This window comes from Paramacrobiotus metropolitanus, unplaced genomic scaffold (assembly GCF_019649055.1).
Source record: "Paramacrobiotus metropolitanus isolate TYO unplaced genomic scaffold, Prichtersi_v1.0 Parri_scaffold0000051, whole genome shotgun sequence".
In the NCBI taxonomy this organism is placed as follows: Eukaryota; Metazoa; Tardigrada; class Eutardigrada; order Parachela; family Macrobiotidae; genus Paramacrobiotus; species Paramacrobiotus metropolitanus.
Genome location: NW_026570271.1, coordinates 81,394 through 153,482, shown reverse-complemented (window position 1 = coordinate 153,482; position 72,089 = coordinate 81,394). Strand labels below are relative to the sequence as shown.

Below are 72,089 nucleotides of genomic sequence, written 5' to 3'. Positions count from 1 at the left end.
ATGACTGCCACCGGTAAGGAGTCTCCGGGGCTACTCCCAGAAGCATTCTTTAACATCACAAACGTAAACTACTCTGTAGAGCACTGTTTACCAAGTCTCTACCAATCTAGATGCTGTGCAATTTAATATAAGCCGCCTTCCATATGGTAAGTACTAAAGACTGATCTTCAGCATATAGCTTGTTGGCACCCGCGCTACGATAAAGGTTCTCTGTGGAAAATGAACGCAGCAGGTGTTCATATGCAGTGCGAGTATGTAGATATCTTGTACATTATGATTACTACTGTACATACAATTAATTTTTCTTATTAATACGCAACTTTCAAACATCATCTCGGAACACGAATGTACGTACACAAACTTGCTAGCATGCGGTGGTGAATCACCAGTGGTTCACCACCACATTTTATGTACTTATTTAGATACAGTCTATCGCAACTATTTTATGCTCAAAATTTAGCGGCCCTCGGTGCGGAATTTTCGTGGAAGCTCTAACTTTTCAAACTTAACGTCGGAGGTTGGCTTATAACGGGAGGTGTCTATATTGCGGGGGGCGCCACAAATTCGATAATTACTGTATGCGGTATCCAAATACATTTTGTCTAGTGCGCGCTTTGGATGTGCGTGTACAGCGAAAAGGTAGAGAAATAATCTGTTCAGCTTTATATTCTCTGTTAGACTAATACTACAGAAAAAAGTTTTGCTAAAACAGTTACAAAGATAGCGGCTGGTTCAGTGACTGACACATGGCGAATCTGCATACTGCCCCTGACACTGAAAAGCACAACATGGCTGTTTTGGCCCACGATCTGTAGTTAAACGCTTATAGGTGCACCACCATACAGCAGCACTTATTTCCGAGCCGATATTATTCAGACGCATAGGCAGTACAATGATGTACATCTTAATTGCTTGCTAGATTCTGATATCACGTTATTATCACTAGTTTGTTATTCAGCGTTTGCGGCACCCAACACAATTTTGTTGGTATACAGGGGTGCTACGACAAGTTCAGGCACTTTTTTTCCAAAAATTACCAGAGGTCACCCGTTAAGAATCGCAAGCCCAATAAATTTTGATCTAAAAGTTCTTATGATATGTGTCTTGCATCTTTTGCACTTAATTTATCTCCGCTTTGTACGTTTTTCGGATTGTAGTAAATTTGAACGCAGAACGGACCTGCTAAAAAATAGTTCCACTAGAAAAGCGCAAAGCAAAGAACGGAAAGACCAGCTGGAATACTTTATAATTGCCCAAATGCCCGAACTTGGCGTAGCACCCCTGTATATATCGCAAATTAGACAACCAACAACAATATCATCAAAAGTATCTACATCACGACTACATGTAGTTAGTAAGTGCATTTAAGCAAAAGGTTATTGTTAGTTATACTTATGCATATGTGTATTAGTAAGCTAGAAAATTTTAAATATGCTCTACCCACAAAGCGAAATATTTCAGTAGAAAACGATATCTTCATAACTGCGGCGCAGTGATAACACTCGAAATTAAAAACTTGAAGCATCGGATTTGATTACTTACAGTACATGTATCTGGCCTCAGCATAAATAGACTTGCGTTAGTGACAATAAAATTAGAGTCTAAAAACAAGAAAATAGAAACTATGGAATCTCGTACTTGATGCAAGTATATTATGCAAATCAAAATGATGGGAACATGTGGTTCTCAAAATTGCTACTGGCAACCCTGTACAGTGCAGTTCCCATCGCAAAACATGGTTCTAGACTTTTAGCCAACCTGTGGCTACTGCACATGAATTTGGATATGGAGCTGCCCTTCGAAACGCTGTGGCGCTGCTGTCGCTTTTGATCTCAATGTATCCATGACATCCTCTTGTAGTAGTGAGATAGACCAAGGAACAGACAGGAAGGCGTTAGGTGATTATACATGCTGAGTGGCCCAATGCAGAATCCTTTTGGGTTAATCGGTCAAAAAGCACGAGTCTGGTTGCTTGCCCAGTTTATGCCACCAGAGCCAATTTTTTTCTATATTCTGCTGAAACGGGCAGCCGATACAATATTTGGATGCCGGAACCCAATCCAATAATTTTTCAAAAAACCCTAACCAGTTGTATTTTTTTGTGTTCCCGATCCGTATACAACAATCGGAATTTAAATTCGCAGTGATTCACATTCGACTTAATTGCGAAGCGAACGATTTAAATACTTAGTAAATAATGAAAGTCTCGTTTGTATTTCCGCAGTTGCTTAAAACATCAGAGAACGAAATAACGGAAACGGCCAAACTTCTAACATGGAATATCCGCCCAACACTTAATTTCGATTGTAAGTGAAAATGATAATTTTGTATGAATATTCGTTTGTGTGTGCAATGTGATTATTGTCTCAGCTACCAAACTATTGCTGAATAATTGATAGTAAAATGATTGCGTCGTGCGCCTCGTGATATTACGGTGCGTTCACGACATCACGTGTAAACACTCAATGAATGTTAAATCCTCGTTATTTTTGCATGTAGATTCTCATGGTCAAATTAATGGTATAAATAATTAATAGCATAATTTAGCTCAGAAAAGGTTACAAGCCAAAATCCCGTCGCCAGCACTGAGTGCTACCGTAGTCAGTAGATGCATGCGTGTGCTATAAAATACACCAAGCCTAAATGCCTAATCTCCATTTATTGCTGTATGTATGACAATATATATATGAATGTATCTCCTTATTATGGTCTACTAATCGTAAAATAATTGTCTTAGTTACTAGCTGACCCCGAGACGGCTCGGAGTAAATCAGAATTTACATAAATTAATTACTTAATGAAAAAAGCCAACACTCAAGGCTATGGCTTTACACTCGTACTTCGACAAGCCAGCGTAATGAATTCATTTAAATTTACCTCCCCTAAAAAATAGCCGTAACAGAGATTTGGATTCCATATTTAACGACCATCAAGACTCCATGAGTAATGATTACGTTACTGTACGTAGGAATTTTCCCGTTCGTAATCTGCCTTATGTTGAACACCGCAACGTGTTTCTGCAGTGTTCAAAAAGGTTCAGTGGATTTAAATCAACTCTTATAATTAGTGTCTTGTCTGCATATCCGCAAAATTAAAGTTAGGACGTTTCACCAAAACAGACAGAAATTTCTAAACGCATTATAAGCTATGATTTCATCACATTTTAGAAATCTGTGAATCGTGCTAAGCGGCGCTGCTGACCTGGAGGGCGCACATACGCGAACGCGAACGTATTTTGCTCTCCCTAAATATCGTGTACTTAAACTCAGTAAATATTTTTAGCTGGCAGAATGAATTCGAACGAAGTTAAAGAAAGAATGTATGAATATTTCGCATTTCCCAAAAGAAATAAGTTTAACTTTGAAGAAGTGAGTAAGTACTTCGCAGAAATTTTCGCTTCAAAGCCAAACCATGCTGCCAAACCAGGCGGCTGCCATTTTGTTCACTAGGCGGAAGCGTTTGGGATTCCGAGTTATACAAATTTTCTGTTATGTATATTGTTTTTGTAACACGTTCGAACAACTTCAAAGGAAACAAAATTCCTTATAAATTGAATCTACAGAGTACGCTTATGATCGCTCGGTTGCGCGCCTATAGTAGTTAGTAAGTGAATGGGCGACGGTCGTTCGGTTGGTCACTCGTGAATTAAAATTCCAACAAACCGATTTCCTTTCGGTTTTCTTCTTAACCTGTTTAATTAAATCGCACCCTTTATGTACAGAGTACGGTACTTGAAAGTCTTAAAAAAGCTCCTACCGTTTTCCTGCAGTTGGTAAAAAGACAGCGACGAAACACTAAAGCCACTCCACTCCAGCCATTGCACCATACCATATTATAACTACAATTATCAATCATCATCACACAATCGCGTGGCCATCTAATGTAAACTTATATTTTTATTCAATTGTTTTCCAGATGTTTTGAAAATTCAGCAATTTATACAATTGTTTTCAGTAAATGTGTAACTTACGCAGCGACCGCGCAACCGCACATGCACGGGGGCCTGTTGTAGGGCAGTGGCTCTCGTGCATGGCATACTTGTTAAGGGAAGTGGCCCGGTACATGGTACCAAATTCGTGTACATGCCCATGGGCAAAAACTTTCACTTTCGCGCGCTCCTAAATACTTTTCTGCTTTGTTTTATGACATTCTGTAGCCCGATGATTTGTATACATAGGCAAGAAAACCGTTTGTGCGCGCAACATCCGGTTCGGGAGTTCAGGCTGTAAGAAAATTCCAAAACGTTTAAATCCATTCCGGTGTACCAAAAGTATCGTCATTAACCGATCTTCTCCAAATTTTGCATGGAAGCGCTCATATGCATGGAGATCGTCTTTACACCGAATCATGATCCTAACATTTTTTTCAAATTTTAAAATGAATTTTTAAAATTTTTGAAGGGTGCGACTATTGTCACCCCCTCGCAACGGTGTAACCTCGATTTTTTTACACCATCTTTTCAAATTTTAAAACGAATTTCAAAAATTTAAAATTCATTTCAAAATTTGAAAAAAATGGTAGGACCGTGGTTCGGTGTAAAACCGATCCTCATGCATATGTGCGTTTCCAAGCAAAATTTGGTGAAGCTCAGTTGATAACGAGACTTTTGGTACAGCAAAATGCATTTAAAATTTTTGGACACTTCTTACGGCCATAACTCCCTAACCGAATGTTGCTCGCACAAACGGTTTTTTCGTGTCGGCCAACTTAACCTTTGCCGCCTCTTTGCCTTTACCGTTCAATTTGCATTTTTCAACTTCCCCTTTGCCTTAACCTTTATCGTCGTAAAACCTTTGCCTTCACCGTTTCCAGTTGCCTTTCATAAACGCCGTTTGAAGTCTTTGCCGTTGAACTACCAAATTACCATTGCCACATTCCCGTTTTTAGGCTTTCTTCCGTCTGTTTCCTACGCGTATCTACATGCGGATGTGGAAAGTCAGTGTAGATGAGAATCCTAATTAGTGGGCAACGTCCCATGTGTGTGTGAAAACTGTACATCTACTGATCTACATACAAGAGAATTACATCTGCATCTGTACATCTGCATACAAGAGAATTTGAATTTGTAACGTTTTATTATTATAATTCCCACGGTTAGAAAAACAAAACATCACAAAAAGACGTCGCAGAGAATCGCAACAATATTCGCACTGTGTTACGCTGTATCAGTGAAACAACAAACGATTATTAGTGTCACGATATGCCACATATTATGTTCGACCGGTACAGAAATTATTCCACTATAGAAAGTAAGCAAGAATACCTATTCTTATATTACAGATGAGTATTCGCAAAAATTTTAGAATTCACCGCCGCAACTAACGGAATAAAAATTAATAACAGTTGTCGTAATTGTGGCAAGACTGAAAAGCAGTTAACTTGCAATCAACTGGAAAGGTGTTACGAGTGTCCCAACAGAATATTAACAGAACTCCTTAGAATAGAAGGCCGCTACGGAACATCTGAGCGTATTCCTTTTCGCTTTCCGCTGCCATGGTGAACCATTTGCCAAATCCTTTGTGGCGCATCCCGATGCATGAGATCTGCATATGGTAGTGTCGGATATGCTTAACCGTCGGATATTTAGATTTATGCTTACGTAAGCTAAAACCCAACAGCGGAAATTAGGCGGGAAGCATTACTTAAAATTAGCCCATGCACCAGACGAGTTTGGATTAAAACTGCGGCGATTTGTATATAGACGGTATAATGTAGCCAATATTTTGATACCAATATGGTCTTCGTTTTTCTGACCTTTTGATATCAACATGACCTTCGTTTTTCTGGCATTTGGAATTTTGTCGATAACAGTATGCATATTTTTTACGTTGTAGTTGTACACTTTTTATGGTTTCTCCGCTTGTTATAAATATGCGCATGCAGATATATATTATATATATATCTGCATGCGCATATTTTAAAGTAGGAAGCTACAAAAAGAGGATTTAAAAATGGTGACCCGCCATTTCGTCGACGTAAATTCGTCGACCGTCACTTCATCGAACAGACACGATGTCGACCCGTCACGGCGTCGAACTGATGCTTAGTTAAATCATCTCAGTTTTCTTAGTTTTCTTAGGTTTCTTAGGTTTTCTTAGGTTTCTTAGGTTTTCTTAGGTTTCTTAGGTTTTTTAGATTATTAGGGTTCTTAGTTTTCTTAAGGTTTCTTAGGTTTCTTAAGGTTTTTAGCCGTCGCCCTCGTGACGGTCGACGTAGTGCGGTCGACGTTAAGTCGGTCGACGAAGTGTTAGTCGACGCAATGACGCTGAGCTTTAAAAATAGCACTAATATGTTGACGGTAATTTGGTAGTTTAACGGCAAAAAAACGGCAAAGGCTTTCAAACGGCGTTTTTGAAAGGCAACTGGAAACGGTGAAGGTAAAGGCAAAGGTTTCACGACGGTAAAGGTTAAGGCAAAGGTGAAGCTGAAAAAGGCAAATTGAAACGGCAAAGGCAAAAAAGGCGGCAAAGGTTAATTTGGCCGACCCGTTTTTCCGCCAGTGTGCACAAATCGTCTGGCTACAGAATGTCATAAAACAAAGCAAAGAAGTATTTGGGAGTGCGCGAAAGTGAAAGTTTCCGTACATGCACAAGAATTCGGTACCATGTACCGGGCCACTTCCCTTAAATGTTTCGTCACCGTTTTTCAAGAAAGGGGTTGCAAGAAAGCGGTTCGAGTTTTCTTGAATATTTCAACTACTCTGTAAAAAGTGCGATCTACGTACTTGATCTGTTAAACTTATTTCTTTAAGCTATCGAGGAAAAAAAGAATTTTAACTGCCGATAAAGAATAACCCAAACAAAAAACCAGTTACGGCCTGTGATTCAGCAGTCTGGTCGGAGCTTCACCAAACGGGACAAAACTGCCCTCATATGCATGTGCCTGTGTATGTTCCTGTGCTTACTTTGGCTCTTGTTTTTGGGGTGGCATGTACATGGACAACCCATAATATGGAAGTCTGTTTGCGCCCACTGAGAAAAGCATGAGCAGTAAAGTAGTAAAGAGTAGTAAAGAGAACGTTGTATCTCAAAGCTGGACGGTATTATAATACGCATTTATAGAGCAAAAATTAGCTGTACCTAGAGTACAGCAATCAAGTCGTTCCAAATTTTTGTTCCGTACTTGTTCCTTATCATTCCAAGTATCAACGTGTGGCTTCCGTAGGAAGCGCTCGGAAGGAGTTTCCGAAAAAATGTTCTGACCACCGCGCGCTAGTGCCAGATTTTGAAACTTCGAATATTTGATTTGAATATTATTGGCAGGAGACTGCGCTGAAACTGTGGAACGAGGATTGCACGTGTGCAACAATTAGGAAGCGGACCAAAGCCGGTACCTGGGTAGTGGAGGAGAAGATCTTGAAGGACACCAGTCAGGAAGCCGAGGTGCGGGTTGTCAACGGCATGAATGACGATGAACCCCAGCTTCAGCATGCGTCACACTCCAAGACTAACGTCCATCCTACGTCGTGGCCCGAAATCCCGGTACGGTTCTTCCGTGAGTTTCGGAAGTGGCCACAGCGCTTTAGAGTTTCAACACGAGAATCACACAGCCGGCGGCCTCTCAGCACCCAGCGAGAATGAAGAAGAAACGACTCGGGGAGCAGCACCGATAGAGGCCATCGATTTCACCGATATCGAGGCTATTGCTTTCGGCGAACTGGAAACACAGAACGGTAGGGTAATCGGTGCGCCGAGCTTATGTACTCGTAATAAATCACGAAACATACAAAATGTATACAGTAAGGCGTTACATGTCCAAAAATGCGACGTGTGTATTGTGAAAAGATTCGAGGTTTGTAAAAATTTTGACTTTTGTGATAATTCTTTTTGTCATTTCACCTTCGCCGGAAATCCGTGATTCTCTGCTAAAAAGACTTTCACTCTTGGTTTTACCTTGAAACGCAACTGACGAGAGGGAAACGCGAGATCCAAATAAATTCACTGCGGCGTGAATGTAGTCGTCTGTACAAATTTTGAGATGTTCGTTCTTAAGCGAATCTTATTTTTAAGCGTCTTTGAGCTTACAAAAATTGAAAATACAACGAGTGTAAAGCAAAAAGTGTTCTCAACTTAAGCCTATACAGTTAATAAAACATTTATTGTAACAGGGCAAGCATCGGCACCGATAAGGATTAATACAATGTCGTCAAACATCGAAGAAATGGATCAGGAAAAAAGCCGACTGACCTGTGAATTAAGCAAGGCTGGCTGCACTAAGCCGCAAAGTGCAGAGCTTCTGGGCATCGGTTTTCAAACAGCGAATCATGTTCTCCGAATGAACACAGTTATCTCTAAATCGAAGAAAATTGAGAAGCAAAAAAATGAGATTATGAAGCTAGTGCAAGATGGAAAATGCAGTAACGCACAAATAGCGCGGCAGTTTGGCATTAGCTCGTTGACCGTAAAGCATATGCGGCGAATGAGCGGTCTCACTAAAGAGCAAAAGAAAACAATCAAGCAGTTGTTCCACCGTGGGTACTCAAAAGTGGATATTATTCGAGAGGTTTGTGTCGCGGCTGATGCCGCAGCCGCTGTAATTCAGCACGCCGGACTTAGTTTCACTATACGAGATGGACTCCCTGCCAGTCAGAAAAAGAATGAAGAGATACTTAACAGCTTTGAAGAAGGTCACAGTGGGTCGTACATTTCCAAAAAGTTCGGCATATCCCGAAATTTTTTAAGAATGTTGCTGCAGCAGAATGGCAAAACCTTGCGGGACCGCCCTCGAAAAAAATACCGGCGGGCGCAAAAGATTGCCGATAAAATGTCTGCAGAAGAATTGTCAGGAAAAACGATATCGGAACAGTATAAGGTGAGCAGGACGAGCATGCAAGCAGAGATAAACGTCGGCGAAGGAGGGAACACGCCGGATGAGCGTCCGTTAAGCTGTTCAAGAGACAATGATGTGGAGCCCGCTTTGGGACTGGTCGATGGGGAAGACGAGCGGGTTGTTAAAACACCGCCACATAAAGAGGATGGCGGCAAAGACAGCGCAAGTGTGTGCCGTAGATTGACTCGCCGGAAGACAGGACAGTGTGAAAAATTAGGCAGTACACACCTTCTAGACTGTTGTTCTGATTGTTATTACACCCTTACGTGTGATCGCGACGAAGCATCCACATCTAATATTCCCGTATCTGCCGGTCAGAATGAAAAAGCAGAAGTTGAAGGTGATTCGGAAGACGTTTCGCAAGTACTGATGGACTGGGATATCGAGAGCACCCAGTCTGGTAAGTGGATTAGCTACATTGTCTTATACGTAGCACACAATGAACTGTACAAAATGATCGAATTCTTGATGCAAAAGTGCAGAAACGATTGTATACCGTTGACATTCTTCCCGTTAAAAATTCTTATGTTAACGTTTTCAGATGGCAGACTGATTGCTTAATTCGCTACTTTTGTAATACTGTATGCAACTTGATTCGTTAACTACTGGGAATCACGCTTATAGATTTACTGCAATTACTAACAGCTGGAGAATACGGGTCGAATGTTTGATTATCGGATCATTATCCCTACTTCTATATATTGCATGTGATACTGCTTTCTTACTGGTTAACAGAATACAGTCTATTGCACATAGATGCATCTTTTGGCATAGCCAACATGTTGCGAAAAAATGTTTTATGCAGACAGGTTGCCTGACTCCTAACTGCAACGTGATTACTTTTTATCTGCTTGTTGCAGCTGTCGAGAAGGAAGATGCCCTGCAGCAGGATGAAGCCGAGAAGCACACAGCCAGCGGTCGTATTTCGGTGCCCCTGGAACATTCGGCATCCCGGCGGTGCTACCACGGTGTATCTGGCCCAGATTTATTTACTCTTCGTTCCGAACGTCAGCGTCGCCTGACCCCCACAGAGACCTGTTCTGTCACTTCAGTGGATACCATGAGCGAACAGCACACCGCTGTTGCACTCAACCACCCCAGCACGATTGTGAGGAAGAGCCAGCGGCGGCTGTTACCTGTCAATGCTGCGAATAGTATCAATATTGCAAATCAACATAACCAAATTGACGGTGAACCGCCAGCCGTCTTCATACTTTTGGTCAACGCTCCCACAACTTTGTCAAATTCTAATATTAAAGCGCAGGAGAAGGTTGCTAACAACCGGAACAGGGAAGGCAGTCCAGAACACGAACATGACAAAATGGACTGTGAGCCACCCGTGGCACTAACTGTTGCTACACCTACGACTTTGCTAGACCTGAGCATTCAAGCGGAGGAGAAGGTTGCAGACAGGGAAAGCAGCCCATATCGAGAAATGCAGTCGGTCTTCCTTAAACTGCGTCAACAGGGATGCTCGTATGATGCGATGAAGAAGCATCTCGATGTTTGTTTCTTGCCGGACGCCGTATCCTTACAAGATGACCGTATAGTTATAGAAGGACTGGGGAAGAACACCGAAAAAGCCTTGCCAACTGGTCAGCTCAGCGATGTAAATGTAAGATAACGCAGAGTGCCACGTTACTTTTTTGTTTGTTCCTAGGGTTGATATATACTGTTACACAGGAAATTAGTTAGACTAACACTCAAAAGCGATGTTTCGCTTACCAAATTTGGCGGAAAACGTTTCTTTAATTACCAAATTGTAGGTGGGCCAAGAAAAGCACCTGCTTCGGTGGTGTTATAAGCTGCACATTTCTTAACACTTTTAACCCACGCTGGGTGCTCAAAAGAGTGCGAGTTTCTGCTTGAAAACCGAGATTTCCCATGAAAAAATTTCAGTTATGGAAGAAACTTTTTTGTTTGGCGATACTGACCATAGGTGGAATCCGGTGAGTACGCTCACCCTTGGTGACCAGCGTATCAGATTATACGATTAAGCATAGGCAGTAACTAAAAGCAATCAAAGATACTGAATTCTCCTGCAAATATGCGAACCGCAATTAACAAAAACCAAATGTCCAACGGATAGCATATCAAGAATAGGGGTCTAGCTGACCACTGGTCATAAAAAAACCCTTGGGAAACATTTTGCAGTACTTGAATGAACCTTATGACTCGATAATTAGGTAATATCAACGGAAACTGTTTTGCAATACTGATGGGTGCGGCCGTTACTATTGTAACAGGCGGCATAGGAAGTTGCCGTGGACTGGCCCAGCTGCAGTGGTCGCTACGATCGTCCAGATTCGAAGAGAATTGCTGAATAATGGCAACCGCCATGTTTTATATTTTAGTAACTACCGCTGATTAGCATCTAATGTAAATAAACTTGCCGAAAGTTCGTTAGTATTGGCATCCACGGACTGTGGTCATCTGGTGTTTTGCTTTTATAGCCCAGGTTATACATTTTTGAATAAGGTATCATCAGTTGTATCTTGTTGAATTATCCCCGAACAATTGATTGGTCGACTATTAGGTAACAAGAAAGACCTCTAACAGTTCGAAATTAGCGAACTTCAAGCAGCCGTGGTTCGTGAACAACTGAAGATACACTGAGAACAATATTTTAGTGGGAAATGGGAATGACGTCGCCTACACCACTGGGCGCCAAAGGGTTAAGCCACATGAAATTGTGATCATAAATTTTATGTGTTCTTTGCTTTCTTACCTAGGCTCCTCCTTCGATTGCAGTTGATGCGCAGGAGACAAGCGATACACCGGCAGTCACAATCCGGCGGTTCGGAGACGAAAACGTTGCTGATGCGGGGAAGCAGCGGTCCGATACAGTCGCAGATCCAAATACTGCGGCCCCTATCGTTCCATATCTTGGAGAACCGCCTCGAACTGAGTCCTCCAGTAACGGCCACCAACCACCGGAGCATTCATCAGAGCATACTCAGGAAGTCGGTGTTGATATGGAAACCGATCCAATACGACTTTCCTCTAGCGAAACCCCACTATTTCCAAATTCCAGTACTTCGCTAGACCCGTGCATGGAAACGGCCTCTGAGACGTTAGTTCAGCCAGGAAATGCGACCACAAGCAGAGTCTGCGGTGAAAGTTATCAGTGTCACATTTGTCGCTTATCCTGTGAGGAAGAGGACGCATTCCTGTTACATCTGGCAGACAATGAGCACGCAAAGCTTTCCGCCAGAGGGAGGTTTTTATATTGTACGGGATGTAAGTTCAAAACTCGGAAACCGGAAACGATGGGAAAACATATTGTTAAGTACCAATCGCAAAGTATGGCGCAAACCGGTAATACGCATTCTATTCAAGCTATCTGTTGACGTATTTTAAAACTGTACAGAGCTCAGTGTCATGTTTCTGGTTCCTACAAGTGTAATGTATCAGTCATGAATTGTTCTAAGCAGTCTCGCAACTCACTCCACTGATATTAAGGATCTGAGGCTCAAGAATAATGGTTCCTGTTTACCCGGTTGTTCGCACCTGACAATATTATTATTACTGTGGCATTCAATGGTGTCGATAAAATATCTGTAGTTTGAAAATTGCGCTGTCGATAAAATATCTGTAGTTTTTGTCGATTGCGCTGTGCACTGCTCTTTTCCTTTTATTAGCATGGGGCAAGTTTTGTGAGCGAGCTTATTAGCAAGTGTTTACTGCATGAACTTTGACAAACGGCAGGTTGCTGTGGTTGTGACACAAAGTAATTATTTTCAGTTCTCTGTATGGTCTTCGAATAAATACACGAAAACACTAAATCTCCTTTTGTCAGTAAGTTGAAGCGCATCCTCCATTTCCGACAGCATTATGCGCTCTTTTGTCACAAAAAAACGAAATTTGGTTACAAAAAACTGATCCGAGAATAGTGCAAGTCTATCGGGCGGAATTACGAATGACTTATGCATTACACATGTGTAATGCATAAGTCATTCGTAATTCCGCCCGATCACTATCACACTATCACATACTGTACAGTTCGCCCATACTATCACATACTGTACAGATACAGTATGTGATAGTATGCAAACTTTTAATTGTTGTCTTGCCACGCCCCCTTGACGATGGCAGATAAAATAATTTTTAAGCATACTACAATAGCACACTACCATTTTATAAACATGAGAATTTTTTTAATCTGGAGGGGTAAAATGTTCCCTGGTAAGTTGAAGCTAAGGTAAACTGGAGCACCGTCCAGCCTTTAATGGTCCAGATGCAACAACAACAACATTAGCCGACTTCCCCTTACTTACTAAATAGTGTTCTGAAGAATACAGCTTGGTGATGTCCGTCTTCCAAAGAATTTAAAGGTACCGGATGGAAAATCATTAAAGCGGCTTGTAAGATGGAAAGCAAGTACAGGTATTTTACATCGAGATGCATATGGATCTTTGCACCCGGCATCCCGACATCCGTCAGGGCCGTAAGTTAGAGTGTTAGTCAACATATTTCCGTAAAGCTAACCTCAGAGCTTCTTGTCCCTGTTTCGGGTATCAGACCAAAATTTATTATGAGGTACGATATTGTCTGGCTCTTGCGAACGATTTCGGAGGGTTGCGGCAGTTTCTACAGCGTGGCCGTCTACGGGGATGTGCAATGTCAAAACATATTTTGTGCTTTGCAGTGCGTTGTGTCACGACTTACGAGTATAATTGATCGGAACTGGCCTTTATTTATCGCAACTGACGAGCCAACAAACAACAAAAATAATACATGGTATACAACGTTCATGGCATTGTCATCGACCGTTGCTCCGCATGAAAACCAGTCGTACGTATGTTCCTCGTTCGTTATACGTTGCATAGTGAAAAGGCTGAGAAAAATACTATACAGCTCTAAATATTCTATTAACCCGGCAACGTCTGCTAGGTGAATAAACTACCAGTAAAAGTTCGCCAGTTTTTCGAGCGCCAGGCCTGTCGTTATTGGCCAAATAACATACATATGTATATGTAGGTATTAGATAAAGCAAAGATAACTCTTTGCACAGTGGATTTTTATTTTTTGATCAAAAACACCATAAAATATCTATACTGTTAAAAAAACACTGAAAAATAACGTAGAGTTCTACGAGTGTGTCTACGTAGATCGGATGTTATGGTAAAACTTTGGGATTAAATTACTGGTAACTTCATGTGAGTTCTCACAATTACAGTATCCTACAAAATTCTGAACCTCTTCTGTAAAAAAACTGAATTTTGAAAATCAGCTGGTGGAAATTCCACTGCTTGGGTACTGGCGTAGGACAGTACCATGCTGCCGGAACAGGTACAGTGATCGGAGCCGCACACTTATAACATAATTTAGCCGTCGCACGCTAGGTCACCTGTGGCACGTTTCGTACCAAAGAAAAAAAGTAAATCGTTTTTTCTCTCCTTGTAGTCACAGTAGACACCTGTATACAGGCTGTAGACACCCTGTAGACGTATCGGTAGTCACCTGGTTTCTTAGGATGTGTGAGCGGAGAAGCGGCTCACGTACAGCGATAAAGTCTTTCAAAGGATTTCAACGTATTGCGCCGTGGTGCAGTGGTACTGCCTACGCGGATCTAACGACGTAGCCGGGGTTCGATTCCCCCATCGGCGCCTTTTTCAGCCGTTTCTCGGTTTCCCTCGGATTGCGCCCTGCTGATAGATGTATACACAGTGTCTACAACGGTGTCTACAGCTTGTCTACGGATGTCTACCGCTGTATACAGGCAGCCCCTCAAGTTCAGCTCGATACTCTGCCTGTATACACCGGTAGTCACCTGTAGACAGCCCGTAGACACCACTGTAGACATACTGTAGTCACCTGGTTTCTTAGGTATTCTTAGGATGTATACAGGTTGTCTACAGATGTCTACCGCTGTATACAGGTAGCCCTTCTTAGGTTCAGCTCGATACTCTGCCTTTATGCACCGGTAGTCACCTGTAGACAGCCCGTAGACACCACTGTAGACATACTGTAGTCACCTGGTTTCTTAGGTTTCTTAGGTTTTCTTACGATGTATACAGGTTGTCTACAGGGTGACTACAGGATGTCTACAGGTGACTACCGGTGTATACAGGCAGAGTATTGAGCTGAACCTAAGAAGGGCTGCCTGTATACAGCGGTAGACATCCTTAGACAGCCCGTAGACACCACTGTAGACATACTGTAGTCACCGGGTTCCATAGGTTTTCTTAGGATGTATACAGGTTGTCTACAGGGTGTCTACAGGTTGTCTACAGATGACTACAGTGACTACAAGAAGGAAAAAAACGTTCGAGTTTTTTTCTTTGGTACGAAACGTTCCATATATAGCTAGGTGCAGCCAATCCACATCACTGACAGTTAATGATCAAAACATTTAGCACATGAGGACATCTGAGTGCTTCTGTAATAGCTACAGTAAAAATAAAGCACTTTTTTATCGTACTGCAATGCTTTATTTGGTCGTAATAAGAGCATGAACGATAAAATGACGTTGTGATCGAAGCAGCCAGTCATGAATATGGCTGACCGTGATCTGTTTTGTGCACATGTAAGTCGGCTCATCATGACCTGTTATATACTGACCGGAAATCACCGGAAACCCTGACCGGAAATCTGAACTATATACCGATCGGAAATCTTAAATTTTTTCGAATATAAATGAACAGTGACTTTTTTCATGATAAATTAATTCGCATAAACTAACTACCTATTGTAAATATCCGCAGCTATTAAAGTCTGGTTGATTCGAACAGATCAAAGCCACGACGGTGTGTACAAGCTTGTCCGGTAATTTCTGACGAATCAATACAGCGAATTACATAAATTTGCGTGTTACGCCAATCTTCACACTACGGCGCTCCACGCCACACTGTTTAAACACGTAACTTGCATTTGGCTGGCAGGTGGCTTGGTACATCCCATTTAATGTTATGAGAAGACGGTAACTGCCTGGCGGAAGGTGGCTAGAAAATGGTCGGTGCAGTAAGCGACAATCTGACTGCGGAGCGCATTTAGGAAATTTGATAAACGTAGTGAAGTGGCCACCGTTATAAGCGCAAACTTCGCGCTAGCTGTACCTTTACGTAGGAAATTACCGGACAAGCTTGTACAGAGTACAACGGAATTTGTGTGGCGTCGCACCGCCAACCGCCTTGCCCACACTGTACGTATTGTATATTGTTAATACCCAAGCGGTGGAATTGCCACGGCCCTTTAAATTTTGAACTACTGCAGCAAAATTTTCAAAACAAAACAGTTTAAGTTTATTATATTATCGTTATTCTATGGGATAAATTTCGACTATGACAAAAAATCCCTTGATACCCGAACATTGCCAGGTTAAACCAGCTCCCAGGCATTGCAAAGAATTTTAGCTAAGCAGACAGACAAAAGCGGCGGGTCAGTTACTTAAACATGTCCAGTCTGCTTTAATACTGCCTCAGACTCTGAAAAGCACAACATGGATGTTATGATCCGTGCTTTGTAAATAAACGCTTATATAAAGGCATCACCATACAGCAGCACTGATTTCCGGGCAGAAACCATTCGGACGCATAGGGATTCTGCTGCTACTACTACAGTAGTACTAGTTTGTTTTGTTGCAATGCGGTCACAGCAAGATATTAATGTTGATATCTGTGTTACTGTGTCTCAAATTAGACAGACAACAAATGACATCATAAAAAGTATTAACTTTACAAAGTGTAGTTAAACATTAAGCTTGCTGTTAGTTACTGAAAATATTATTTTTAAAACAGCTCTATATAGTATATATTCAGGATATGTTTCGAGATAATAATGCTGCGGAAATAGTGTTCTTTAACCAGAATCGTTAGTATTTTCACTAACAGATGAAACAATAAAATGCAAAGTTTTTTACACGCTATTACAACTACTCTGTAGTCTGTACGAAGATGAATCCGAAGATGGCGCAACTTTGGCTTAAAGTGGTTTTATAAGTACAAGCAATTTGATGCACAGAAAATATGCTCTCTCCATAACGCGCAATTATTTCAGTGAAATAATAATGATAACTCCATAACTGCGGCGTAGCGTTAACACTCAAATTTAACAAAAAACCGAAGTATTTCATTTGTTTACTTACATGCTTCCGCATCAATCGCAGTCCGGTGTTTGTGACATTAAACTACCATAGAGTATTTTAATACATAAACGAGATTAGTAAAGCAAATACACACCCTAAACCCGTAGCTTCCTTTCTTGCTCGCATTGTAACTTAACCGCTCGATCAGAAAATCCTTTCTCTTGCAGCATCGTATCGAAACTTTGATACTTAATGCATTACATGATGCGAATCAAATTGAAAACTAATAAATTGATAATTGATAAATTGATAACTGGTAAATAATAAATTAATAAATTGATAATTGATAAATCATAATAATAACTGTAGTTTTCAAAATATACAGTTTCGTTATTGGCAGTACTGCACATGTACAATTCAAATTGCGAAGCATAACTACCGTAGAGGGAATAAACATACGCCGCTTTGCTTTGTTTATTCCCTGTATGGTTCTACCTATCCTGTGGCTACTGCGTAGGAATTTGCAGCTGCCATTCGAAATGCCGTGGCGCTGCTGTCGCTTTTGCCGTGATTAATCTGGTCACGCCATTCTCCCGTAGCATTGAGATAGACCAAGGAAGCTGGAAGCCAACCTTATGGCTGAGTGGCGGAATGCGGAGTCTACTTGGGTTATTCCGCCGTAGAACAAGAGTATGGTTACTTGCCCGGTCTATGCCATCGGATCAAATATTCAAAAAACCCGAATGTTAAGTTTTTTAATTTCCCAATCCGACCCATATCCAACCATCGGAATCTAAATTCGCAGTGATTTAAATCCGATTTACTTGCGAAGCGGTCGATTTTAGATAGGTGACACTGAAAGTTTCGTTCTCATTTCCGCAATTGTTCAAAACACCTGATAACAGGGAACGCTGTAACGGCCAAACGTCTATTGGAATATTCACCCAACAATTAATTTTCAATTGTAAGTGATAATGTCGAAACGTTTTCTAAGACTATTTGTTTGTGTGCGCAATGTGATTATTGTCTCAGTTTCCAAATTGTTGTTGAATATTCGGCAGATAAAATGATTCCATCCTGCGCCACATGGTATTACGGTGCGTTTATGAATTATGATATTACGGCGCGTTTATGACATCACTCGTAAAAATTCACTGCACTTGTTAACTCCTTAGTGATTTGTGTACGTACTCTGTAGATTCATTAATTAAACCTAGAATCAAAGCTGGAATTCCGTCGCCAGGGGGTGGTTCTCCCAAAGTAGATGTACGCGTGTGCTGTAAAATATATCAAGGCATCGCTAATGACAAAAAGAGAAGTCATAAAATAACTAGTGACAAAAATAATCTCCATTAAATTTGTTTACTATACGTATGATTGCATCTCCTTATTGTCAATCTATTAAAATAATTATCGTAATTAATAGCTGACCTTACGCAAACTGCGCGGAAAAAAATCAGCTATACCTTAACATAAGTGAATTACTCAACGAAAAACTCGTGCACTCACGAGACTAGCTTGTTACGGCTATAGCTTTTTACTTTGATAAGCCAGCGTGATAAATTAATTTATCTGCCTCCCCTAAAAATAGCCGTAATAAGAGAGTGTAGGTTTCACATTTAATGGTCGTTATGAGTATGAACTATTGAGTAAGTACACATTTTATGTGCCTGATGCAGGGTCGCCGTTGAACACCACAACGTTGGTTTTCCAGTGTTCGCACTATAAGGTTCACGGGATTATCGTGAAATGTCAACTCTTACAATTAACGTCTTCTCTGCACATTTGCAAAAAGTAAAGTGAGGCGTTTCCTCAAAACAGACAAAAAAAAACCAAAAGCATTCTAATTTGCGATTACATCCCGTTTTAAAATTCTGTGAACCGTGCTAAACGGTGCTGCTGGCTCGGAGGGCGCATAAACATATGCGAACTAACCATCAGGCATTTTCCGCTCCTTTAATATTGTGGACTTAAATTGAACAAGAATTTTGAGTTAGCAGAATGATTTTTGAAAAAGTGAAAGAAAGAATGAAAAAATATTTTGCGAAAGAAATGAGGACTTCACTTTGAACTTCGCAGAAAGTTTGCCGATTCAAATCACGCTGCCACACCAGATGGCTGTCATTTGTTCACCAACCGGAAGTATCTGGGATTCTGAGATCTAAATTTTCGGTTTACATATTTATTTTTGCAGTACGTTTGAACAACTTCAAAGGAAACAAAATTCCTAATAAAATCATACTACGCATATGATCGCTTGGTTAAGCACACTCACACAGTAAGCGAACGGGCGCCGGGCGTTCAGTTGGTCGCTCGGACTCTCTCCTGAAAGTAATTCCCACAAATCGATTTCCTTCCGGTTTTCTTCTTTCCCTGATTAAGTAGATTTGCACCCTTTTCAAAGAAGGTTGACCTATTTTCGTGCAATTGCGTCGTTACAAAAACAGCGACAAAACACTTCAGCCACGCCACGCGAGCCATTGCACTACACCATTATAACTTTAGTACTGCAATATGTTACATATGTGCGTCTTCGCCATCTAATGAGATTTATATATTTTCATTCGACTGATTCCTCGATTTCGTGATTAGCGTAAAGATGATTTTTGAAGCTCTGGATGACACTTTTATTCTACACATGTATCACTTACACAGCGACGTCGCAACCGCATGGCGATGGCTGTAGCTGTCCTAGTGTAGGACAGTGGCTCGTGTGGCGTCGCGTACAGAGTAGCTTAAATGTTTCGTCAATGTTTTTAATCGTCGCAATTGCGCAAGGAAAACGGTTTGACCTTTTTTAAAAATGTCAAGAACTCTGTAAAGGGTGCGACCTGCTTATTCAGGTAAAGAATAAAAACGGAGAGGAAATCGAATTGTGCACTTTGGAATTATATTCATGAGTGACCAAACGAACGACCGTTACCCATTCAAGTAATATTTCTGTACATGTAGTAGGTGCTCAACCGAGCGACCATACGGTGGGTAGTTAGGAAACTGTTGCCACTGTGCGCTTTCTTGGATTTTTTAAATAATTGAATGGGCCATTCAGACAGATGGACGAATGGGGGTGATAATCAAACAGATAAACTGATAATCAAACAGATAATCGAACAGATAAGTGATAACCAAACAGATAACCAAGTACCGAAAGGGAAGTCGAGCTTTCCGGAGCGCGGCCTGCGCAAATATCGGCATGTGCACGTAGGGTTGGAGCGTGTACCTTCTGGTCCATTTTTGAAACGGCATTTTAGGAAATGAAAATTGCACCTTAATATTGTACAGATAGATGACCGATCGGTGCTCACTGCTCAGCGAAGGTCTAACTTATTAAAAACGCAAAAAAATCATGTTTGTTTGTTATGGAAGAGTACCGGACCCCGGTGACTTTGAATGAGGTACGTAGGCGCAACGGTGACGCCATACGGTCACCTGGCAATACAAAGCATATTAGTGCACTACGGGTACCTATCTGTTCTGCTCGTCTAATTTATCTGAGTAATTATCCGGGGTTATCCTGTTATTCAGGGAGGCGCACGTGTACGTTCTGTGCAGTCAGTTTCTTAAAATTTTGTGCCTCATACACTGATTATTAATCTGAATGAATGTATGTGCATGCACAGAGCTGAAGCATTCTCACTTTTGTTTAGTCTCACGAAATTTACTGAATTATGAGACACAATTTTTTAACATCGCAAATAATATTATAAAGCAAAACTAAACAGCATTTATAGTTTAAATGCTTTTCATTTTGTTTTTATGTATAATATTGACTGTGATGATTTTAAACCCTCACAACGTGGAACGGTTGCCGTTAAACACAGCGCATTCCCCCGCTGTGTTTCGGTGCTAAGACGCTGTAATAAGAGCATTCTCGCTTTCTGTAAGGCTGTGTATCAGCTACGCCTCGCTTGCACCCCTGACATGGTGAGTCAAAAAATTCGCCTGTAGCCAGGTTAGTCCATAAATATTTCCGGGCATTTATTTTGATTTGTATCCACAATATCCCACCGTATCTGACAGTATTCTCTGTGTATCTGTATCCTTCATATATGTATTCTTTAAACTTAAAACTTTTTTTTAATCACTGCCGTATCTCAACGTTCCTCTGCAGTGCCCATTATACATCCCGAATGTATCCTACTAAGGAAGTTAAAGGAACCAAAGCGAAACTTGAAAGATGCTCGACGGATACATTAATAATACGTTAAAGTACACTGGGATATTGCGGTTACTGATAAACCCAAAGCAGAATACATGAAGGATACGTAGAGGATACTGTGGGCCTTCGAAGGTGGTGCGAATGCAAGTATAATATACTTTGTTTATTGCGAATATCGTTAAAGTGGACATTCCTTTTCACTAGCGTATCCTAGAGTAACCTCACAGTATGCCTCGCGTATTCTCCATATATCATGTTAATTTGCTCAGGCTCTTCGGCTTTCTTATAATTATTTTCTTATGTTTTCATAAGATTTTAGTGGAATACATGTCGGCAAGAAAAAGGAAGTCAGAGAAAACTGCTGCGATAGTAACTGATGCGCGGTATTGTCAGGTTTTCTCAGCAGATTTCTTTTCTCTTCGATTTCTAGCACCCAGAATATGGGTCTCTGTAAGTCTGTATTCATTATGACCTATTAAAATATCAGAAAGAACCTTGAGAATATCTTTCAGTAGGTACAAGAAATTGTGGAACTATGGTTAGCAGTAGCACAGCAGCGCTTGCTGAAAGCGAGAGTGAAGACGGAGACGGCCGTTGCGCATTCACTTCTAAGTCCCTACTGGCTACTGGTATAGTAAGTTCTTTCAGTTTTCTGAAACAAGACTGCATGGATGGAGTGCGTTGCGATCCAGAACCGGTTGCCATAGTGTTAGAAATCTGAGAGCTGTTTTTTTTATTAGAAAGTCACTGTATTCGGGGAATGCTGTTACTATTTTCCGTTTTTGGTAGATCTAGTGGAATGTCCGAATCACTACCGAGTACCGCAGAAAAAACATTTGCGATTACAGAATTTGCATGTTTCTATAATCAGACCGTTTAGAAAGGGAAACTAATAATTTGTGAAGAAAATGCTTTGACCTTTGTGACCTTTATATAACTTTAGTGCCAGATTTTGAACTGATTTTAATTTGATGTTCAAATTTGCAACTTTAAATATTCCAGTCTTATCTGCAGGAGATTGTGTTGAAACTGCGGAACGAGAGTCACACGTACGCGCCAACTAAGAAGTGAACCAGAGCCAGTACCTGGGTGGTGCAGAAGATCCTGTTGGAAGCCAACCAGGAGCCGACATGTGGGAGATACGCTTTGTCAATGAAGTGCATCATGATAAACCGCAAGTTCAGCAGGTGCCACAGCTAAAGGCCATCCTGCGTCGTTGCCCGAAATCCTGGCACGGATGTGCAGTAAATTCTGGAAGTGGTCACAGCCCTTTAGAGTTTCAAGGCGGGAATCAAACCGACGGCCCTTCAATGCCCAACGAGAATGAGGAAGCAGCGACTCCGGAAGCACAAGTTGTGGAGGACATCGATTTCACCGAGATTGAGGCTCTTGCCTTCGGTGAACTGGAAACCAAGAACGGTAAGGTAATCAGTGCGCCCAGCTTATGTAATCGTAATAAATTACGTAACATGAAAAACGTATTGTATACAGTAACGCGATGCAGAAAAATACGACATGTGTATTGTAAAAAAATTTGGGGTTCGAAGAAACTTGACTTTTTAAGGTAATTTTCACTGAAGTTTCGCTGTTTTTGGAACAGTATCCTTCTGTTTCAAGGTAACCGATAATAGACTACCGCGATGAAGCCATAAAAATTTATGTTTGAGACGTAATGCCTCAGAAACTTGTCTTGGAACTGCAGTTTTTTTGTAAAATCGACCAGATTCTTAGTATGTTTGATTGTGACTACTGAATAAATCTTTATGACATAAACTGAGCCAGCTTAATAACTTGTAAAAATTCAAAGCAATTTCTACAGCAGGTTAGTTCGCCATCTTTTGGGTTTCCGGGTTCTCGGTGCGCATCCCACCCAAAGGAGTTATATATCATCGAAAATTTCTTTTTGCAACTTTCAACGTTTATCACTGGAAGCTGCTTACGCAAGACGTTTCTATAAGTGCTCAGCTCGCAAGCGTATTTAACTAAATTTGTTTTAAATTACGCATTTGCTGAATAAAATTTGTTAGCATATTCGCTGATAAAAATTATTTTTGCTTATCAATAACGAAATTTTAAAAATTTGTCAATTCGGCAGCAGTGGCACGGGCCAATGCAAGTGGGCTTGAAATTCATCGGTGCACGGCAGCGGCGAGAATGTACGGCCCACTGCTGGGTGCCTGTGCGGCACACAGCATAAGAAACCATACGAAACCATTAGAAAACAAAACATAAAAAACACAAGAAACTGAAAAAATTTATACGAAATCTAAAAAAAATGGAGAAATCTTAGAAGCCAAAGAAAAATAAAAGAACAAAAACAAAGTAACAAAAAATTTGAAAATATTAAAAAACATCTTGAAGCCAAGTCGCACAAGCGCTTTGAATTCCTTTTTGGCCAAATGTCCGCGGGCAGTTGGGTAATGGCAATATATCGCAAAGAGAAAACGTCTCACACCTAAACCGAAACCTCCCAGCGTCCAGCCAAAAGTCGGGCGTCATATTTGAGTGCGGCGCAATGTTACATTCCCGTTGTTCGGGTGCGCCTGTAGTCACAGACTCGCAACAGTGTCCCTTTTGTCCCACCGGACAGTTTTGCCGTGTCCTCCTACCCCTACCACCAAAATGGTGACTTTTGGCTGGAATGGTTACCCGAAGGGCCTATCCGGAAAGCTGAATTTCAGGTCATTTGGTGACTACAAGCGTTACCAAAGCTATTCTGTATGCCTTTTGGCTCCCACGGATTGAAAATACATAGACTGAGTGTAAACCGAAAAGTGTTTTCAGGCCTCTGCTATAAAAACATTTGTTGTAGCAGGGCAACCATTGGAATCGACACAGATTGATACAAACTCGTCAAACAACAAAGAAATGGAAGAAGAAAAAAGCCGATCGATCTGCGAACTGCGCAAGGCTGGCAGCACGAATTTGCAAATCGCGGAACGTCTGGGCATCAGTTTTCACACAGTAAATTATACCGTCCGGAAAAATGAAGTATTCTTTCGACCCCAATTAACCGAGGAGAAAAACGAAGAGATTATAAAGCGAGCGCAAGATGGAAAATGCAGCGAAGCGCAAACTGCACGGCAGTTTAAGGTTGGCAGGTCGACCGTAAACCTAATGCGACGAATGATCGGCCTTACTGAAGAACAAAAGAAAGCAATCAAGCAGTTGTTCCATCGTGGGTACTCAAGAGCGGATATTGCCCGTGAGGTTAACGTAACGGTTGATGCCGCAACCGCTGTAATTCGTTACGCCGGATTTTGTTTCAATGCACCAGATAAACCTCCTGTCAGTCAGAAACAGATAGAAGGGATACTTAACTGCTTTGAAGAAGGTCATAGTGGGTCGTACATCTCTAAAAAGTTCGGCGTATCCCGAAATTCTTTAAGAAGGTTGCTGCTGCAGAATGGGAAAAAGTTAAGGGACCGCCCTAGAAAAACTTACCGACGGGCGCGAAAAATTGCCCATAAAATGTCTGCAGAAGCACTGTCGGAAGATACGATATCGGAACAGCATAAGATGGGCAAGACGCGCATGCAAGCAGCGATAAACGCCGGCGAAGGAGGAAACACACCGGATGAGCGTCCGTTAAGTAGTGCAAGAGACGATGATGTAGAGCCCGCTTTTAGACTGGTCGATCCGGAAGAAGAGCGGGTTCTTCAAACACCGCCACATAAGGAGGATGGCGGCAATAACAGCGCAAGTGTGTGCCGTAGATTGTCTCGTCGGAAGACAGGACAGTGTGACCAATTAGGCAGTACAACTACACACCTTCTAGACTGTTGTTCTGATTGTTATTACACCCTTACGTGTGATCGCGACGAAGCATCCACATCTAATATTCCTGTATCTGCCGATCAGAATGAAAAAGCAGAAGTTGAAGGTGTTTCGGAACACGTCTCGCAAGAACTGGTGGACCGGGATATCGAGAGCAACCAGTCTGGTATGTGGATTAGCTAAATAGTCTCATAACACTGACAATGAACTGCATGGAGATCGAATTCTTTCTACAGAAGTGCAGTAATGATTGTATGCCGTTGATATTTTCCCCGTTAAAAATTCTTATGTTAACGTTTACAACGGGCAGACTAATTGCTTAAATCGCTAACTGTTTTAATATGTAACTTGAGTCGTTAACTGATATCGGAAATCACGCTTATGGATTTACTATGATTATTAACAGCCGGGCAATACGGGTCGAATGTCTGATTATCCATATATACGTACTACAGTACATGATGATGTCTGCTGACTGCTCTATTGCTAAGTCTTGTTAATCGAAGAGAATCTTTATTCATCTTTTAGCACAGTCAACCTGTTGCGAAAAAATGTTTTATGGACACAGCCTTCCAGAGTCCTAACTGCTACGTCATGATTTCATCTCTGCTTGTTGTAGCTGTCGAAAAGGAGGATGCGCTGCAACAGGGTGAAGCCGAGAGGCAGACAACCAGCCGCGATATTTCGATGACCTTGGAATATTCGGCATCCCGGCCGTGCTACCAGGGTGTATCTGTTACCCCGGACTTAGTTACTCTTAGTTCCGGACTTCAGCGGCGCCTGACCCCCACAAAGAGCTGTTCAGTGGGTACTATGAGCGGGCAGCACACCGCTGCTGCACAGTCTGCACTCGACCAAAACATCACGGATGTAATGGAGAGCCAGCGGCCGTTGTCACCAGCTAACACTAACGCTGGGTGTAATATCAGTGCTGAACATCAACATAATCAAATTAACGGTGACCCGCCGATCGTCCTATTAGTAATGGTTAAAGCGACTTCGACTTTGTCAAACCCTAATACTGAAGCGCGAGAGAAGGGTGCAAACAGCCGAAACAGGGAAAGCAGTCCAGAACACGAACATGACAAAATGGACTGTGAGCCGCCCATGACACTAACTGCTGATACGCCCACGATTTCGCCAGACCCGATCATTCAAGCACAGGAGAAGGTTACAAACAAGGAATGCGGCCAGTATCAGGAAATGCAATCCATCGTCCTAAAACTACGTCAACAGGGATGTTCGTATGATGCGGTGAAAAAGCATCTCGATGTTATTTTCTTGACCGACGCCGCATCCTTTCAAGATGACAGTAGAGTTGACAAAGGGCTGGACAAGAACCACGACAAAACAATGCCAACTGGCCAGCTCAGCAATTTAAATGTAAGATAACTCAGTGTGCCAAATTAATTCTTTATTTGTTTCTAAGATTGATTGATGCTGTTACACAGGAAAGTGAGGATACTAGTTACATCAACGCTCAAAAGCGATGTATTGCTTACCCATTTTGACGGGAAAACGTTTCTTCATTTTGCAAACTATAGATCTGCCAAGAAAAGCACCTGCTATGGCGAAATCATGAGCTGCACATTTCTTAAGCCATATAAAACAGTGAGCATAAATTTTACCTTTATTTTGAAAATGCCTTCTTACCTAGGCTCCACCTTCGACTGCAGTTGGTGCGTCTAACTCGCACCAACTGACGTCGCCTACACCACAGGGCGCCAAAGGGTTAAGCCATATGAAATTGTGATAATAAATTTTATCTATTTATTGCTTTCTTACCTAGGCTCCTCCTTCGATTGCAGTTGACGCGCAGGAGACAAGCGATACACCGGCAGTCACAATCCGGCAGTTCGGAGACAAATATGTTGCTGATGCGAGGCAGCAGCGGTCAGATACAGTAGCAGATCCAAATATTTCGGCCCCGATCTTTCCAAATACTGCAGAGCCGTCGCGACCTGAGTGGATGTCAAGTAACGGCAACCAACCGCCGGAGGATTCATCAGAGCGCACTCCGGAAGTCGGTGTCGATATGAAAACCGATACAAGACGACTTTCCACCGGCGAAATCCCAGTATTTCCAAATTCCAGTGCTTCGCTAGGTTCGTGCATGGGAACCGCCTCCGAGACGTTACTTCCGCCAGAAAATTCGACCACGGGCAGAGTTAGTGTAAGATATGAGTGTCACATTTGTCGGTTATTCTGTGAGGAAGCAGACGCATTCCTGTTACATTTGGCAGACAATGAGCACGCGAAGCTTTTCGCCAGGGGGGATTTTTTATACTGTACAGGATGTAAGTTCAAATCCCGGAAACCGGAAACGATGGGCAAGCATATTGTTAAGTATCAATCGCAAAGTACACTGGAAACCAGTATTGTGCATTCTGTTCAAGCTATCCATTGACTTTTTTTGAAAACTATACTGAGTGTTCACCGTCAAGTTTTTGGTTACTATAACAGCTGTAACGTATTAGTCACGGCTTCCGCTAAGCAGTGGCACTACTCACTCCACTGATATTAAGGATTTGAGGCTCAGGAATAATGCTTCCCGTTTATCCGGTTTTTCACACCTAACAATAATTGTTACGGTGGCATCCAACGGTGTCGATGCAAGATCTGTACTGTAGTTTGCCGATTTTGCCGATTACGCTGTGCAATTCTCTTCTGATTTGGTTAGCAAGTTTTATTAGCAGTTTTTATTTGTAAGTTTATTAGCAAGTGTTTACAGCTTGAACTTTGAGAAACGGCGGATTGCTGTGGTTGTCACACACATAACTATGTATTTTCAGTTCTCTGTGTGGTTTTCGAATAAATACGCTAGTATTACAACACAAAATCTAAATTTTCAGTAAGTTGAAGTACTTCCGTACCATCTCCTGGCAGCATTATGCGCCTTTTTGTCACAAAAAACGAAATTGTGTTACAAAAAAGGATCCGAGATTGTACAAGTCTATCGGGCGGATGCAGTGCTCCGAATTCCTTAAAAGCTCCGTTGACTACTGAATGACGCATTGGAACTGTTCAACTATTGCGCACTTTTTTTGGAACTTCACTCGAACTGTCAAGCTTTATCACGATTCATTAAGTTTGTACAGCGTACACGATTTGCTGGCATAATGTGACATTCGGATAAAAGTCTTCTAACCCGCACCTACAGAAGGTATATCGGAGTCACAGTTGGACAGACCGAAAATCGGACTTATCCAAAGCCAGATAAACACATAGAAAATAAAACGAAAATGGAACAAGAAACAGTGTTGGTGATTTCGTAGATCACTGATAAGAACATAAAGATGCAATAATACAACAATAATAAATTGAAGATGATTGATACTAAACGAGACCCTTACGGTCGATACGATGAACGATCCGTCGTACGTTTCGTTGTGTTTCGTAATACAACAATAAGAAACTGGAGATGATTGATACTAAACGAGACCCTTACGGTCGATACGATGAACGATCCGTCGTACGTTTCGTTGTGTTTCGTAATACAACAATAAGAAACTGGAGATGATTGATACTAAACGAGACCCTTACGGTCGATACGACGAACGATCCGTCGTACGTTTCGTTATTTTTAGCCTTTGATAGGGCGTGACTTCCACTGAAAATTGTTTTGTTTTCTGATAACAGATGAACAATTAAATGCCTCACTGCATTGCTTACTCGTGCACTGGATATTATCGATAATTTTCACTTGTTTTGTAGTTGTGTCCAGCTATTCTACCCGTATAATTAAGCGCGACATTCAACTAGCTGCTCACTCGGTTGCTCCTCGGATACCGGCATAACAGGCTCGACAGGCGGACGAAAGAGTTTTTTAAGCAATTATTCCAATATTCAGTTTCAAATACAACGCGAAAATGCTATAATTTATGTGTGATGGGCACAATTCCCGACTAGGATAGCATTGAGGAAGTGTTTTTCGTAATAATTTCTGTTGTCACGCTTAGCTAAACGACTAAGATAAACGTAGAACTTCTTTATTGATTTCAACATGTACAAGCAAAATGCCGTTTTACACTTAAAACTCAAATATTGAATAGCTAAAACAAATGGAACAACTCTTCCAGTTCTTTTGAACAACCAACAGTACCCAGAACAGATGCGGCATTTCCGCGCTGAATTTCGACGCTTATACGCTGCCACAAAAACTCGGTAGCGCGCGCTTCTCCTGTTTGATCTTTTATGCGTCGGCCGACTTCACTGATGAACTGACGGGTAGAACACTTTTGGAATTCCGAATAAAAACTTTTGCTGCGCTTTGAGCCCTGAAAACAAAAGCACGGATGTGGGTCGCAGTTTAATTTAGAGAAATCCGGCATTTTCGCTTGTTGCGCAATACCCAATAACAGTACAAGGGGCAGCCGAAGAAGATGGTAATTTCTCCGTAAATTGTAATATCATTGCTGGAAATGGCATAACCCCGGCTTCTACATGTTATAAAGTGCGAAAACCACGTGCTTATGGATCTTACTGCACCTTTTAGCGGATTGATGTTTTAATGTGACACGTCAGCTGTTCGTTTCGGAAAGGGTTACAGTATTTTTCCGATCTGTTGTATCTTTTTGCAGAATGCAAGTATATTCGAAATTTTTGAGTGATTAAGTGCATCGAGTTAGTTGACCAGGAGTTCAAGCGCTATCCGGCCTCAGCAGTAAAACTGGTAAGGAGAAATAGATCCGCAGTTTTTCTGCCGCGTTCGAATATGGATTTTGCTTGGAAGAAGCCGGTAGAGTTAGCGCAGTCCTGTTTAGTAATAGCAGTTCTTTTTTATCAGATATTGTTTTACTATGAGCGAGTTTCGTCTGTGTAAATGTCACGAATATTCAGTAAAGATCTGTGCAATATATTTATCCTATTACTTCATTTTCTGTACAATATGCGACGATATACAGAGTAAGGTGGATTGGTACTCAAGTTTATTGATCTACAGTACTATAATATACTCATATACGGCATAACGTGCTTGCAAGCTACAAAACCTTTTTTTTCAGTGTGAGGGTTGCAGTAATGTGCAGCATCATTACCCAAAAACTTTTGTACTTATTGTGCAGTTTGTAATTGAGTATCTTATTGCTTCCGCTGCCGTGCGGGTATCTCATGTCGCTTTGAAAGCTTTAAATTTTTGTGCAGTGCAGCGAAACACCGCTTTCCCAATTTCGTCGCCGGTGTCTTGCTATCAGTCATTTTGTCGCCGGTCTGATTTGACTGATAATGCATTTTACAGTAGTACGTATTCATTTTCGTGATATACGTATTTAATAATATGCTGAGTCACAGTTCTAATTTCTATATCCTTATTTCGTTTTCATATTACTAATTTTATGAATTATTGTAAAAAAATGTTTAATGACTTCAGTATTTGCAGCGGCAACATAAAGACCCGACGGTCAGCAAACTTTCGTGGCCCTGCCTGAACTGTGCAGTAAATCTTGGAGCACCTACTCTAGGCATTGGCTTTATTATACTGAAAGTTATACCCAAAGAGAAGTCTTATCTCGTCCAGGTGGCAGGCGGAGGAAGAAGAAAAAAATATCAAGCAGCTAGTTCACTAAGGAAGGCACAGTCCTGCTCAAATTGCTGAACACGAACATGAGGACCGCGAAACAAACTCTGCACACGGCCGACGTCACTGAAGAACAAAAAGAAACCATCTTCCAACTGCTCAACCGCGGCTGCTCAAAAGACGATATTCTACGCGAAGTTAATGTTAGTCGTCTTGCCTTAGGCCGTTTAATTCAGGAAGCAAAGAAACACAATGAGATTTCTGCACTGAGCTCAAAACAAACAGAAGAAATACTTTACTGCTTCGAAGAAGGCCACAGTAGCCCGTACATACAGGAGAAGTTCGGCCTGTCTGCCGCCGCAATTTCCGCTTTGCTACGGCAGAATGGGAAAACCTTTGCGGGACGCTTACGACAACAGTGCCAGGAGAAGCGCGCTGCTGCTTTGAAACTTCGTGCGGAAGGATGGACATGGGATGCCATAGCGAAACAACTTAAAGTGAGTTATGCGACAGTATGGCGAATGGTACATGCCGGCCAGAAATCGGCCGCATCCGCTGCGGAAGAGCCGCTGGACCACTCGGAAGCTGCCCGGCTGAATACGGATAGTGTAGTAGAGGATTCGATGGCTGAAGTAGCGCAAGTTCCTCAGACCAGAACGGACAGCAGCTGCCCAGGTTCAGGTTCGGCTCGATTAAAGACCACGCAGCTCGACGATCCAATCGCTAAAAGGAGACTTTCAAATGGTGGCGGTTTCGAGCATACCGCTGCGCAACACTACAACGAGAGAACCGCAGCGAGCGATCATGTCACTGCCAGTAGCCTCGAAAGTGGATTATTCGCAGAAGTTCCGAGGGACATTTCAGAAGAAGTCATGAAGCTGGACGGAAATCATGATGGTATGTGTGTAATCGAGGTGCTGTAGTTTTTCCCAATAAATCTTATCTCTTTAACTTGCACATTAAAATGCCACATACAGTTAATCTTTAAAATATAAAGTGCCTTTAACTTACAGTTAATCTTAAAACACCCAGTAACTTATTTTCACCAGGATTCTTTGGGGCTGTTGTGCACGACGTTTACAGTATTTGCAACACTGTCGCCAAGTAGAATTATATTTTTATTACTTATCACCATGTAACTAGGTCAGTTTTACACTATCCAGTGATCCACTGAAGGCTGTACAAGCGCTTTATTACTGATTTCCTACGGATTTCGTAAGTTTTCCTAAAGTACATTACACCTGAAAGCAAGAACACCCGAACTTTTGTTTCATTTTCAGAAACCGATGACCAAAAGTTACCAACAGTCAGCAGTGATAACGATTCGCACGTGAATTCGTTTGATGATCTCTCTGGTGGAAAATATCGCCTAACCAATATGGCCAAGACAATGGGGCTGACGACGGAGCATGTGCGCAGCATTCTCAAGTCCCGCACACCACGTCAGCAATGTGAAACCGGAATACTCCTCAGTGCTTCCACATCCAAGCCGGCGAGGGCCGTAGGTCGTCCGCGCAAGCTTTCATCTACACGCAGACGCGCAGTGACGGTTGTGAATCATCAAAGCAATCGCTCGTTGGATAACGCGTCCCCTAGGCTGATATCTGGTATTGCCCAGGGATATCAGGGCTGCCAGACACTGATACCTGATGCGGACGGCGGTAATGATGCGGAGGACGGATGTCGAAGGTCGGTCCGGTTAAAGGCGAGAGAACGTGTTGATCCAGGAGCCCAAAAAGTTGTTTCCTGTAGCTCCACTGATGCCCTGACCTCAGCGCATGACCACAGCAAAAAAACCACAAGCAATAATCATTTATCCGCGTGCAGTTTTGAAGGAAGAACAGTTAGAAACGCTTTGAAGGATGTCCCAGTAGCAGTCGTGTATCCTGAGTCCAAAATAAACCAGTCTGGTAAGTCCACGATCAAACTTCAATTTTTGCTTAACAAACTATGCCGCGTGCGCAACCTCTGTAGTCTGTAGCGAACTGCATGTTTTGCATGTTTAGCGACGTTTGTTTAGTCACAAATTATAGTATACTACCCGGTAGGAAAATGCACCAGTCGGTGCATTGTAAGACCGGAGCGCAACGCTCAGCAGGTCATATTTTTCGAGTGTGGGAAGTTTTGAAAAGTTATATTTTTTGGTTACTGAGCTGGCTTCAATAAGTTTTCTTATGCGTTGTTTAACAAACATGGCAAAACAGATATTTAATGACTACATGGGCCTACAGTTCGTTGCAGCCTGTTTGCCATGATTACAGTACATGTGTTTGGAACACGTGCACTTTAATCATGGCAAAAAGGCTGTTTCAGAAACAATAACACAGTGTTTCTGATTTTGCAGCCATTTTACCAGCTGTGGACGATTGAGATTTCGAGCACAGGCATATTATATGTAGCTAAGCATACTAAGCAAAGCACATTTACGACAGCCCATGCAGCGGGCCATGCTACACTGCCGGATTATAGATTTTGGAAGTTTTTTATTTATTAATTCCCAATACCAAAATTTTAAGGTACGAGTAGGGCTTATGTAGAAGCCTGTTTTACACTGTACAAGCATTTAGCCTTCGTTGCCACGCTCTTTTGACCCTTGCACATAAGCGGATTTTTCAAGCCCATGTGAAAGATGAATAACTATCTGTATCTGTCCAAAAAACTGGCAGCTGTGTGACTGTATTTAGTCAGCATTATTATGGGGATGCACTCCCATAATTAAAACATTTTACCAGTGGCAGTGACGTTTAGCAAGGTCGTGTGACAAACTTCGTCCTGGGCGCAGTACTATGCATGTATGTCAGTTTACTGAAGGGTGGCAAAGAAGCACGCTTAATAATCGACGAATTACCGGCTGGCGCAATGAACCCACTGGTTATTTCAACTTATTACACGTTTTTGGTAAAAATCATCCTAAAACTATTTGCAGCGCTACTTCAGTAAAAGTCGAACGTACAAGAAACTTTCACTGCTGAGCGCTGTTGAGCAAAAGTGGCCTGGTACGTTGTACCAAATACATCGCTTATAAGAACAGAAACTTCTTCTTTCGTGTAATTCGAAACACACTTTCTGTTAAAGTGATGTTCTTGTAGGTACGGTACAGACCTGGGCAGTTATGGAATTTCGGCTCATAGTTAGAGTTAATCGCAGGTAGCGAGTCAAGTTAACGAGTTAAGTTAATGGCAAAAACTGTGGTTATGAGCTTTAACGCGAGTCAAGTCTCAATAAAAAAAGGTGATGGCTCCGCATACCACGTGTGGCTCCTAGTACCACCTTGGCTCCTAATACCACCTTTGAACACCACTTTTGACTCCACATACCACCATTTAATTTTTTTCCAGTTGGTTTATTATGGAATAATACGAGTAATTGTACCTGGGACATCCAATTGGTTTGCCTGTACAGCCAAGTTTAAGATCAGCTCTTCAAAATAATAATGGTGCATCGCATGTTATAAAATTAAATCATGATTATTATTTTTACCGGCACGCCTATGTAGTTTTAAGGGTTAGAAGTCCTTCTTTTCACAACACTCGACTATCCATTTTCGGATACCTCTTTCAGTGTATGATGTTTGCACCGTCGACAGTATAGACTGCTTCCAGAAAAAAAACTTCCGGTGTGTGATCGTACTGTTTTTCTGTAGCGTCGATTGCGGTACTGAATGCCTTCAAACTGCCGTCTTTTTGCCGCTAGTACACCGAAAGATTTGAATCTCGTTTCTTGATACCACAAAATTCACTTGATAGCAGTTTAACTTCTGCTTGAAATTTTATAATTAAATGGAGGTATGCGGAGTCAAACTTGGTGTGCAAAAGGTGGTATTAGGAGCCAAAGGTGGTACTAGGAGCCAACGGTGGTGTAAAGGTGATATGCAGAGCCCTCACCATAAAAAAATTTTGGCGCTTTATTAATCATCTTCAATCAACTAATCTCTTACGCGTACCGGTATCGCTACTAACAGATTCAAAACAGATCATTATAAACTTTTTTCGAAACATTTGATTATTAAAATTTTACGAGAACAGTCAGTCCCTCTTGACCCAGGAGAGCGCCAGCAACGCCGATCGTTTGTACTATCGTTTTGCTTTACATGACTGCAAACGCTAATGTGTGGCTGTTGGAATGCATTAATTCGCTTCCCCAATGGACAAGTAGCGGAGATGCAAAAATTGTGATTCGCTGCGGAACATTGGATTTGCTTCTCCCGTTGGCCAAAGTTTGCTCCGTAAGAAACTGCCTAAAGTACTCCGCGCCCTTTTCTGCACGCTGCTAGAACTTCATAAGCCGACGCCGACGATTTTTTCTACAAAGAACAAGAGGCTTCACAAAAATATCGCAGTATTTTTATGTCAAGCTCACATTAACGACCACAGTTTAATAGCATACACTCCCCGATGCTGACATTCATATAGTCAGTGCCTTGGGCGGTCGTAGTTTACATCGGTTAAGCAGTTTTGTGCATAAAGGCGTTTGCAATTATGGAAATTTAGCGATCCACGTTCAGAGCAAATTTTTTCATAACATTTTCTATACTTTAACTTCATTTTTCTAGCAACTGGAATTTTCAGAGTTACGCTAAACTTGAGTTGCGCTACCTTATTTTTGAGTTCCGCTAGAGTTAAGGTTTTCGTCATGGCGAGTTAAGTTTCTTAAGTTATAACTCGTTAACTCGAAAAAAACTCGCGGTACGTTAAACAGTTAAAATTAACTGTCCAGGTCTGGTACTACAGTACGATATATCAGGTACAATAGGTAATATAAGAGTAAAACAGTTCTATTGAACCGTTTTCCTTCACTTTTGTCGGCACTCGACAAGGGTGCCGCTGTGGCTGAACATGGCGCTTAAATGCCACGTCAAATTTAACGATAATATGCACTACCATAACGTCACACTCAGGGTGGGCGACAGAAGCAGTACCGGAAAGTGGTTGGACGATAATGGTTTTCGATTTCTTTTATCAGAGTATTGCACTCGTATTGGATGAATAATATTCCAGTGCGAACTTCCTCATTTTTATGATTACTGCTTTATACCATCCCGTGATTTCCTTATATAGCAGTTTTTACTTCCTTGTATGACGTCGTTTCTTCCGCAAGGGACAGGCAGACAGGCACCTTTTTAATTTCGTTTGAATGAGAGGATTTTTGCTGCGTTCCGGTCGAAAATACCAATGCGAAATTCGGCTGGAAAAAAAGCATATTATAAGACTATTATAAGAGTATATTTATTCCTTCGATGTACATTGACTACAAACAGCATTAAAAGTTCTAGTGTCTGTTGCTGTTTTCAGAAGCGAGCGGCCAAAACTTAGCGGCCCGTAGTCAAGCGGCCCGTAGTCTTGACGATCCGCAGATAAATTCCTTTGATGATTTCTTTGGTGGAAAGTATCATTTAGTCAGTTTAGCCGAGAAAGCGGGCCTTACGATGGATCGAGTCCAAAGTATCCTCACATCCGGCCCACAGCTTCCGCTGGGTGACGCTCCAAAAGCCTCCGGTGCTTCCGCAACCCCTCCGCCCAATGCCGTCAAGCGCCAGCGTAACCCAGCATCTACGAGCCAGCGGGCAGTGACGTTTATAAATCCCGAAAACTATCGTTCGGTAAACGTCGCATTTCTTGAGCCGATGTCGGACGATGTCGCGAAAGGTCACGTGGTTCATACAACGGAAGTCAGCAAAAGCGGCACAGCACAATGTCGATGGTCAGCTCGCTTGAAGACAATGCAAAGTGGCGGACGGGGCACTAAGCGCACACATTCCGATTGTGAGCGTACCTCTGCGCGTGAACAGGATGAAAGAAAAGTGGACGGTAACACCGAGGAAGAGGGGGTTAAAAAGGATCCGAAAAGCAACTGCAGGGCTTCAAAGCTGACAATTCAAAATTCTACGTCCCAGGCAACTCTGGCTACCAAACGTCAGCGTTGTCCAGCTTCCAAGCGCGGACGTGCAGCAACGATTATAAGTAACGAGAAGTTTGGAGGCAAAGACAATAATTATTCTCACACTTCAGCGGCTCTGAGTCTGCCGGTCTGTCGCAGTGAAACGGCAGGGACATCGAAATCTCATGAGATTAGCGAGCTGGACAGTATGGATCGTCTGAGTTGTAAGTATTTGTTGACCTTAATGTTACACTCGTATAAGAAGCCGGCAGAATGCAAAGAAATTCAATGGAATTCCCACGCTGAAGGATGCAAAATGCGTAAAGTACCAGATTTTTACATCTTTGATTCACCTGTTACTTTCCGCTTTCATTCCAGCCACTGAACAGGAGGGCTTAGTGCAGCAAGGATGCGGGCAGGATGCTGCTGACGCATGCCCCAACTACATTACAAGTGCTGTGGATACCGGCCGATCGCTGACGCCGGAAATGGAAAAGCATAAGGTGACCACAAAACATCAACGTAACAACGAGGCCTGCAGTAAATCACTCATTGCACCGGCCGTTGGTGAGTCCGTCGCCTTGCCGGATCCGATTGCGCAAGACAGGGAACTGACTATAAACCTGAACAACAACGAGTACCGAGAACTGCAGTCCGTCGTTTTGATGCTGCGCGAACAGGGAGGTTCGTATGAAACAATAATGCAGCACGTCGATATGTTCTTCCTGTCCGCCGTCACAACACTACAAAGTGCCACTAGAGATGCCGAAGCGCGGGTCAACCGCCACGCAGAAACTTTCCTGATTGGTAAACTGTGTGGCGCAAGCGTAGGTTAGTCTTCCGCCTTGAACTAATGACGTACGTAGGTTGCTTTTTAAAGTTGCAGAATTTGTAATAACGGTAGCACTAACTAAGGAAAATACTTACGATAAGTACAGTGACTACAGTCATAGTACAACTTTACAGACATGTTCAATGTCATAATACCGGGCATAGTGCGGGCATAAGCGCAAAGGCATGACCATCTGCTTTAATAAATGCGGGCTTTTCATTTTTTAAAAATTTTATTGACGCGCTTTATGTAGTTTTACCGCGGTCCTGTCTTTATGTGGTTAGAGATTACATTTAAGCAACGTTACGTTGTTTGTACCGTTCCGTCGAACTGTTTTTTGCTGTTTCTACCGTTAGTGTTTGAAAGAATGGCCATATTTTTTTGCAGCCGGTCCATCTGGATAGTTCATCATCCCCGCTCCTAATCGCTGCGCTATCTTTAATTGAACCACAACCAATACAGGCTGTCGACTGCGAGCCTGCAATGGATTCAGCGGCTTTCAACGAGGTGCTGGTGGGTATCTCGCATTCAGACACAGACAGGCCTGAGGCCAGTTGATGCTGTTTACGAAGAACTGTTGTTATTATCCGAAGACAGCCTTCATGGGATGTTTGCCCAGTATATTTCGCTTTCGATGTTCTAGTAACCCCCTGAATCTTCGATGTTCTACATACTAACCCCTTGAATGCCCGCTAGCGTGCCGTGTTTCGATCTATTGGGTTCCGTGTGCTTGTTATACAGTAACACATACAGCGGGAAAACGCGGCAGCAGGTCTGCCTTCTGGGAAAAGTGGAAAAGAAGCGTTAAACGGGCTTTTTCTGTTGTGATATCGGATTTTTGCTTAATCATTTGGGCACCTCAAACTTGAGTACTGATTTGTATTTTGTGACGCTTATCAATAAATTTCTGATTATTGAATACTCACTCACCGTCACTAATCGCACCGCGACCAGACCGTTGCTGCAAGGTTTACATGTTGAACGGTAGATAGAGGGAAGTTTACACCATGCTGGAGGGTCGGGCAATACTACTTTAGCTCTTCTTTGCCTTTTCACTTTGCTTCTATCGGCTTTTTCTTTGCCGCCGCCGAAACCTCACCGTTCCACTTATCTTTCCCACAAATTCCTTTTAAATAACTTTTACCATCGGTTTTACCCGATGCGTGACACCGTCAAACATCCATCGAACTGAGAGGAGTATATCGTGCAATAAAAATGAATATCCTCGTGAACTTGCGTGAGATAAAAGATTAAATGGTTGGTGTCTTAACGTTTTCGCACAGCGGTCGTGATGATGGTGAGGTAACTACACGTTTAGTGCTTGCAAAAGCTTTATTAATTAGTAAAGTAAATTACTTAGGAGTTTTGTGGATGTCTCGGATCAGTGCCACTCTGCAATAGTGCAGACTACTGACGTAGGTTTACAGCGCTAGGCAAAGTCATAGAACTGTCTGACCGTGGTGAGCTCATCCGGAAAGTAGCATAGACATCTACGGAAATTTAGTTAAAGCCAAACATTTCAGTCTTAATTTGGTCGTTCGAACATTTGGTTGCTTTCGTAAATCGGACACATCGCAAAAAAATTCAGGTGCATATTAAGGAAGCCCAGCGGAAGTGGGCGCCGAAGTGGGCAACTAACCATTTTAGCGGCAAGAATAAACTGATGTACAAAACGAAGCCAGTTGTAGTGGCACGGGAGGAAGCATGCACATGTCATGGGCTTTCGATATCATGCCATTGTACCAAAGCAGTGGATGTTGTAATAATCAGTTTGGCTGCGCTTGGCATCATCAGGAAGAAGACAAAATTCTACAGTAAAAATTGTCAATCGTTTCAGAAATCTGTGAAGCGTTTAATTGAGCCCGAAAATTTCCCTACGAATCTTGACATAGGCGTTCTCTTTGGTCCCTTTCTGAGTCTCCGGATCAGCTTAAAAGTTATATCACCTTAAAGTTTAAAGTTTATCAGTTTTATCAGCTTAAACGTTACAAGCAGCACTCACTATACATATACAGATATAAATATGTGCAGCGAGCAAAACTTATCGTGTTCCACCGTTTCCGGCCGCTGCTGATGTCAGCCAGCTGGTGGCTAACGTTGTGGCTGGATACTATTTTATGTACAGCGCCGCTATTAACGAAAACATTACGTGTACCTCAGTTAAATTACAGGTAAACAGGCAAGAGTAGGTCCAGTGCACCTAATACCACATGTGCCGTGATTATCCCTACTTCTTTGAAGAACAGTCAATGATCGTGTTAGGTTGCGTGGAGCTGCTACGTCAGCGGGAGGGAAAATCATTGTCCGACTAGCACATTTTCCTCTGGTAAAGTTCGTCCGGGTCTTGACCTTGTCACGCATGGACTAAGAACGGCTGTGGTCGTCCGCAGCAACGGACGATGTTGGCTTCACAAAAGGGACAAGAAACGCTCGGATGATAAAGTATATCGCTTTATGCTGCCATTAATTCCATACTTTTTGTTGTTAGTGACATTGCTTAAAGCCTGAAACGTCTTCCCTAACTCTAGCAGGTTGGTCGCTTTGTGGCAGTTATTATTATTGCAGAGGTTTCGCTCTTGAATGCTTTCTTTCCTACTACCCAGCTGATGTACTGTATTGATGCAGCTTGCTCAACTTTGCCAGTCGGTGCCCATTTTTTGTTCTTACTTTTTCTTGGCTTATGCTCCTCAGGTTTTTTGCGTCTGGTATTTCCTCTCATTTCTCATTTTACAATAGGAAGCCTGCTGTTTTGTAGGTGTGGACCGGGGTTACCGCTGTTAATGCATGAAGACTTAGTCCTGTTTAAATTTTCTTTCTGGTCTAAAATCTTTTTATTCTACGTGCAAGTTTTTGTCACAGGTGCAAAAATATTAAACTAAGATAATAAACTTAGTCACTAATAGTCAGTTTAATAACTTGAAGTTTTAAGGCCATCCGGTTTATTGCTGGAGTTTTGCAGTGATTATTAAAGTTATTTGTGACTGTGAACACCCTACTACGGTAATTATTGTATGTTGCTTTGTTTACGCAGTCAATTTATTTCGCGAGTACATTTGTGCTCGTGTTTCCGGATGGGCTTGTACGGTTGTACCTAAGCGATTATGCTGCATATTTTTTCAGCAAGTTATGGTTTCCTAAGTACCGTACTTATGTGTGTGTGTGTATACTATCAAGTACGGACAACCATACCAAACAACAAAGAAATGGACGAGAAAAGAAGACAGCTCATCCGTGAACTATGCAGTGCTGGCTCCACACGGCAGCAAATCGCGGAGCGCGTGGGCATCAGCCTAATTTCACTGAGGACCTTTCTCAAGGAAGAAAAAATATTCTGTCCATTTCAAGCGAAGCGGATTGAAGAGCAGAAACAAGAGATCTTGCTACTTGCATGCCAAAGAAGATCCAGTGCAGAACAAACTGGGAAACAGTTCAACATAGGCGCGACGACCGTGAACAGAATGCGGCGAATGACCGGTCTTACTGAGGAGCAAAAGAAAACCATCATGCAATTATTCTATCGAGGTTATTCAAAAGCGGACATTATACGCGAGGTTAACGTAGCAGCTGATGCCGCAGACGCTGTAGTTCAGTGTAAGGGATTCAGTTTTTCCGCGCCCGATAGACTTCCTGCCTGTCAGAAGCAGAAAGAGATAATTAACTGCTTCGAAGAAGGCCACAATGGGCCCTACATCCGGGAGAAGTTCGGTCTGTCGGTAAACGATCTTAAAATGCTGTTGGCGATGAATGGGGTTACATTTCGGGAACGCACCCGACAAAATTACGAGCACAGTCGTGCAACTGTTCTTCGACTTCGTGCTGAGGGATTGTCATGGATGTCCATATCGAAACAACTTAAAATGAATTCTGAATCGATTTAACAAATTTTTAAAGGTGCCGCGCAAAAATCCTGTACGCAGGTGGCGAGAGCCCTGAAGCGTGTTTCTCACGGACCGAATTCTCATTGTGACGATAAGGTACATCTAGTTAGGACGTCGAGGGGTAACGATGGCGACGGTAACAACACAGTTCATGAGTGCCGACCAAATGGGCTACATCAAGGTCCATCAGCACATCGACCAGATGTTACGGATTCCGCCGCTAACGAATCTGCCGCCCCGCGCCGAAAGTCGGCCCGGTTACTGACGGTCAGGCCCCGACCTTCAGGCTGCAAACGGAGACATAACGGCTGTTTTGGTTGTGGACACACTCCTACGGATTTCCACCGTGAAGAAGATGCGGCTGGTATGCAACTGGCTACGCATGATGTTGCAAAGGGAGTCGGAAATCGGGATTCCGAGAAAACCCAAATCGGTAAGTGGGTTAACGCGCTTTTCGAAGCGTTCTAATGTTGAAGCAGAATAAAACAATACACAGTGCGCGAACACCTGCAGCGGAAGTGTACGGGTTCTAATGTACTGGGACTTACATACTTCTCAGACCTTAGCCCTTTGACAGTTACGGAAACGTTGCCCGCCGTCATTCACCCGAATTGCGCAACAAGTTGCGTAACTCATGCGAGCAAACCGAGTTTTGAGTACAACCGGAAGTAACGCTACCATGCATAGCTGCCGTTTCTATAAGAGTAGGATAAAGTTAATCTTATGGCAACCAGTTATTGAAGTAGAAATTTCTGCCTGAGTAGATGTGCTTTATGTTATGGTGAACTGGATTCGAAAACTTGTTTGTAAATTTCAGAAACAGACAGCCATAATTCTCCTGAAGTCAGCAGTCATGGCGAGCAGCAACGTAATTCTTCTGATGATTTTCTCGGAGGAAAATGTAACCTAACCAATACAGCCAGGATCGCGGGTAAAACGGCGAAACGTGCCCGCCGTATCACCAAATCCGGCCACAACGCCAGCTGGGTGATGCACCAACACCAGCCAGTGCTTCGACCTCTAAGCCTGCCAAGGCTTCGAAACGTCTGAGTGGATTTACTCCACAGGCCTCACCAAATTTATGTCCACCGATTAATCGCAGTGAGAGAGAAAAGACACCCGGACCTCGTGAACTGAACGAAAGCACGGGTAGCCAGACCGGTATGATATATTTTGTCGTTATCAACCATTGCTGCATAGTACTCGAATAAAACGCTCTGTGAGGTATACAAGTATTGCGTTTTTATTAATTCAAAGCTTCACTAACAAGTTCCAAGAACATTTAAAGAAACAAGAGTTCATTAAACATTTCGCTTTCTCAACGGTACCCATAACAGAAGCGGCATTACCCCGCTGTATCTCTAGAGACAGTCGCTGCCGAAGAAATTCGCGTGAGCGGGCTTCTCCTGAATTAGTCCGTAAATGCTTTCCCGATTCTTTTATGATGGCGATGGGCCAAAGGTCCTCACGGGCCCATTGTCTCAAAAGCAATAGGTTCGAAGATGTGCCGACCGTTTAAGTAAAGGTATAACCGCGTCTTCTTTTCTTCTGGTTGAATGACGGCTGATCCTGCGTTTACCGAAGTAACTTTACTAGTATTTATTTAAATACTGTACTGCTACACCATGCTGCTTCTGGACACCCAGCGGCCGCAACCGTACGATAGCGAAGCTGGTATGAGTGCTCCAAAACGTCAGCATAACGTAACGGACAGCGAACCGTCGGTCGAATCGTCCGCTAATACGTCACCGACTTTGTCGATCCCGATCACGCAAGGGCTCCGCATCGATACGAAATTTGACGACAGCCACTTCCTGCAGTGCGTTGTATCGAAATTTCGCAAACCCAGATACTCCTGTGCATCAATAAGGCAGCACATTGATGTCTATTTGCGGTCAAAATACACCCGTGCCGGCAGCGATGCTGTTGAGCGGGATATCCGCAGCAGAGAATCACCGGCGATTTTTCAGCTGCCTTGTGTAAGTCCGTTACAGTGTCCCAGCTGTTTATTCGCTTGCTTTTTACCGAAAGGCTGCAAAATTAACATCTTTAACCAGGAATAAAACACAGCGATGATGTTTATTCAGCTGTTATGGGCTGCCCATGTAAAGCCAAACGAAACTGTACAGCAATCGTGCTTTTGTTTTGAAATATTCTTCACGTTTATAGGCTCAAACTTCCACTGCAGCACTTGACAATGACACATGCGTAACTCCGGTAGCTACATTAGGCTGGCTGGAAGCTGAAGACGTCGATAACATCGAGCAGCAGACATCGGAAGCAGCCTTAGATCACAACATTACGGGGTTGCTCTCGACTTCGCCCCACCCTGAGCGGATGCCATCTGAGGACCGCCAACAACAGAATGTGACCTTACAGAAGAAGGATTCACTCAGCGGCGAAAGCAGGAAGGCTGACGCAAGTTCCTTACCAAATGACACCTGCGCTGTCGAGGTTATCTCTGGACACTCTGATAATGGATCAGCAGAAGCTGGGAAAATCACTAAAATTGACGGCTGCGGCGCCATCGAGAGCCAGAAAGGTATGTATTTTGTTTACTGTACTGTTTACCTTACACTTGCCCATTTATTTCGCAGTGCGGGCAGACGAACGTTTCTATGAGCCATTAGGGAATTTTATATTTCACATGGTTTAGGCTCCGTTCACTAGAAACTACCGCGTCAGATAAACAGTACGTTAGCAGACTTAACAGCGTTTAAAATGCTTGTACGGATGCACACTTGCAGTGACGTACAGCTGAAAAATAAATCGAATCGAGAGTGCCGAGAGCGTGACCAACCTGCTTTCGGGGAGGCGGTTAGAGCACATAAAAAAGATCCACAGGCAGCATGCGCTGGCTTGTCGCTCTAACATATGGCTGAGCCGTTGCACAGATCCACGTAAGGCAGACAGTTTTTACGCGTCAGCCAACGACGTTGGGTTACGGCGCCTTACGTCGCGAACGGACGTAAATCAACCCGTAACGCCAACTTCTACCCGAACGTCGAACTGGACGTAACTTGTTTTGTGAAATCTAAAATTCGCTATTCACGATTTACTTACTGTACCCTAACCCTGCACTTGAAGGAAATTTGTACAGTGCAGCCACACGCACTTGTACGAGCCCATTCACCATCCACATACGCGGCTTGCAGCTAGTGCGTGTTTAAACGTGAATTGGTTGAATGGCTCACAGTACATGGCTCACAGATCGAAAGCCATGTTTCTGAATCATGAACACGTTCTTACAGCGTACCTGCGCCGGCTCCGTGAAATAAATGGACAAGTGCTTGGCAGCAGTACAGTGCCTCGAATTAAAGGGGGCTATGTTATCTTCCATGATTACTTTGCCGGTCCTATCAACATGCGCCCCACAGTCAGGTGTACGGAAAAGGTCATACATACTGTCCGCTGTTCGGTGTACAACGTGTGCGGTGCTCGACAGTGACCGAATCTGGCAGAGGTGCAAGTTTACCAGGCGGATTCATTAAAATAATGACGTAAATTGCAAAAAACTTCCAGTGGTTGATTAAAATAAGCCCTGATGTAACCAATTTGAATTATTGACGATGTCCGTTTGGCCTAGAAATATTAATTATACTGTATATAACGAACGATTATTTTACAGAAGCTACGGCTTCAATGTGTGCGGATAACCGTTGGCTTTCACTCGATGATTATTTCGGCGTGCGGCTTTACCAACAAAACGCTGCGCCTGAGGACGATCACGTAGCATCGGAACTACCGGAAAATATTTCGTGTGAACCATACACAGAACCGGGAGATTCTGCGAATACAGCTACCCATATGCCGACTATATCCGCAGACAACACCGCACCACAATCACAGGAGATTGCGAACAGGGAAAGCCGTCGATATCGAGAAATGCAATCCACCTTTCCAAAACTGCCCCAAAAGGGATGTTTTTATGATGCAATGAAACAGCATCTCGATGTTTGCTTCCTCTCCGACGCCGAATCCAAGCAAGATGACGGTAGAGTTGCAGAAAAGAAAGACAACAACAACGAGGAAGTATTTTCAGTCGGCCAGCTCAGTAATGTAAGGTCTCGCAAGGTGTCAAATTACAGTATGTCTTCGTTGCATGAGGTTAATTCGCTCACAGGATACTAGTTTGTACGTTTCCGCTCAAAAGCGATATATCGTTTACACAATTATACAATTTACCGGGTACAGTTTTCGGCAGTCAGCAGAATGTAGGTGTCCAGTCAAGATGAACAGTTGCTTTGGCGGTTTATGACTCGCACATTTCTTAACACCGTTAAGCCGTATAAAATTGTAAGCCATAATTTTTACCTTTATTTGAAGATGCTGCCTGTGTACAGACTCAACGTAAGACAGCATTTCGCGACAGTGAGACCTGCTTTACACCGGTATTCACATTCTGGCCGTTCGAAAAGGAAGGGCCTTTTGATAACGGGCAGCAGCGGTGGGAGACAGTCGAAGATCCAACTTGGGTGGCCCCGATCGTAGAACCGCCTCGACTTGGTTGCATTTCAAGTAAGGGTCCCCAACAGCCAGATCATTCGTCCGAGGATATTCCAGAAGTTGGCGTAAATATGGGAACTGACACCATACAATTTCCCTCCAGCGAAATTACAGTGCATCCAACTTGCAGTACTTTGCCTGGCCTAACCATGGGAAGGGCTTTAGAAATGTTGTCGCTTTCACCAGATGCGACTACGAGCAGTGTTCGCGCAAGATATCAGTGTGAGATTTGTCGCTTATCCTGCGTGGAAGAGAACGCATTCCTGTTACGTATGGCAGACAAGGAGCACGCACAGAGTTTTTTGCCTCCGGGATTTTTCTATATTGTACAGGATGCAAGTTCAAAACCCGCCAACCGGAAACGATGGGCAAGCATATTGTGAAGTACCAAAGTACGCTGCAAGCCAGTGGCATGCATTCTGTCAAAACTATCGACTGACTTGTGCCAATCGAATTATGTTTTTTTTTACTGCAACTGTAACGCATGATTTACATATTCTTCTAAACAGTAACAATACTCACTCTACTGATTATGGACCGGGAGTTCACGAAATAGTGCTTGCTGTTTGCCCAGCTTATCATCTTGTTATTGTTATTGTAGTGGTTTAACTGGTTTTCAATGGTGTCGATAAAATATCTGCAGTTTTCGGAATTTGCGGCATGCAATAAACGTATTCAGTCAGAGTCAGAGTCAGAGTTTGAACAGTCAGAGTCAGACTTTGAGTAGGGCAGGGTGTAAAACCTGGCACTGGCAAGTGCCTCTGGCGTTGCCACTGGCATGGCAAGGCATAAAACCTGGTATGTTATCCCTCTGGCACGCAATAAAATATGGCATATGCCAGAAAACACGGGGCACAGCGGTTAATAAATAAGTAGAAAATATTGACGGTACCTCCATTGTACAAGTTGCAAAAATTAATAAAATTGCGATGGTATCAGGTGCATTAATAGGTGCTAATATCTAAACCCGTACATGGACAAGAGTTACAAGACCCTATTAATTTTCTCAGCGAATTACACCACCGGCACGAATAGCTCGATCAGCAATTAATGCGTAATGGTGCTGCAAAAAGAATGAATTCGAAAATTGTGCTAAGCTCCAAACCACGCCGATTCACGAAGCACTGCCTTGCGTTTCGATTTGCAATAATTTGGCATGGACGGTGTACGCTTAATACTGTAATGCAAAATACCTCATCGCCTAATGGACACCGGTTGGAGCCCAGTCAAAAGTCGCTGCAATAATGACCAGTAGTAAAAATTTTCATTTTAACATCGGGCTTATTCCGCATTGTCTGTACCTTACGCGATGGTACACGTCACGGTAAAAATTACAACCACTCAAGCATTTCCACACAAAGCAGGTCAGAACGATGCCGCTCTTAACACAGTTGCATAATTAAAAAATGCAGGTAAATATCCCGGCAATAGGCGCTCACGATAAGACTGATGTGATCACTGAAAATCCGAAAAACACCCGTTATTCGGTTATTCTACACCAAACAGACCTGTAAAAAATAAAGTTAACTTTTAGTTGTCAATTTGTCATCATCATCGTTCAAATTTCGTAATTAGCGCCGCTAATTTAGCGGCATCATTTGCATACCAGTATATGCGAATTGCTTTTAAGTTTTAACTACACATGTTCAAATGAGCACTTACATTTCAATAAATCTTGTATGAATGTTTACATGTGCAGGATTACTACAACCGGCACAAAGTAAAACGGCACTCATCGAAAACAGAAAATATCGACTTAAATCCAACGCTTATTGACTGTCTTTGACTGCATACGTTAAACTTGACATGATTGATAATTAAAGGTCTGCGGTATCTGTTGTTTGGAAAACAAAATGCAATGGAACATTATGGAAAACGAAACGAAACGTTTGGAAAACATTATTATGCAATGATAAGAACAGTTGCTTGCAAAAAGGCATTTGGCACATGCACTTGTGTTATGAGTGTGTGCGTATGTTTATGAAATTTGTATAAGGCGCTCTTGGTTCGTGCAACGCTGCAGCTTCGCAACAGCATCGACCTTCTCTTTCGCCGGACCAAAGTTCAGTGCACAACTGCACATAGAGACACAACATTACATATTTTGGTAGTTACCATTCAAACATCAAACGCTAATCATTTTGAACTTAAAATTACTGTTCTGCCTTCAGCCATCGTTGTTACGTAGACGAAAAGCTGACACTTACAACTGCCAACATACTACGAACAATTTTATTAACTGTATGTTCCGAAATATTACTGATTTTGTTTGCGTTAATCTGTCGAAAATGAGTAACGCTTGGAAATGTACCGATGCTGGACATTTTGGATGAACACCGGGCAAGCGTTCGGAGTTGTGTGGTATACTGGGTGGTCGAACAAAATGTCGGTCTGTTTTTTGAAGTGTTACGGGTCTATCCAGCCTTCAATTGACAGCTTTCTAATTTCATTTAAAAGAGCAGTGTTTGTTCCATATAATAACTAGAAAAAATCAACATTATACAAAGCTTTGCATTTCTTGCACATTCTTTGGAAAAAATGGGTGGAGTTGAAGGATGTCCCGGAAACCCAAATTCTAATTTGTCGTTTTTGAATTCAAAATCGCCGTTATTCGACGAAGCATTTTCATGGGTGTGACTTTACTATTTCGGGTAAGGGAAATGTTTTTTTTTGTTTTTTTCCTCGTAAAAAACTGTGACCTTTACTGGATGTGTTCGAGCTAGAAGCGGTAGGCACAAACCCCCTCACATATGATTCTCGTGAAATCAGCTAGCCGGTGCGTTAATAATAAATTTCTCTCCGACGCTTCAGAAACTGATAAAATTTAATCGTATTTCTATAAGAGAAATCATTTAGCTACATTTATCATCCAAATCAGCTTATGTGGTTGCAGTCTGTTTTGCAGCAAAAATTTTTCCCTAAAATAACCGAAAAAATCAAACAAAAAACTTGCAGGTTTTCGAAAAGCCATAAAATGCGAGAAGTGCATAGCTCATTCAGAGCATGCACCATGCCAACAAGTTTTTTTCTTTAAAAAGCAGAAGGTTTTCGCTAAGTAAATCAGCAGAAAAAGTTAAGATATTGCGTGCTGGAAAAACATATCAACAGATTCAAAAGTTTGCAAGCTGGGACAGAATAAATTTCCACACATTTTTAATTAACATCGAAATTAATGAGCATGTTTTAATTTTCTGAAATAAATGCGAGAACTGCATAGCTCATAGCTACTTTATGGTAGAAAAAATGGCATAGTTACTTTATGGTAGGAAAAATGGTTCGCGAGAAGCCAGTCAAAACAGGAGACCGACATTTTGTTCGGCCACCCAGTACAACACGGATTATGATTACAAACATTGATAAGTGTGTTAAATTTATTATATTAAAATTATTATATAAGTGTTAAAATTATGTAAAGTTGCAGTTTAATTAATCCTACGGTGATTGGTGAATAAGCTCAATGATGAATATTACTTCTGTTATTTTTATCTTAATTACTTCGTTTGTTGCATGAGATTAATTTCTAAGAAATTACAGTAATTCAATAGCTCTTTAGTGCCCGTTAGAATAATAAACTGTCAATTAATGGAAGAAACTGCCCCTAATTTTGTATCGGTTATTCCATTAAGCAATTTTGTAATGCAATAATTGTATGCAATAATTATGCGGTAATTGTACTAAAATTGCTGCAGTACCCGGCCGCATACCTCACCGTACTGTACGTGTATGACCTTAATACGAGTATGACCTCATATACAGGTGCAGTGTGTGTACAAAGGGAGAGCTAGTGCCATCAGCGTTCCACCCACCGGAAATCGTCGACATGAAGATCAGCCGTACTCGGATAGAGATCGACTTGAACAAGTGCATTATCACCACATGAGAAATGTCTTGAAAATTCAGTTTTAGTAATACTTCTACTTCTGTTACGTATTCGCCGGGACGAATTACCGTACGATGAATGGTACTAGATCATTTTTATATTTAGTTTTAAAAGTTGCAGTTTAATCGCTTTTTTTATTTTAGCACTTTAACAAAAGTTCCTTTCTGTCGGAAATCACATTCGCACTGCGTACAGCATTGTCATTTTCGTCTTTTATTGGGATATGTGAAAATTTGTCCCCTTTAATATTACTGCTTGTAATAATCCATTAGTGTGCGGTAAAGCTATCTACAAGAAACCAAAGCTACAACATTGTACTGAAAGTTATGGTTTTAATAATTCTAGTTTTCCGGCATATGCCATATTTTATTGCGTGCCAGAGGGATAACATACCAGGTTTTATCCCTTGCCATGCCAGTATCAACGCCAGAGGCACTTGCCAGTGCCAGGTTTTACACCCTGCCCTTTGAGTAGTCAGAGTCAGAGCTTGAGCGCGGGCCTTTCCCATAGGAGTTCACATTCATTTTTGCGATTCTCGTTCTGCGTTGCACCTTAACATAGGGGTTAAATTTTATAAGTAATAACCATCGTTGTTGCCAAAAATGTCAAATCTACAGTATGCCAAAAAATTTAGTTATGCTTGTATAGTTTACATAACATGGTTCAAGCGAGATAACATGAATTCTAATTTTATCCTGAACGTACGCCAGCCATGCCAGGCTTTGCCTGCACTATGAAATCACGCTGTTCTAAAAAAACTTGCAGTTCTAAAATTAACACTTTTCACGGGGTTTTGGCAAACTTACGTGCACTATAATTTGAAAAATATCATTCCGAATAACCACCGATAAACAACGTTGTTTATCGGTCGTTATTCGGAATGATATTTTTCAGTTAACTGAAAGATGTACTGCAACTTTTCGCACATTATTTTAAGGCGCAAGCAGCTTATTTCATAAGTATAGAAAGCACATACCCTTGGCTCGCCTGATGGCCCCGCGGCCCGATGTTAATTTTAGACTGGCTTCCCAGTCTGTTGTATTATAAATTTGCAGTACGAATTCCGTGGTTGTTCAACACATTACTTGAAAAAATACCTACGGGTATTACTGCACATCGATTTCTTAATGCTGTCGGGATTTTCATGGTCGCAAACATATTGGAATAAATAAGCACATCGGCCGTCTAGTGGGATACACGTGGAACAAATGAATATGGCATATTCATATCTCGCTTAATTACAGATGGCAAGTGATCAATTTTAAAGAAGTTTTTAGTGACTTTTACCTGTGGCTGTCAGTAGACAGTAATTGTGTCTGTCTGTCGGCTGTCGGGTGCTAGCTCTACGATTCTTGTGCTACTTAATTCATATAAACGATGAACTTGTGACAATGAGGCGGATCTGATGCATGATATTCCTGAGTAACTTACCTACATTGAACCCGCAACTTACTCGGTGGCGTTCAAAGTTATGCGTAACTTTGTTTCGAAATTGTTTTATTTACAAAGTATTATTTACCTTTCGGAACTGTATTTAACGCACTACTAATCGCCGTTTCCATTTCGAACAAAAATTAAGTAAAATTTAAGAGGTTTGAAACCTGATGGCACCAAGTGCAAGAAACGGTTCGCTGTTTTTCGCTAGTTTGCATCGATCTTGCTCTGGAGTGTTGATAAGACAGGATATTGACTGAGAAAACCTTCTTGATAAAACCCAAAAAAAATATTGATTAACAATTTTTTTACCAAGTAAGCCACTCGGTAAAAAGAGTAATCGTTATTTATTTTGTGGTTTACCAAGAAATTTCGTACAACCAACTACTCGTAGTAGATTTAAGAGATACGATTATACGTATCCCTGCAGCCTAAGCAGCAGAAAAATTTTATTACTTGCACTACAGATATTTACTGTATCTGTATGCTGTATATAAGTGTGTTTCACCAAGTACTGTATATTGTCAAATTGTTTGTAGATCTTTTATGGGTTCTCTTCACTGTAATGATTTTTGTGTGTTGTTGCTTATACTACGGAGCGGGCCCGCGCTGAACATTGGATTCGGATTCGAATTTGGATTACAGTACTTAAACTTGGACTTGGGTTACTCAAATTGAACTTGGATCCCTTAACTTGGATCACATAAATTGGATTACAATTTACATAACCTGGATTACCTACTTGGATTACCTACTTAGATCACCTTAATTTGCATCCGGGATATGATACTTATTAAAGGTATGCCTTAACTTTTGGGATTCTCATTGCAGTTGATTTCGAACACGCTCCGTAGGCCCGCGCTGAACCTTGGATTCGGATTTCTCAAACTTGGATCTGAATCTATTAACGTGAATTACTAAACTTGGATAACTTGGATTTCCTAAATTGGACTACTTACTTTGGGGCTTGGAATACGTTTTCTTATGCTGTTTTCTCGTGCTTATTCTTCTGTTTTTCTCAGATTATTCTTAGGTTTCCTGCGTTTCCGATAACGCAAGAAACCTAAAAATAATCTGAGAAAACTTAAGAAACCTAAGAATAACCTAAGAATAACGCAAGAAACCTAAGAAAACCTAAGAAACCTGAGACACTTAAAAATTATAAGAAACCTAAGAATAACCTGAGAAAAACAAAAGAATAAGCACGAGAAAAAAGTTTAAGGGAACGCAATCCAAGCCCAAAAGTAGGTACTTCATTTAAAAAAAAATCCAAGTGATCCAAGTTAGTGCTGTTTCTGAATGAAAGATAATAAAAAAATTATAAAAGAGAGCAGTTTTACAAAGGAATGCATTCAAGTGTCACTAGTACATCCTCAGCTGTGTAGCAATTGGATTGGAACGCACTATGAAGTAACACTATTTTGAGTCCAGTGGTTTATTCTAAATCATAGCAATCACTTCCATATTAGGTATTATTGCTACATTATCGCTTTTTGTGTACTTCTACTACATACTTCATACGAGACTCTAATACAAAGTGTCAGTAAATCGTTGGGAAATACGAGTAACAAAGTCCATATTTATTGTAGCAAAGAACGGCTTAGCACGCTGGTGGCTGTATGAACCAGTATGGTCCTGTAGGCCATCTAATCACCGCGGGACTGGTCCGGATACAGTGGTCAATAGAAACAGAAATGGATGATAGTCAGAGACGGTTGATTTGCCAACTACACAATGAGGGCTGCACACAACCTGAAATTGCGAAACGCGTGGGAATCACTTTGTCTGCTGTGCAAAAGGCTTTCAAAAGGGAAAATTTAGCACGGCGACGACGACGACGAACAGTGCTGAGTGACAAGCAGAAAGAAGAGATCATACAGCTAGCACGGCAAGAGGCGTCCAGTACCGAAAAAATCGCGAAGCAGTTCGACATTAGCGTTGCCACTGTGAAGCAGATCCTTCAAATAGCAAGCATTTCGGAAGAGCAAAGCAAAAGCATCCTCCAACAGTTCGATAGCGGTAACCCAAAGGCCGATATTATGCGGGCAGTTACTGTGGATAATCACACCGTAGACGATATTCTCCACCGAGCAGGACACAGTTTTGCCGCACGGGATGGTATTCCTGTCAGCCGAAGGCAGAAGCAACAAATACCTGACTGCTTCGAAGAAGGCCGTAGTCAGATGTATACTTTTAGCAAGTTCGGACAGTCGAGAATTACCCCTGACACATTACTGCAACAGAAGGGAAAATCCGCCACGGAACGCTACCGACAGAGCTGCCAAAAGAAGCGAATTGCTATACCGGCATTTAATGCAGTAGGAGGCTCCGGAAGTACCATAGAGAAACAACCGACGAGTATGCTGAACAAGAGACCTGTAACACAAACACTGGAAAATGTCGGTCAAGCATCGACCATGCCAGAGGAGCGTGCGCTGAGCACCGCGGAGACTGCCGAACATCCCCGTGTGGAATCGAAAATTGCCAAGCAAAATCTGAACACACAAGAGCTACAAGATGGCGAAGACGATAGTAACACCCCAGTGCATGAGTTCGAAAACCGCGACGACCCCGAAAGAACTAAGACGCACATTCTTTTATCTGCGTATAACGCCCACGAAACGGTACCCGTGGTCATGGAAACCGACGCGCATTTTCATACTCGCGCACTTCCATGCTCTGTCAATGACATCAAAAGCTGCCAAAAATGGACGCTGCAAATGAAAGTGGTTTAGTGCACGATGTCGTCCGAGAACCGACCACTCCTAATGAGCATCGTCCGCATAATGCAGACTCAGCCGAGTTCTGCGGGATGGAATGGAATGTTCTCATTGAACGTCACACTGCTCAGCAACTGGGAATTATTGAGGGTGATCGTCATGATACCGTTGCAGAACGCGGAAAGTCAGGGCGACTAATGGCAGTCAGACGTAATTTTTTCGGCTGCGAACGGGGGCACGGGAATTGCTTTGGTTGCTGCCACACCTCTACAAACTCCCACTGCGAAGAAGGCACAGCTACAAGAAGTCTAGCAGGTATGTCGGTTAAAGAATTGCTCTTTACTTTATTCATTTGCAACGACATAATCGCATACCAGAAATTATTGCCGTACCACGTGCGAATTTTCTCGTATTGCGATTAGTTTTTGCATTTTAAAAACCAGTTATCCAAATTTTAAACTGTGAAATAAACCTAAAGGTTTACTTACAGAGGAGTTTCTGTCACAACATTGTGTGACGAGTTCTTTTACCTCTGTGTGAGCTACAGTGTGTTGTGTCTGATGAGCCCTATGTAAAGGTCAACGATGACCAGTACCTATGTGATTACAAACGAACCAAACAACAACTTCCTTAATGACCTTTAATGACCATTGACCATTGCCCACTACAATACACTATTATGAGTGATCACTAGACAGAACAATACTCGACTAATACTGGACTTAATTGAATGCCTTTGATGGGCTCTTTATATTCAAAAAAATGGATCGGGACTGGTTGGGGTGTGATCGTGACTCATCCCTATGATGTCGTTATGATGTAACAATGCGTAATTATGACGCAGTCATGACTGCATTATCCTTGGCGTTCGACCTTGACGGGCACGTGGCGGCCTCATGTATGTGAGTCATCGTGACACTTTCTAGCAACAAGAATTCCAAATCAGTGTCAAAGCGCTAAATACACAAAAATCCATAGATTTTTATTAAGAAAAAAGGCCCGGTACATTGTGTCAAAAATGGGTACATACTCTAAAGCTTTCGTTTTCGCGCACTCCGAATAACTGCGCGCAAACGATTTTCAGAACCATGTATACAAATAATTTACCTTTAGAATGATGTAAAGTACTACTAAAAAGCGATTCGGAGTGCGCTAACGAAAGTTTTAGTGTATGTACCCGTTTCTTCTGACACTATGTACCGGGCCATTTCCCTTCAACAAGATCAGCGCGTTCTCTATTTGTAGCTCGAGCTGATGAGAGACTTATAAGAACACCTACTAGAAGTCTCCGAAACCTTAAAAATCGGAACTTCTGGAATAACATACTGCACAGGATTTCCTACTTAAATGACAGCGCATATGGTGAAAAACGACCATTTCATACAACTTGAATACCCGACTGTACGTTCCAGAAGTAACAGCCACAACATTTCAGAAACGGGGTGTTATGGCGAACCGCAACAGCAGTCCTTTGATGATTTTTTTGGCGAATTTTTTGATGATTTTTTTGATGATTTTTTTTTGATGATTGTTTTTTGATGATTTTTTTTTGATGATTTTTTTGGCGATTTTTTTGATGATTTTTTTGGCGGGAAGTATCGCATGACCGATATGGTTAAGGCAGCGGGCCTAACGACGGAGCGTGTCCGCAGTATTCTCGTGTCCGGTACACGGGATCCAAAGTGTGATACCCTAACAACTTCCACCAGTTCTCCCTCTCAGCCACCGCGGGCCACCAATGGTCAGCGCTCTCCATCAGCCAAACGCGGACGCGCAGTTACAGTTGCATACTTCGAAAATTCTATGGCAAAATGCAGCCGAAATGCCTCATCGAATTTATCCCTGTCAGTCTGTCGCAATGTAACTGCCGAAACGTCCCAACTTCAAGAGAGCAAAGAGCTGCACAATATGGATAGGCAGAACGGTATGCATTTTAATGTTTATGTCAATAATCTGCTGCTGGAGCAAATCAGTGGAAATCGCTCTAAACAAATCGGATTTCATCAGTAACGGCTGGACGCCTGCGCATTACACCAATGGACACTCTCGTGAAATGTCGTATATACCGGCTGTGTATGGCGATTTTCAGTTTGTTGCCGTCTCTAAAACACGACACAGTTATGCTAAATGCCTACTGATATAAAATGTTGCTTGAAAATATTGGCAATTAGGTAGGCTTTGCGAGCCAAGTTTCATTTTTCACTGTTTAATCTTTTGTACTTCTAGCCATTGAAAAGCCGCATACTATGCAACGGGTGAAAGAAAACAGGCAGGAAATCGGCCGCAACGGCTCGGTGTCCCTGGATTATCCTGCATCCATGTCATGTTGCACTGGTTTTTCCGAGCCAGATTTAGTAACCCTACGCGTGGGACACCAACGCGGCTTGACTTCTACAGAGGGATGTTCAGCTGGCCCCGCAGCCGAGTACGATGTCGCTGCTGCACACAGTCTACTACGTATGACACTATTGGAAAATCAGCAGCCGCTGTCGCCTGAAAAAGATGTCCTTAGCGTCCGTTCAGAAAATCAAAGTAGCGAAACTTTCAGTAATCCGCCCACTGTACCGACCCCTAATCCACTCACCGCTATGCCGAACCATCCGATCGTGGAGGCGCACGACATAATGACGGACCAAGGCTACAACCAGTACCATGACTTACGATCCATCATTCGGGAACTGCGCGAACATGGATGCTCTTATGAAGCGGTGAAGCAGCACATCAATGCATGCTTGCTGCCTGACGCTATGCCGCTAAAGAGTGGTTGTGGAGATGCCGAAGAACGGGAAAGCAGCCACATAGAAACGCCTCCGTTTAGTCAGCTGAGTGTAAGTAATTCTACTGTGATTGTGACCTTCATAAGTGCGAATTTGAGACAATAATTAAGATGAAATCCACTGAGAAACAACTGTTTTTTTTTTGCTCGCACGATGCTTCAACATTTTTTGCAAAATTTTACGGCAGTTTTACTTTTACAGTACCGGTAACTGGCTCTGAAAGGCACTTAATATTTTTCAGACTCCACATCCGGCTGGGTTATGTGACCTTGACACATGCGATGCACCGGTTAACGCGCAATGCCAGAGCGAAGCCGATGATGCTGTTGATGCCCAGCAGTCGGATGCACTTGTAGATCGAAGCACTGCGGCACAGTGTCAAGTAACGCCTCCACCGGAGCGGATACCAAGTCAGGAACGCAACCAACTCGATGTAGTATCAGAAAACGAGACTTCACCCAGGTCGGGAAGTAAACAGAAAAGCAGAAGTCCATCACCCAGTACCAAAGGTTGTGTCTCTAATGCAAACATCTGTTCTTCGCCTTCCGAGAATGGATTGGCAGAAACGGGGGTGGATCAGCACATTGAGGAATGCCGTACGGGCGGACCGCAGAAATGTAAAGAAAGCGGGAAGTTTTAGTGAATGCGCTCTTTTAAGTTTAAAACATGTAAAAATCAGGTAAAAAATTGCATTGGGCAATTGAAGAGGTTGGTCCAGACTAACCTTTTATTTAAGTAATCCGATTGGTCAGAAGTTCTTTTTTATGATTGTAAACTCCAGATAACGAATGATGTTTTTTACAGGAATTCGTGCTCCAACGTTTTCGAGAAATCACTGGCGTTCTTTCGATGATTACTTTGGTATGCAACATTATCGAGGGAACAGCGCGCGAGAAGGTGACTTTGTGGTGCCTGAAGTCCCGGAAGACACTGCGTCTGCCCCAAGCACAGAACCGGATGAGTCAGCACATACAGCTGCCAGTTTCCCGAAAGGTGGCAGAGACAGCGCCGCTGCACAGTCGTATTTACTGACGAATATCGAAACCAAGATCATCACTGCGAAATATCAATGCCATCTATGCCGCGTATATTCGGATGACGAAGATCGGTTTTTGTCGCATTTGGCAGCGAAGGAGCATCGTTTTCTACTAGCTAAGAATGTATTTCTGCGTTGCACCGGGTGCTCATTTAGAAGCCGGCAACCCATGAAAATTGGCCAGCATATTATTGCGCATCAGTCCCGGAATGGTCTGAGCAGTGGCACTGTTCACTCAATTGCAGAGGATTAGAATGCTGCGTGCATGGTTTTGCGAAGAAGCATTCTATCTACTTATGCAGTTGCTAGCTTTTATAATGCTTGCTTTTTCTCGATGATGTTGATAAATTATGTGTAATTTGTCAGATAATGAACGTTCGGCATTTACAAGCGGAAGTAAGCACTGTACTGCGCGAGTGTTTTAAAAATCTTAATCACAGTCACAGACACGGTTTTCATTTTTATATCAACGATTTTCCAACAAATTAAATTCACTTACGCTACTTACTCCTGGAAGCTTTTTGTGTTATCTTTTTTTGTTTTAACAAAATTAAAATTGAATCGTACGAATTACATATTTCAGTTCATTGGCTTTATGGCAGGAAGGTGGACTTACCGGGTAAGATGGTTGAATCTCAATGAAGGTCACCCACCTTTCTCCCGAAGGTCATCCATCTTTCTGTCGAAGGTAATCCAACTTTCTGCGAAGTCATCAAACTTTCTGCCGGCGACATCTGTTGATCCGTCCGCAACACCATTTTTTGCATTGTTGTTCATCAAACACATCAACCATCTCGCCCGTCTGAACGGTTAATTCCTTGTTAACAGTCATAATCGTTCTGCACTTCTATGTAAAGTAGCGATGACGTTTTACTGAAGCAGCGATGAGGCTAACACCAACAAAATGCGCACTTCGACAGCAGCTGGCTGCGCTTCTGAAGGGGAGTAGCGGCATCCTTGTAAGTAGTTTCCAACATTACTATTAATTTTGTACTCTCACTATTTTCACATACATCCTGCGTTTGCCGAAGCGGTGGCGGTATCCTTTGATGGAAGTACGTGCACCATTGTACGCATTGTACTGTCGGTATCAGTAAGTTAGTAGCATCGCTGCTTCAGGGAACAGGGAATATTAGATTACACTAACATTACCTAAAGGGAATATTAGATTTCACCTGGTTTATGATTCGTACACTAAAACCTACGGGGTCGCATAAACAGTACGTTAGCAGTGTACGGATGCACACTTGCAGTGGCGTACACCTGAAAAATAAATCGAATCGAAAGTGCCGAGATAGGCGGTAGGCGGTAAAAGTTAGCGTCGCTAGCTTTTACCCGATAGTTGATCAGTACGGAACTTATTTTGTGAAATCTAAAATTCTCTAACATACAAGGCGAATGACTGTAGAAGTATAGAAGGCAATAATTTTTGAGACGAGGAGAATGTCTGATGCGCACAGTGACAATAGTCAGATCAGTAGATGCCACCGGCAGAAAACTGGATGAACTTTGACACCAGAGAGGTGGATGACCTTTGCAGGAGGGTTGATAGCCTTCGCCAGAAAGTTGGATGACCTGCTTTGAGGATGTACTAACCACCCGTCTACCTTCCTGCCGGCTACATGCGTTAGCGAAAAGGAACCGCCGGCGAATACCGCCGTCGGTGCTTCTAGCGCAGGTGCTTATTATGGTCCGCAAGCCATTATGTTCACAAAGTATATAAACTATTACATAGCGAACATGAGCCAAACACACACCAAAATAATTGTAATTTTTTAGTGTTGAATGGCTAAATGATGTTTCGTGGTGTTTGGAAGTTCATATACTGAATACTCGTATACAGTAAGTACATGGTTGTGACTTTTGAGAATAAACCAGTAACGCTGCGTTCGGTGGATTTTCGATGGCTGAATACATAAATATTATAGCCACCCCAAACACCCCCCTTTTTTACAGCCACCCCTTTTCCGCACCCCGTTAATTATAGGCACGCTTTTTTAATTAATTAATTTCTTTTTTAGGCACCCTGTCTTTTATAGGCACCCCCTGAGTAAGCGGATTTCCGCGCAAAGTATTTACACGACGACACAAAGCTTGCCCGAGTACTGTACTCGTTAGATACGGCACCTACAAAAATCTCTAAAGCCTTTAAAAGCCATACAACGTCAAAATTAATGGCCACAGATATATACTGGTTAGGCGATCACTGTTACCGACGTCGAAAACATTGCAAACAAAGCGGAAATTATCGAAAGTGGACGGAGAAAGGAAGAAATGTTAGATCATGTCTTAAGCAGATTGCTTCCGACGCGGTAAAGGTCACGAATATCACGTTAAATACAGCAGAAAGTCGATATAAGAATGACGGCCGAGCAAGTTGTTGGTATACGGTCACTGTCAGTTTCATCTGCGGTCGAACAGACCCGTTTTTGGGTGAAAAACAACAGTAAAATTCACGAACTGGCGTGGAATCAAAATTCTTAAAATATCACCGGTTGTTCTAAATAAATTAAAAACTTTCAAAAAAAAACAAAAACCGGTGCCAATAAAAAACCAGAATAGGGTGTCTCTATTTAATTAATAACAGAGAAGGGTGAAAGAGGGTGGCTATAGTGATTTCCTAAATAAAATGATTTGCTCTGACAACTGAATCATTAATGCAGTATGACACCTACTATTCGTCCAAGAGCTGGATGTTCCTAAGAGCCGCTGTAAATATCGTTTGCTTAATTAATTCTTTCCTATAATACAGGGAAAAAATAATTAAGGATAAAAAATAATTCGCTGCTTCTGTTTCTGGCGTTTTACACGCTTTCAGAATCTGCAGCACAGCTGCGCTGGCTGCAGAATCCGTTTCTTGTCAGTTGCTTTGTGTTTGGTTTTTGGCAGTATCTCCCAAACGTGGATACTTCCGGGTTGTGTTCAGTCGTGAGCGGTGGCAGCAGCCACATGATAAAAAAGAAAGGCTGGTAAGTGATGGTAGACTGCAGCCAAGGTGAATAGAAGAAAGGCACAGAAATACAGGGCAGACTATTTAGCTGGAATCGCTGTATTACGGCCAAGCTTATACCGAATCCATTCAGTTATCTGTGATTCCGGTTATGCCTTTTGAGCTCGTATCTATAGAGACTATATCCGGCCGAAACGAGAACAGGATTTAATCTGATGTCTAAACCAATCCAATAAATTTTCAAGAAACCCGAATCAGTCGTATATTTTTTTGCGTTCCGATTCCGATCCGTATCCAACCACCGGATATCTACTTTGTACATTCGAAGTTATTCAAATCCGAGTGATCCGACCTACGTGCGAAGCACACAATTTTAGATGGTAAACATTGAAAGCATTGTTTTGATTTCTGCAATTGCTCAAAGCACCTGATAACAAAGATCGAAGTAACGGCCAAATTTCTAATGGAATATCCCTACGACGTATAATTTCCGATTGTAAGTGATAATGTCGCAAATGTTTTAAACTATGTTGTTTGTGCGTCTGTGCACTGGGATTATTGTATCACTTCCAAATTATTTATTGAGTACCCATTCGACATTAAGTCGATTCCGCCGAGGTAGCCCGAAAACCAGCTCTTTTGGCCATTTTGGAGAAGTAACATGAAAAGCTACAGAAAATTTTCCGAAATTTCGAGACAAGAATCGCATTACGCTGCCACACCGGGCGGTAGAATTTGCTTCAAGGGCCGGAGATTCGTGAATCTCTTCTAAAAATACTTTCAGTTTGGGCTTTTTTTGACGTAACAATAGGTAGGAACGGGATGTCCCCACTAATTCAGTGCAGCCTGAATGAATTCGTCCATGCAAAATTCCAGATATGCGTGTTTAAGCGATTCTCTGTGCCTTTCGGCTCAAACGAATTAAAAATAGAACGAGTGTTAAGCGGAGTCTAAAGTCTTTGTTATTAAAACGTTTCTTGTAACAGGGCGCCCGTTTTAATACAATGTCGGCAAACAACAAAGAAATGGATCCGGGAAAAAGCCGACTCATCTGCGACCTACGCAAGGCTGGCACCACCAAGCTGCAAATCGCGGAACGTCTGGGCATTGGTTTTTATACAGTGCATCATATTCTCCAAAAGAATAAAGTAACCTTTCCACCGAAGCAAACTGAAAAGCAGAAAAAAGAAATTATACAGCTATTACTTGGCGGAAAATGCAGTATCGCTCAAACTGCGCGGCAGTTTAACGCTGCCGTGACGACCGTGAATCAAATGCAACGAATGATCGGCCTTACTGAAGAGCAAAAGAAAACAACCTGCAATTGTTCCATCGCGGTTACTCAAGAGCGGACATTCAACGTGAGGCTAGTGTAGCAGCTAATGTCGTCGGCGCTGTGATTCAACAAGCTGGATTCAGTTTTACCGCACGGGATAGACTTCCTGTTAATCAAAAACAGAAAGAAGAGATACTGAACTGCTTTGAAGAAGGTCACAGTGGTAGGCATATCGCTAAAAAGTTCGGCATGTCGCGAACTTCGGTGAAAATGTTGCTGCTGCAGAATGGGAAAAGTTTGCTTGACCGTTCTCGACGAAATTACGGACAGGCACCAGAGGGTACCCGTAAACTGCATGCAACAGAAGTGCCAGAAAATACGATAGGTAAACAGCATAAGATGAGCTAGTCAAAGATGCAGTCACTGATAAATGCCGGCGATGGAGGGAACGCGCCGGATGTGCGTCCGTTATGCTGCGCGACAGGCGCGGTGGACCCGCTTCGGGACTGGACAATGCGGAAGAAGATCGGGTTGTTCAATCACCGCCATATAAGGATGATGGCGGCAAGAACAATGCTAATGTAAGCCGCAGATCGGCTTGCTGGCAGATAGTGCAGTCTGAAGATCTAGCCAGGAAACATAGTCAAGAGTAAGACCGTTGCTCCAATTGTGACTACACTTGTACGTGTAACCGCGACACAGACTCCACAGCTAATAATGTTCAGGTATCCGCCAGTAAAATCAAAAATGCTGCAGCCATAATGTTTACCTTTATTTTGAACATGCGCCGTGTCTATAGGCTCAACCTTCGACTGCACTTCATGACCGTGAGACATTGGTTACGCCGGTATTCACATTCTGCCCCTTCGAAGAGGAAAGTGCTTTTGCTAACGGGCAGCAGTGGGATACAGTCATGGATCCAAATACTGCGGCCTCGATCGTAGCACTGGCTCGACCTGAGCGGATGTCAAGTATGGGCGTCCAACCGGCGGATTCTTCATCCGAGAATATTCCGGAATCCGACATTGATGTGGAAACTGACACAATGCAATATTGCTCCAGCGAAATTCCAGTGTGTTCAACTTCCATCGTTTCGTCGGGCCGCTGTATGGGAACGGCTTCCGAGATGTCATTACTTCATTCCGAAAATGCGAACACAAGCAGAGTTAGCGCAAGATATCAGTGCCAGATTTGTAACGTATCCTGCGAGGATGAGGATGCATTTCTGGTGCATCTGGCAGACAGGGCTCACGCAGAGCTTTTTGCCACCGGGATTTTTCTCTATTGTACCGGATGTAAGTTCAAAACCCGGAAACCGGCAACGATGGGCGAGCATATTGTCAAGTATCAATCGCAAAGTACTCTGCAGACCAGTAGTATGCATTCTGTGACAGTTATCCATTGACTTATGAAGACCGTATTGCGTTGAATGTTATATTTTTCTTTACTACTGTTGTTGCGTATCAGTCACAGATTTTTGTAAGCAATGACACTCCATTGCTTACTCACGAGGAAAAAACAAAAAATAAAAAAAGCTTCCAGAAAATGTTGTTGCTCTTTATCCTTTTGTTCCCCATTTACGAAGGTTTTGATGAAATATCCCTGACTGGCGGCATTTTGTGATTGCGTAACTGCATGAAATCTTACAGACCCCGAGTTACTGTTTTTTAAAAAAAAATCAGTTTCTATGCGATTATAAATTTATAATTACGAGTACCTAGTACCTACATTATTATCTTTTAAGTTAACTCACGCCGTTACCATTTCCTGGCCGTTACCATTTCCTGGCATACGCCTCGTTGTCACAGTAAAATAAAAATAGTATTCTTAAAACTATTTTTATTCAGTTCCAAGGGCTGTATGTGCTCAAATATACCAACAAACAAAACTTTATCTGCAAACTGTTATCTTTCAGCGCTACGACAGGCGGGTGTAGATGGTTGCTTAACTGTGTTCACTTGTGACAGCCCACAGAAGGCGTATTACCGTTAACGGTTCTAAAAACTTTACAGTGTCTCAAGATCAGCTTCCTTTATCGCGATGCCATCCCGGTTGTAACAAGTTTGGTTCACCGCCTAAATAGTTCGTGTCATTATATAATCCATTATTGTCTAGAAAGGACCGGCTAGAAATTTGCGTTTTAGAAAGACTAAAGTTTTTCCATGACGCCGCAATGCGCGATAATTTCATTATGGAATTACATTCGGCTGCTTTCTGTTCCCTGTCTTTTGCCCGGAACAGCTGTTTTGTTATATTTTCTGCAGAGTGCGTCACGCCCGCGGCATGTACCGCTGTTCGGGGTTACAAGACCTTCGGAGATCCCAGCCGTTTAACTGGAGTACTATTGAAAAATTCTTCTTACGTGGCAGAAGATGAAAAAATGCTTTCCGGATAGTGCTTTCACATACAGTAAAAAATGGGTCCAAGCATCTAATACAAAATCATACAGAGATAAGAAAATTATACCACCCGTTGCCGTTGCTCTAGGAGTACGAGAGGAATGGATAAACATTCCACTTTGTAGTAGCTCCATAAAACTTTCTGCGCTGTTCTTGTGTCAGATATGACACAGAAGCAGATGGAAAATGGGGCAAATATCGCCTTTATTGGTACAATAAAGCAACAACAACAACACAAAAACCAACAGAAAACCCAATGCGGGAAAAGCTGTGGAAAAAAGTGCCTGCAGTGCGCTATCAAGGAATCGTGATTAATGATTCCGCGTGCTGCAGGTGTGCAACAGCTGATGCTGCAAAGCATGGAATCGCCCGTAGGCGCAGGGCTCCACCCCCAAGAGTGCAGAGAAATGCGCTGATTGGTCAGCGTAGACAAAGTGTGCGCTGAGTAAGCAGCGTAATAGCGCGGCACGAATGGAGTAGCCATGTGCGGGCGGGCGACAGAGCAAAGCCACAAGAGGTGTCTACCGCCTCGAGTGAGCGGTCTCTGACATGCCTCTGGGCGGGAGTGGGAGCTCCTGCGAGCACCTTCCGACTCTGCCCCTGGCCAACCCGGTAGGGTGCCAGGATCCGATACCCGGTAGGGCCGGATGCCACTTTGTCTCTAAACCCGGTAGGGTCGCTTCCTCCAGACCCGCGGTGCAGTGCACCGAACGGCCGAAATCTGGAGTGCACTCTGGTTGCTGGGGGTTCCAGTGGGGTTTGAAGGCTTGGTTGGTCGAACAAGTAAAAAAATATAGTTTATAAGGATCGTAGGTTAAACATCGAAATAAAAAGATCACAATTCCGGTGAGAATTAAAGAAAGTAAGATCATAGTTAGAGATCCCAAAGCCAATTTCTTTTTTTTTAATGGCTAAATAAAAACATCAATTTCTTTGGTTAATAAGTCTAGAAAAACCAGGTATGGTTAAAAAACTAGACGAAAATGGCTTATTCCGACTAGGTTTACCACAGGGCCAATTATGTCCACACGGGTCCTAGTCAACGGTCCGCTTTATCCGATAGGATTGGTCTGGTCCTGTGAATCCGGGGCGACGGTTCCCAGAGATGTCCACAGGGGTCCAGTGGAGTAGATCCAGCGGTGCGGTGTATGGAAGGCACGGTTGCATGCGCAAGGACAAGTTGTCCCCTTCCTTGTTAAAGTATAGTGGACCAAGCCCGGTTGGGGCGGTCCATGATGGGCCAGAGTGATGCCTCTGGACAGGAGAGGTGCCCTTGTGACCAAATTAATGTGCTTGGACCAATTCCGTTAGGATGGCCATGCTTTGGTCTGACATGCCTCTGTTGGACCTGACCCGTTAGGGTTGTCCCTAATATGGCGGGAGTGGGAGTCCTGTCGGATTCCTTCCCAATGGCCAAAATGGGTGCTTTGGACCAGTCCCGTTAGGGCGGTCCATTTTGGCCAGGTTTGGCCCTGCATGCCGGTTTGGTCATGCGCCTCGGGCCAAAAATCTTCTAAGTCCAGGAGGGCCACAATGGAAAAATTTTCTAAGTCCCAGGACCAAGGTGGTGTGATGGACCAAACCCGTTGGGGCGGTCCAAACTCGGTCTCTGACATGCTCTGGACCGGGATACAGGGTTCTGGAATGGTTTGGCCTTGATTGCAGCCTTTGGAGGGGAGTGGGTCCTGCATAACCGGTTTTGGCTCTCCGTTGTGGACTTAGTCGTTTTTTTTGATGAGCCACGTCATTGGACGGGCCAAAAGACTTAGTCGATTTTCCAGTGGCCACGTCGTTGGACGGGCCAAAAGACTTAGAAAATTTTCGGTGGGCCACGTCGTTGGACGGGCCAAAAGACTTAGTCGATTTTTCGACGGTCCAAGGTGTATGGCGGGCCAAAGTTGGTCCGTCTCACTGGCCGTGGGCCATGAGTTGGCTACCATGTCCGATGAGTCAGGTAGGTTTCCCTGAGACCGTGGCCATAACAAAATTAAGTGGCTTCTGACGAAAACATCAGATTGGCCGGGCCAAACTCCAAAAAAATTAAGTTGTGGGCGCCGGTAGGCGTTTACCACAAAGGAGTCGGTCTACTGACTAGGAGCATCCTCGTTTGGCCTCGGGGCGGTGCATCTTTTAGATGGGCCTCTGGGCGGTCCGTGGTGAGGATGATGGACATGGCATGCAAAATGGGTATACCACAACTTCTATGTGGCTCCCGAACTCACTTGTCCCAATGCCTGGTATGGCAACTAGACTCGTGAGCCATCTATGGTCGGTTAGACACATAGTGGGCCTGGTCCAATTTCTATGGGCCAGGACTTAGCCTTGGCTTGTCGCAACTTCTATGCGGGCCAGGCTGATCCACGGCTTGTCGCAACTTCTATGCGGGCCGTCGCCGCCTTGTGGGCGCTGGATCCTTTCCATGCCGGGGAACTTAGCTCGCGCCAAGTTCGGTCCGGTGGACTCCGTCGGATGGTCTGGGATGGCCGAGCCAAATTCATGGTCCCAGCCGCTAAGCCAGAGCCAATCCGGGGAATCCGGTTAAGATCCAGGGATTTAGGTCCGGTGGGGTTGACGATACATGGCCGTAAGCCACGTCTGTTGAGCGAGGGTAACAACCGTTAGATTGCACCCATCGTGGTGTTCAAGTCCGATCCAGCCAAAGCCGGTCCACTTCTAGGGCCGACATGCAGGAATGGCCGTTAGCCTATTCCTGCCCTCCCTTTCCGGCTTGGTCGCCGTCGCCTGGCCCAGGGTTGAGCGGGTCGACGACGCTTTCCTCCATGTCCGCCAACTCCTGTTCGGTCTGGTTGTCCCGTGGTTGGCTGGGGGGGCTGGTCGGCTGGGCTTCTTGGCCCGGGTGCTGGGCCTGAGTTTGGACGTGTGCGGACGATCCTGTTGAGGATCGCTGAGTGCGAAACTTCGTTGGAAGTTTCCTGGTTGCTGTTCGATTAACGAACACTTCCGCATTATCGTCGAAGTCCGTTGGCTGTTTATAGCGGTAATCTTTAGCGCGGCTCCTGTAAACGTTCAGGGCGCTCTGAATTTTGACTCCCGCTTCAACTTCATGGATTTGGTTTCCAAGGAGGGCCACTTGGGTCAGTAATCGAGGAATGATTTTCCCCTGCCGGTAGGCAACTTCAAGCTCCCAGTGGCACCGTAGGTGTCCGAGTCTGGCGGCAAAGATGCGTATCATCGTGCCGTTATAGGAATAAGTTTGTTTCTCTGGATCATCCCGATGGTCGGCCGGTTTGCATGGGATGTCTATGGCAGCTCTGCAAGCTGCGATGATAAAACTGGCGTTTGCGTCCGGTAGGACAAACTGAGCCAGGTATTTGACGACATCAAGTTGGTCGTCCTTAATGTGCAGTTGGCACAAGTCATTCCAGTCCGGTCTGGTGACGGGCTGTCCGAGTAAGTTTACGTCCGTAATGCTTGATAGAGCATTGTCGCGGACCATAGGGTAGCCCTCACGGTTTTCGGTGTGGTCCGCCATGCTGAAGTCACGGGGCCACTCCTTTTTCTGCATTTCCATTTCGAGTCCGGACCGGGTGACGAAGGTTTGTAAGTTCTGGACCATGGCATCCACTTGAGCCCATCTGTCCCTAGGGTATGGGATGGCTCTCATAATGTAATCCGTCACCTCCCGGTGGGGAAGTGGTCGGATATTGATGCCTTGGTCCTCAGCATATTTGTAAGGATCAAAGTCCGTAGCACTAACGCTTGCGTCTTGTCGGGCCGGTGGGTCCGATGACGGCGGTGCGGACTCTGTCTCCATTGGGATTTGGATGCTGATATTATGGGCCACCGAGCTGACATTTCGTTCTGATCGCTTGGTGGTCTGAGCGACAACCAGGCTGGACTCCGCCTCGCTCCGTTTTCCGGGTGATGTGCGCGTTCGGCGCTCGGACTGGCTACGGCTTTGGCGTCCACTTTGGTCCTGGTTACGGCTCTGGATCTGGTGACGTAAGTCGTCGGGGTTCCGCGGTGGCGGTGCCAGTGGTGTGCGCTGTTCAGTGCGCGCTGGCTGGTATTGGCCTTTTAAGGCGTCCAGCAGTCCACCTTCCATCAGCTGTCGGGCCACCTGGTCAACCATAGCTTTGTTGATGTTTTCCAGGATCGTTTTCTCGAACCCCTGGTTGTATTCCATGGGCATGGGCAACTCGTGTCCGTAGGATCGAGAGCCTGATGATGGCCGCTGATGGTCGTAATTTCTCGGGTCGGCCGTTGGGCCACGCCCTGAGGACTGGTCAGATCCAGAGTTGCGGGATCGACGTTCCCGGTCCCGCTCGTCCTTCCGTTCTCGAGCCGATTGGCTGAGTGGAGGAATCGGAGTTCCGGTACTGCACCAGCCAGGTTGTCGGGCGCCACTACGTTGCATGTAGAGATCGTAGATCTCTATCTGCTCATGATCCCTTAGTAGGGGGATCAGGTGGCTTCCGTCGCGGCTGGTCATATGTATATATGCGTCGAAGTTGCCTCTAACCACTTCAAGGTAGAAGCAGTAGGCTCTTTCGTTCTCGTCGCGGAAGCCCGGCCGCAGGTGGTATGCGCAGGGGAACAACTCCCGTGAGGAATTGTCCCGGCGGTGAGGATGTGTCATGCTATCGCCGCTGTTGCGTCTGCAGTCCGAGCATCGCGGTTCGTACTTCTGCTGCGGTGTAAGTCCCATTCTCTGTGGTAACAGAAATGAAACTTGCAGAATAAGGTCAAGTCCACTTTTATGACTGGTCCCTATGATAATTACGCCCTATGGTTTACGTCCCTATGATTTTACATGTGATTTGTTAACTAGGCTTTTCTTGCCCGGTGAATTATTTAGGGATCACCCCCTAGACCCTATGCAAATTCTATGCCTAGGTCACTGATGGACGCGCCGTTTCTTCTTGGACTTGGTTGAGGCCAAGGTGGCGGGTTCGGTGGGACGAGGGCCGTAACGATCCGGTGGGATGTTATGTTGTCTGTACCGCTGCTGGGCCTCGGGCTCGTCAACAGTTTGCTCGAGCCATCCTTCGTTTAACATCTTCCTTACGACGTATCTGACGTCCTCGCAGATAGGGTACAACCCGCTAGGGCGGCCCTGGTTCGGCACATATGCTATCCCATCGATGAGTTGTGGATGGTGCGAGATGACGTTCAGATCGTATCGGCCCAGGAGCTGGTTGGCTATTTCGCCTCGTGTGAGGCCTAATGGGTGCTGAGTGGTGGTCAGCACTGTGAGGACGGCGTTACGCCATTCCCAGTAGCCTTGAGGAGCCTTATCCACTTTTTCCGGTGGGAATGTGTAGAAAATCTGCGTGTTAGGCAGGTGAGTCCGTAGTATAGCTCCTTCATGGTAGGCCATCTGTATGTACTTCATCACTTTGGACTTGGACAGTGGTGGGCCATTCCATTTTTTGATGAGTTGGAAGGCCAAGCCCCTTGTAGCAAGGGTTGTACCCGTTTGGGACAACGCCTTTAGGGCTGCCTTAATATATGCCCATCGTTTGTCAGAATTGGAGATCCTTGGCTTTTTAGAAGGGTCTCCGCCAGGCCATTTCCTGGCCACCTTTGGTGTTGGTGGCGAGACGTAATCGATCCGCGGTATGGCCGGGCACGGGTCAGGTAAAGTCCATGGAATCTCGCCATCATCTGATTCTGGTGAGGTCGAGTCGCGCATCCTTACCCGTTCGGGCGATGCAGCGCTTCCACTTGGTTCAGCGTTATCTACGCTGGCCGGACTTTCTTGGCTAGCGCCTTCCGCGCTGTCGTGTTCCTGGTTGGCATTTTCTGCGCCGCCCCGGTCCTCCATGTCCTGATCACCGCTAGGTGGCTGATTCTCATCACCGGGTGGTATTTCCATGTCATGGTCCGGTGGGAGGTCCATGGTAAGTTTACCAGGGCTTTGGTCATCGTCGTCGTCAGAGTCGGACTTTTGGGACTCCATGGTTTGGTCCTGGTCCGGCTCTTCTTGTTCGTCATCCTCTGAGTCCTCCGGTTGTGAGTCCTCAGAGTCCGAGTCGCTTGGCTGCGGTGAGGGATCTTTTTTCCCTCCTTTCTTTGTGGCCGTGGCCTTTCGGCTCTTTGTGGATGTGACCGATAAGGCTGGCGAAGGAGGTCTGGACCGGCCAGCTGCGTTAGGCAGTGACACTGTGTCCCTGGGCACAGGCCGAATTCCGGCTGCGCGCATTTCATCCTCCGCTTCTTGTCGTGCAGCCAGTTCTCTTCTTGTAACGGACGGTCGAGGAGGCTTTTCTACCGGCAGCTTCTTTGGGCCCGGCAGTTTGGCCACTTGGGAGATCAAGTATGCCTCCTTGGCTCTGCCGGTCAACTTGTCTTTCGGCGGTCCAGCCGCTTTCCTTCTGTCCGGATCCCATTTTGTGCCCACGTCGTGTGACACGTACAGAGACCGTTGGGTCTTCTGCGGGATGAACCCGGGAATAGTGAAGCGGATAGGTTCCGCCCGGTAGGCGTTGGTCGTCTCCAGGGTTCCATCCTTAACCAGCGCTAACAACTCGTCGAGCACGATACGCTCGAGTTTCTCCAGGTCCTCCTCTCCTTTGTAATAGAGAGCATTAAGGGTCCTGACAATGTCGACTAAATTGGAGCCTTTTGGGTTATGCAGGTAAGCGATGGTCCTGCATATCTGTTGGAAAGGGTAATCCCGGCTACGGGAAAGCCCTGCTGGCCGATGAGGCACATGAAGCTCCATCATGCTGGTCCAGTCACGGTGCGTGCGGACCAGAAGTCCCATGTCCAGGATGAGAGTTACTACACGCCGCATGAAGGGTGCCGTTAGTACACGGTCCGCTGGCGGTAGCCCTCTGAATTCTTCTCCGTGTGCTATTCTGGCTCGGAGAACTCGGACGAGACATTGGTACATGTCTCCTCCTGTTGTACGTCTCATGATCCTGGCCGCTGCCACCCCATTGGCGCACATATGGACCCGTTGGGATCTCAATGTGCGTGGCCTCCGGTCCAGGATCCGGGAGCTCAGCTTCGTCGTCCGCCGGCGCGGGGAGCATTGTTTCCTCCGAAGGCGGTTCACCTTCGGGAACTGGCTCGAATTCCTCTTCTTGCCATGGACGATATTGTGGTGGCTCTTGTGACTTGTCCATGCTGTCCGATAGGACTTGGACGTCTTCATCGCCTGACAGCCGTTTTTCGAGCTGGGCGATCTTGGCCTCTTGACTTTTCTTGTCTTTGGCCGCTTGTTTCTTCTGGCGGTTCCTTTCGGCCTCTGGATTAGATGTTGGCCGTGGTGCGGTCGCCTGACTTCCACTCGGTTGAGGGGAGTTTGGACGAGTGGCCGGTTTGGCCCTCGATTGTGGAGAAGTTGGACGAGAGGCCGGTTTGGCCCTCTCTGGATTTTTGGCTTTCCTCGGCTGCTTACTCCGTTGGGAGTTAGCTGAGTGAATTACACCCAGGCCGAGTGCAAAATTCTCCATTGTCCCTGTTACAGGGAATGTAACTGGACGGCCAAAAGGTATATCGTCGATGGTGGCGGGCATGTTCGTCAAGTTTATCGGAGCAGCGGCCGTTGGCCCTGTTCCGGACTGACTTTGGCCTGCCGATTCTTGTGTCGACGAGATGGCCTTGGGTGGCTCCTCCGGTTGGGCTGATTCTGGCTGTGGCGCCGTGGCCACAGGTCCAGACGGAGAAGTGTCCATTGGCTCTGAAGCCAGGGGTGGCTGTGTCCTTGGCGGTACCACGATCAGTGGGGCGCTTGACAACAGAGCTTCAGTCATCATTGGGTCTTGCCCCGGTGGGGGAAAGGCCTTTTGGTTGCGGCGGGTCCGATAATCTTTTACCATACGGTAAACCAATGGCGCGAGCATCTCGGATAACATGTCGAATTCCTCCATGTTATTCTGCTCTTTCGCCTCCTGTCTCTTTGTGAGCAGGAATCGGTATCGCCGTCGCTCGTTGCTGTCTGCATGAGCATATAACTGTCTCTGCTCCGTAGGAGTGAGAGTGCTCATGGGCATCAGAGCCGAGTCGGCTTCCGTTTCTTGTTTTGTGACAGCAGAAGTTGTCTGCACCGTCAGGCTGGCCGATTCTGCGGCTACTGGTGCAGGGGTTCTGACCGTGACCGTTACTGGTTCAAGTGATGAACCTGCAGACACCGTAGGTGCTGCGATTCGTTCCACAGTAATGGTCATGGTTTGCTGCTGAGGAGGTGTGGTGTCCCTCCTCTCTTTGGTTGGGGATTTGCCTGGCCGGCTCGGTGTGAACCTGGCAG

General features: G+C 43.7%; 3 protein-coding genes across 3 annotated transcripts; all 3 read left to right on the top strand.

The window, feature by feature from the left end:
• The first annotated feature begins 17,688 nt into the window (after positions 1–17,688).
• Positions 17,689–24,448, top strand: LOC129592255 (uncharacterized). The gene is made up of 4 exons (XM_055488247.1): positions 17,689–17,819; positions 22,029–22,433; positions 23,830–24,107; positions 24,407–24,448. The coding sequence occupies exons 2-4, from the start codon at positions 22,145–22,147 to the stop codon at positions 24,446–24,448; spliced, it is 609 nt and encodes a 202-aa protein (XP_055344222.1). The 5' UTR covers positions 17,689–17,819; positions 22,029–22,144.
• Positions 24,330–26,380, top strand: LOC129592324 (uncharacterized). Its single transcript, XM_055488337.1, has 3 exons — positions 24,330–24,957; positions 25,411–26,174; positions 26,243–26,380. The coding sequence occupies exons 1-3, from the start codon at positions 24,486–24,488 to the stop codon at positions 26,300–26,302; spliced, it is 1,296 nt and encodes a 431-aa protein (XP_055344312.1). The 5' UTR covers positions 24,330–24,485; the 3' UTR covers positions 26,303–26,380.
• Positions 26,381–54,751: 28,371 nt separating this feature from the next.
• On the top strand, positions 54,752–57,560 carry LOC129592311 (uncharacterized). The gene is made up of 4 exons (XM_055488322.1): positions 54,752–55,357; positions 55,660–56,261; positions 56,452–56,827; positions 57,015–57,560. Coding segments are annotated over exons 1-4 (1,302 nt in total). The 5' UTR covers positions 54,752–55,035; the 3' UTR covers positions 57,017–57,560.
• Positions 57,561–72,089: the final 14,529 nt, after the last annotated feature.

Coding starts and splice junctions, on each gene's coding strand:
- LOC129592255 (XM_055488247.1), top strand. CDS start 22,145: ATGTGGGAGATACGCTTTGTCAATGAAGTGCATCATGATAAACCGCAA. Junction 22,434..23,829: donor TGAACTGGAAACCAAGAACG/GTAAGGTAATCA, acceptor TTGTTGTAGCAG/GGCAACCATTGGAATCGACA. Junction 24,108..24,406: donor AAACTGCACGGCAGTTTAAG/GTTGGCAGGTCG, acceptor TTCTTTAAGAAG/GTTGCTGCTGCAGAATGGGA.
- LOC129592324 (XM_055488337.1), top strand. CDS start 24,486: ATGTCTGCAGAAGCACTGTCGGAAGATACGATATCGGAACAGCATAAG. Junction 24,958..25,410: donor TATCGAGAGCAACCAGTCTG/GTATGTGGATTA, acceptor TGCTTGTTGTAG/CTGTCGAAAAGGAGGATGCG. Junction 26,175..26,242: donor GCCAGCTCAGCAATTTAAAT/GTAAGATAACTC, acceptor GCTGTTACACAG/GAAAGTGAGGATACTAGTTA.
- LOC129592311 (XM_055488322.1), top strand. CDS start 55,036: ATGACCGATATGGTTAAGGCAGCGGGCCTAACGACGGAGCGTGTCCGC. Junction 55,358..55,659: donor CAATATGGATAGGCAGAACG/GTATGCATTTTA, acceptor TTGTACTTCTAG/CCATTGAAAAGCCGCATACT. Junction 56,262..56,451: donor CTCCGTTTAGTCAGCTGAGT/GTAAGTAATTCT, acceptor AATATTTTTCAG/ACTCCACATCCGGCTGGGTT.